A 72,089-nucleotide genomic window follows, 5' to 3' on the forward strand; every position below is an offset into this window, starting at 1 on the left:
GATGTTTAAAATACAGTTTATGGATCCCTGGAAAAATGTTCACATAGCTTCACCGTATGTACATTTTGCCAAGGAGACATCAGGATGGCACTAACAGCATTATTTGAGATGTACTACTCTTTAGAAGAAAAATATATTGGCTATAAGCACTGAACCACTCCTGTCTGCCTCACTAGGGGTCTTGTGATTCACAATTGATGCCAAGTTCACAGGTAGTAAAGGGAAAGCTGTGACCCAACTAACCCTCTCCCTTCCAGTCAACAATCCTATTCCAGGTCATAGCAGAAAGCAGTCCCCCATTTGCCATTGTCCAAGGAGGGCTCACTCTTTAGCAAAATTGTGTTTAGGAGTAAATGATCAGCCTGTTATATTTCATTCAATCTTAATGCATTGTTTTCACAGTGGACTGGTAAATTCAGGCTCTGTATTCACTTACTAAAATACTTGATTGAATTTTGATTTGCTGTTAAATGTTTGCCTGTGTTTTGCAAATTCAGTATATTATGAAAATAGAGGAAGACCAGCATGAAAATTAAATCCACCTAGGTTTCTATGGGAACCACAAAAATACTTCAGAGTAATCAGGAAACACTGCCTAACTTGTGCACAAATTACTGGAAGAAATTACCTCAAAAGGATGGATGGTTAGACCAAGAATTCTCTTGGCAGCATTCAACACCATTGAAATAGCATGCTGGAGGAAAAAAACAGGCTTATAGACAGAAGACAGAGAAAAGCTTCTTAGCTGTATGGAGTCTCTTTTCACAGAGAGAGGGGAAAAGTGGGAAGAGAGAGAGAGAGAGACCTTGTCTACAAGCAGGAATTGGCCAATTCATCAATGGTTATAGTCAGCCATCAGTATAACAGCACCAGAGTAGACAAGGGCAAGTGGAGTTTTCATAAATTGAGCAAATCTGAGTTTAACCCTTGCATGTCGTTTCCTATGCTTAGGTGTTAGCACCAATTCAGGGGCAATTGCAAGCCAGTGCTTGCTAAATCAGGGCTGTTTCTTAGTACAGAGAAAGCCTGAGATTACAGGGCCTGGGCCACCACTACCCCTGATGAGAATGCTCTCTTTTCCCACTCCTTACAAAAAGCTTTAGAGAATTTAATAGAGATGAAACCAAAAGGTTCCATGTACTCTGCAGCAAGATGGGTTTAAATTTTGCTCAGTTCTGCACTCTGAAAATACAGTGGCAGATTAAATTACAAATGCAGGGTTTTAATGTATGATGAAAATGAGTAGTACACACAGATTGGTACTCTTGTATTGGTTATTTTGGGCTAGACGCAATCCTCATCTAATGCAACTAGACAGAGGAGTAGTGGGAGTCAAGCTGTCCCCTTGTGGAGCTCTAGCAGCCCCGCTTGCACAGGGTGGGTAGGGAAAGCAGTGACTGTGCCCCAGATGCAGGAGAACCCAAGATCTGGCCCAGAGCATCATTAGAGAATGATGTCCTTTCCATAGGGTTCCAAACCATCCTATAGGATGCTATTACAAGGATATTATTCTCTATTTGATTCAATGGGAAGCTCCAAAACACCTTATACAAACTGGTTCCTGTTAATTTCTATGGTACATACGTCCTTCTGGCTGACATCCTGAAAGGTAGGGGCTATGAGGTTCAAACTCAAGTGTTGATCGTCGGAGCCCTGGGCGCATGGGACCCCAGTAATGAACGAGTGCTGAGAGAATATGGAGTCGGTCAATGCTACTCTCAGCTGATGCAGCAACTCATGGTGTCAGACACCATCAGGTGGTCAATGGACATTTACATAGAACACGTCACCGGACATCGGTGGAATGAGCGGGAGTGCTGATGAGAAGCGCAGTTGGGAAAGTAACTCAAATACTTTCCTGACTGACTGTTTTTTCTAAATGGGCAACCTATCCTAAATTCTCAGTTACTGAGGGACAGTCTTCACTCATTAGTATATTTTGTTTTCCGCCACCAACTCTCTGTATAACTTTTTTCATGAGTAATGTACCCGAATACTTGGATGTTAAATATCTAAACTGTATTTTTAAATTCATTCACCTACATTTGGGTTATTGCTGACTCTGCACTATATGTATCTTATGACTTTAAAAACAAACTTTGTATTTGTGGATAATCTAAGCACTATACCCAGATGTACAAACACTCTTTTCTCAACCTGTATATTATACAATTTTAACATTAGCTTTAATAAAAAAAATATTCCATGAAGTGTGCAGGCTCCAAGGATAGTCACAGCCCCTGTGTTCAGGAAAGCACAGGGGCTGCCTGTCCCTTCACTGGGTCTAGGTCATATGTTGCCTGAAGTGTGAGAGAAGGCGGTGAGGTCACAGATCTTTCTGCACTGGCCATCAGTACATCTTCCACACTCCTTCCCCAAGATCTCCCAAAGGTGGTGTGATTTTGCTCTGTCCCTGGCTGTGCCTAAAAGACACAATCTAGTCCACAACTTATAACCTATTTGCATTATACATAATTAATAAGGAGGTTCACATCTGATTGCATTTGCGGTTGCATGTATATAGATGTGTGCACACACGTGCACACACATACACACACATATATAATATATAGTGCATAATTAGAGAAAGATTGTGTGTAAATCTGTATGTAAACCCCAGCTTTGTGAAAGGCCAGAGGCACAGCCATAACCTTTGCAAAACTCAAGTTTCATAACAAAGAAGTTTGTTTTTTATATGAATTTCAGACATTGCCCCTTCCACAACCATCAGTTCCACATAACTAATGCGTATTTGTGTAGGGCAGGGTGTGTCGTTGGCTTTTCTTCTAAGCCACCCTCTGTCAAGAAAACTCAGCAGAAACTCAAGCTTTGAGTATTTGGCACTCAGGTGTTTTAGTTTATAGCTAGTGGGCATGGCTAAGAATCAGATTTTGTGGGGATGGGAGCAACTATCACCCACAGATGTTTTCCGATAAAGTAGTTCACCCGCTGTTAATATATTCAGATATATAAGCCGGGACAGTTTCCAAACTCTTTTAACAAAAGTTAAGGAGTACTTGTGGCACCTTAGAGACTAACAAATTTATTAGAGCATAAGCTTTCGTGAGCTACAGCTCACTTCATCGGATGCTGTAGCTCACGAAAGCTTATGCTCTAATAAATTTGTTAGTCTCTAAGGTGCCACAAGTACTCCTTTTCTTTTTGCGAATACAGACTAACACGGCTGCTACTCTGAAACTTAACAAAAGTTGTTATTCTTAAATAATGTGCTTTAAAACACTAAGGAAAGCCCAGAGCCCTGCATCCAGATGAAATAGCCTGGCTGGGCAGATGGGCAGGAATCAGTGTCCTCTTCCCTGATCAAGGAGATGCTCCAAGATTCCTGCAACACAATGGACTTACATGGCCACCACTGCCACCCCTCTTGTGAGGGAAGAATGAGAGCCTCTGTGTAACTGCCAGGAATCTTCACTAGAGACACTCCCTAGCAGCTGAGGCAGTAGCAGGATGCTGCTTGAATGCGCTGTGCCAGATCTTTCCAACATTGGCAATGCCCCCAAGCTACCTCCTTGGTGCACTGGCATGGAGAGTGGGAAAGTTTGGCTGGCAAAAGTCATTTTTACAAGGATTAATAGTTTATTCTGTTGAATAAGGTTCTTCCCTGATATCTTCAGTCCTTTTAGCATGGAAATGTTCTTCCCCTGATATAAAGGCACATTGGGTTTATCTGGGCAATCTCTCCCCTCACTTTGGGGTAACCAGAAAGGGTCTTAAAACATCAATTGGCTCCTACAGCATTCAGATGCAAACACACTAACATGTCTGCTGCAGGTAGTTTCAGCATGAGGGTTGACACAATTTCACTTAGTGTCTCTTTTGCACAGTGCCAAATATTCCAGGAAAGACATTCTGTTCCATGAGGTACCCACCTGGCTTCTGTGCGGATTTTAGTAGAAGGATAAATTGGTACCAGGTGATGACACGACCCCCAAGACTTTATTTATCAGGTTGTTCTTCCAGCACTCTGTGCCAGCATGGGGTGGAAGTAGAGAGCCAAATTACACCCTGGGGGCAAGCAATGTAGCCAACATATATTCTGCCTTTTAAACTATTCCTTTCTGGAGTGTAGTTTGAGGACACTGTAGCTACTTCAATCAGGCTTTTGTCAATGTGACTGCAGTTGCATCTTTTAAGGTTTGAACTTCCTTTACATTTGTACAGCTGTGAAATGTCTGTTTATAGGATTATATAGAAAGAGAAATCATAGACTACTCTTTTATTGATGCGTACTCTAGTATTTAATAGCTAATAGAATTTTCGAACTAAGCTACAAAATTCTATAGTGGATTGAATTTTTTAAAATTCCATAGGATGCTTTAAAAATGCTATTAAAAGGATATCATTTTGTATTTCATTCTATAAGTTTTTTAAAAAAATTTCTATAAAACTTTAATTGTTTCACATTTAGAGTTCAATCAATAGGATTTTCCCTAATAGTTTATTTCCAGACCTTTGAAGATTTGGATTGCTATCTAGCATATCCATATTTAGAACCCCATTTGTCTCTCATTGCTCAAGACCAATTAAGTTTAATGTAAGTTACTCACATGTCGTGGTAAAACAATAGACCCCACAGAGTATTTTTGCAACATAGTTTAGCAGTGAGCCAACTCATAATTACTCCTTTGGAGATCTGAGGCTCTGCCATCTAACTTCTTCTTTTGCAGATCACTGAGATGATAGCAAACCAACAGTTCCTTTTAAGTTGCATGTTATGGTTCTTCATGCTGCTGCATATTATCTAAACAAAATAACCTCTTAGTTTCCAATTCCCTCCTCCCCAGTGTTCAAAGGCTGCTAGTTTATTAGGACCAAAACTACACTAAATGTTAGTTACAAGAAGGAAATCTGTTTTTTTCCCCCGCTGTTAAAAATGTATCTCATCCTCTTTTCACTCAGGTAAAACTCCCACTGAAGTTAATGGGAATTTTGCCTGAATAAGGACTGAGCGAAAATTAAGTTAAAACCCTTAGGATTTGGCCTGATATTCTGTATCAAAAATTGTTCCCTTACTCTTGCAGCTGAAAACAGCTCTTCCTTTTGGCCTGTTAAGCTCCAGAGCTGAGTTGAGAAGCTGGGGGAAATAGGCATGAATTTAATATGAATAAGAGAGAATTTCTCTCATTTATTGTATAATTCCTGATTAACAGTCAAATTCCCTAGTACTTGAACATTATAATCATTAAAGGTGTTCTGCCTGTTTAGGAAATTGGCCTCTACCCCCACACAAAACACCTGAAGTACACAATGGACAGTTAATAATTTGGTCCTGACTAGATAAGCAATATGTACTGGCTTCATTAGAAATCCTATTCAAAGCGCTGGCCTGGTACCAAGGGTTATGTATAAATTCTTCCAAACCCTTTGCAGAGCAGAAAATAGCAACCAAAATAACATGGTCTCATTATAGAGAAGAGGCCATGAGGCAATGTCCCATCTGCCTGTGGTTAAATCTGCAACTGCAATTTATTATGATTATTATTGTTATTATTATTATTATTATTACTATTAGGCTAATCATTACTAAAAAAAGGGGGTCACACAGTCAAACGCCATAACAGCTGATTATGCCCTGAGCCAGACAAAACAAGTAAGCCATCTTGTTTGCTTGCTTGCTTTTTTCTTTTTTTAAAAAAAGGTTAAAGCAAAGGAAATACCCTTCTAATTACAGTATATGATTTACATTGAAACCTTGAACTTTCCATTATGTGATGGGGCCACTGGCTTTTGCCAAAAGAAATGAGAAGTTTGGGGGAAAAAAAACAAAAAATGCCTTTGTATGTAGTCCATTAATTTCTGTGCACGCTGAACACATGCTAGTTTCCTCTACACAAACAGAAAAACATTTATGCTGTACCAAAGAGGACCAGTCTAGAACTTCCAAGAACAGTGAGTCTTTCAACCACTTGGGTGACTTAATGTAAATCCTTTAAAAACAAATCCTTTTTTATTTTTAGTTTTCCTTCTCAGGATTTGAATCTTGATGGTTCCTCCCGTCTATCTCCTTTACATTTCACCACCATCTCATTAAGCATCCCATCTTCCAGCACCAAGATGTAAATTTACTAAAGTCAGTGGAGTGAGCTCAGGGATAGATTTAGCCAATCCTTGAAAGAACAACCCCGCCTAATAAACATACATTAATTTTTGTAGAAAATAAAAAGCTCTTCAAAATTCTCTGTTCAGTATGTAGGCTGCTATTTTGTGGCTGCTGTGAAGTAACACCAATTTTTCTCCAAGAATTAGCAGAAACAAAGCAAGTTTGCTTAATCATCAAGTAACTGGTGCCTTTATCTTCTGGCATGGATAAATATCTTATGTGTGTGTATATATACCTATACATATCCCAGGGCTAATCCTGCAGTCCTCACTCAGGCAACACTCCCAACTAATGGAATGCCCTCTTAAATATCCCATAAATAGTGGGAAAATTATGGAAAATATGTCAAAATAGGGTAATATTAGTTGGAGGGAAGTGGGATTGAGAATTAAATGGAATGATACTGCTCTCTCCTTCTAACACTATGGAAGCCCCTCCACAAATTTTGGGTCTGCTCAGACCTGAAGGAAAAAGGCTGGGTGGTGAGGGGGTGGAGCCAGTTGGGTTGATTACATTGTAAGCTTTTTTTACAGTGCATAGCACAATGATCGAGACCTTTAGGTGCTATAGCAATATAAATATAAATATTTATTATTAATGATAATTAACTACACTGCATCATCCCTCCTTCACCTGCAAATATTTTCCAGCAAAAGATTATTCAGACACTGCCAATATTTTCATATGTTGAGTCCCCTTTTGCACTCTGAGAGGCCTCCTGAGGTTACTTGGGGAAGCTATGAGGTGGCAGAATGAATGGGATGCCTAAGTAATAAGGAGTAAGGAGACACTGGGCCTCTATGGGCATGTCTACACTATAATGTAAGCCCAGGGTTAGTAGAACTCAAGTTAGTAGATGGAATGTCTACTATTGAATGGAATACTACTATGGAATGTCTATCATTTGGAATCCCAGGTTAGGACTTATTGAACCCTGGACTCAGTCTGAGGCTCCAGCATCTACACTACATTATGTAGGCCCAAGTCCATCCACCCATATCCCGCAATTCCTAGTGACCTCCCAACATATGGCCACTCTAGCCCCTTGTTCATGGTGCAGTGTGAGAAAAGTTGACTGTCCACCAAACTTGAGAGTCCAGAAGATGAAGAAAGTCAGCTCATGGGATTGTGGAATAGTTTCAGTGGACTCCCAGAGCATGGGTCCAGTGCAGCTGTATCTACACTGCAGTGCAATAGGACTTGCACTCTGAGTCCACGATTGACTCAGGCATTGACCCTCCACATCTGTGAGGTCCTGGAACCGTGGGTCTGAGCCCGGGGTTAGTGCAATTTGTGTGTAGACAGAAGAGGGCTTATGCTCGAGCCTGAGTTTGAACCCTGGGCTTAGACTGCAGCACAGATGTACCTATATGTGTGGTCTAGTCCTCAGCAGATGCCCTGAAGTCAGTAGAATTTCCCTGCAAATTCTGGGCCCAGGGTTGGGCAGGCCATATCTCCTCATACTCCACTGGAAGGCAAATCGCTATATGGGAGAATTAAGTGAGGCTGGAAGGAAGAAAGAGCACTAGAAGAAGGGCTCTATAACTCCAGGGTAAAATCTTGGCTCCATTGAAGTCAATGGGGATTTTGTCATTGAGTTCAATGGGGCCAAGATTTCACCCCTCGTCTGGGTTTTAGAGAAACTATGATATAAAGTATCTGGCAAAGCTTGCCTTCATGTCAGATGGTGAAAAGGGTCTCCAGTCCATTTGTAATAACACAATAGCTGACAGACTCTGATGGAGTTTATGCTCCCCTCATCCAAAAACTGGATTCTAGCAACATCCCATTTTACGGATTAATTTAGTGCCTGTGAATCAACCCGAAGCCTGACCTGAATTGACCACCCACTTTGACAGTGTTTATATTTGCAACCCCAGGCATCTCAGTAATAGCCTTTTGGCAGACTGCGGCTTTCTGATGAGGAGCGTACTTCACTGAATATTGAGTAAAAGGTCAGCAAACTATTCATTGATGCCCTTCTTCACTTCAGTGACTTTATCACAAGTGGCTGAACTTCAGTCAACTCAAGCTGGATAAGAACGGTAGTGTGAAAAGTGAAGAATCCAGGAATTATTCCACTGACTGCCTCAGTGCTTTGGAAAGAGAAATATGTCTCTCTATTATCGGTTATTTTAGATCTAATATTACTGGATGAGGAAACTGGAAAAAATCACTAACCTAGAATGAAAGTTAAGTGAATGAAATGAATTTAGCATTCTTGTAGGATGTAACACTATCTAGAAGAAAATAAGCCTTATTGAAGTAGAAATATGTATATGTGATTTCACAGCCAAGGGCAGAAAAGTATTTCTTCCAAACCTGAAAAGGATTATAAATGTTTAGTCGTTTCACGCAGAAAATAGAATCTCTCTTATTTGTCCATCAACAATGTGCTAAGGCAGGTGGTGCTCTTTTGTTCTAACTTTTCAGCAGCACTTTTACCTGTGTAACCACAGCGCAGTTCTCTATTTAATGCAAAACTGTTTATCAATGTGCAGAAAAATACACATTCCTGGGCCTGATTCTTTTATTACACCTAGTGTGTTATAGCAGCATCACTACACTGACTTTATTGGAGAGGAGAATCACCTTTGCACGCGGCCCAAGCCTTTGCTACCATTTTCTGCTGAATATTTTTATTTATGTTGTTTATTCAGTCCAGATAGCATCAACAAGCTCATTCAGATATTTCATCTATCCATTGTCTAGCCTCAAGCCCATTGTTTTGCTGTGAAGCTAAGCCTGAAAAATGGAAGTGCTTTCTCTTACTTGGCATTAAAAGACAGGTGTCCATCATGTCATTGTGGGCTGTTGACTCAGTGGGACCAGGACTGGGCCTTACGGAGGGATTAGACAGATAGAATTTATGCCACACTCTGCTTCCATCAACCCCCGTCTTGATCAAGAGCACCTAAGCTCACTTCAGCATAGGTGCTCTGGTCCAGATTCTCAAAGGTATGTAGGCACCAAGCTCCCAGTTGTTGTTAGGCACCTAAATACCTTTCAGGACCTGTATCTTTATGAGCAAACTTTGCCCCACCATTGATAAAGTATATATTCTAACTCTTAATAAAACCTTGGCTTAGTACTTTATTTTAATTGTTCTTGATTCCTTAAATATGAAACCCCTTTTTCCAAATGTTCCTTTAAGTAGCTACTAGTAACTCTTCATCAGTTTTCAGCATTTTCTGAGTCTTGCATGCAGAAATTTCTCGATTTGACAGAATAAGAAATGCATTTACATGGCCTAAGCTCTTAAATTGTCCCTTTCAATTAATGCCCCATCATGGAGCAATCTGGAAACCATTACTCAGTAACTCTTCATTATAATTGCTTGCAGCTGAGTATCCAGGCCTTGGTAATATAAGAATAAAAGAAAACTCAGTTAGTAACAAGTGCAATTGATTCCGTTCAGAATTCCCCTGGTACTTTGCCATGTTTGGCCTGCATGAGAGGAAACAAGAGGTTTTTTTTTCCCCCAGGGCCAGGAAATGAATTGGCAGACATAAGACGGTCTGTGTGCTGCTTGCCTTCATTTTTCAGCTGGTCCTTGTTAAAAATGAGACGGTGGGGCTCCTGCTTCCCCCCCCCCCCGCCCCTTTTCAAATAGAGAACTTTTCTGGTAACAGATAAAACTACAATACCTCAATTTGCTGCATACTAACAACAACCAGAAACTGTCACTTCCTATGCACATAATCAGCCCTGATAGTTACTTCAGAATTCATTCCTAGGATATTGTTTTCTTCCTTGATCTCTTCTTTACAAATATTCAGACAGCTCTGAAAGGAAAGAAACGGGGTGCTCTCCTGCCTGGAATATCCATGTGCCTTATCCATCTCACACAGGTGGGAAGTGTGTCCAAGAGCTGTAAATCATGAGTTACAGAAATTCCATTGTAGGCTGCTATAATTTATGAAAGATCCAAATGGTTCTATTTCATAACATGCAGAGTCTTGGCTTTCCAAAACCGGATATGGCAATGTTACCACCCACCCACCCATGAGGCTTGTTCCTGCTGATCGCTTTATCACAATGCTGCAAGTCAATGTTCATATGGTATGTACAGTAGGGACACTGACCTAATGCACCCTCTGTAACCCCTTAGTGTTGACTATGGATACCGCATACCATGGAGATGGTAGTTTTATAAATACATCTAATAAGAAGAAGAATGAAAAATGTATGGTAAATGTTTTCTGGATCATTGGATACTAATGAAGAGATCCAACTGCTACATATCAGAGTATATTATAAAGGTTAATTAATTAATTATTTTTGGGTAATTATTTTCACTTTCACACACCACTGAACTGCCAGGTCCAGCCAGGACTGGAAATGTCAAATCCCCCCACTTCCCCTCAAAGCCTGTTATTGTTCCTCTGGACCTGGTAGTAGTGCCAAATACAAGAAAACTCATGAAAAAGCTGCCCTATTGAGATTTCCCATCCATAGTATCAGACCCAAGGGCTCAGATTCTCAAAGTTATTTAGGCACCTAATCCCTATTGAAATAAATGGGAAGTAGACTCCTAAATACTTCTGAGGATCTGAGCCAAAGTGCTTTTGGGACAGGGATCATCTTTTTGATGGATCTGTGTACTGTGCCTTGCACAATGGGGTCCTGATCTTTGATTAGTGGCTTCTAGGTCCTACCACAATATAAATAATATGAATAAGGTGTTAGTATGCTTTAGATCAGTGGTTCTGAAACTTTTTCCCCAAGGACCCTTTGGCATCTGACTAGATGTTCCAAATCCCTTTCATTTCTGATAGCACCAGAATGCCACTGCCAGTGTGTGAATATCCCCTCCAGGATGACCTCTAACACACAGTTTGTGCAAGGTCATTCTGTGCTCAGGACGCCATTTTGTTCTCAAAATGGCATCCTCCATGTGGCAAAAGTGCCGAAATGCCATTCTGGCATGTTCTGGCTCTGGCTCAAGAGAGATACATCTGCATAACTTACAGAGAACCCCCAGGATCAGGGAACCACAGCTTTAAATAAATATTCAAAATGTTAGGATGGTTCTCCAAGCCAAATCTCCAAACCTTTTGAGGTGCTCCCATAACTAGTAGCAACAGCATGTGTTTCAGTACTGCCCACTGGTAAACAACTGTGCTATAATGCTTACTACTTATGCACAGGTTGCACAGTGATACCATAATGATATCATGTTCCCTACACATATCAGAGAGCATCCAGTGGTGCATAAAGACATCTGAGGCAATGGTATTACTCACTAGTGTACAGTGGACACATATAGTTCCCACAGGAGCACAATGACAGCTGCCACTGTCACTTTTTGAAGGAGAGCAGCATCAGAAGCAGAATAATGTAGCAAAATGATCTCCCCCTGACCCAGGATATAGCTAGCTGAAATTTTTTATCCAAAACTTTATTTTCCTGAACAATGCAAATTTGGGTTGATGGAAAATTTTTGTGAATTTGTGTCAAATTTGTAAAAAAGCTCAAAAACTAAATGAAACTTTGGTTCAATCCTATTTTTTTTTATTTCTCAGCTCACTGAAAATTTAGAAAAAAAAATTGTTTGGGTCAACCCAAAATTATTTATTTGTTTATCTGTATTATTGTTTTCTTATGGTCAGTTTAAGTAAAAATCACTTATTCACACAGCTCTACTCAGAGCAGCCACAGAAAAGAACTGTGTAGCTATAAATTCTCACTGCTGGTGAAGCAGGGGGAGAGGGAAAATATCTTTTACAGGTTTTCATAACAAAAAATGACTTCTAATTTTCTTTTTAAAATGCTTGTGAAAAAACAAGGAGTTTTCACAAAGTTTTGTTCATTCTGAAAAGTTGCGTTTGCTGTGAGATGGTGACATTTTATTTGAAAGAAAGTTACATTTTTGCTTTAAACAAATTCATGGAAATATATTATTTTCCTTTAAAGGCAAAATTTATGATTTTTCCTCAAGGTCTTGGCCTCTGATAAAGTCAGGTCTCAATATTACCGTCACATATAGTTATTGTACATTTCTTCAAATGTGAAGAAGTACAGATAATGCACTTATTTAAAAATGGGCTATTCCCCAGAAGTCCTTTGGGCCATACAGGGCATAAAGCTCACATTTAAGATTTCCTATAAACTCAGGAATAACTGCCTGAGAGTATTATTCTTTCTTTCAATAACTGTGTAATATCTTATTGGAAACATGTTGTAACCTAGGGCTTCAGTGGAATGAGGTTGCATGGGTGTAACTGAGAAAAGAATTTGGCTCTTAGAGCAAATTTAATATAGTGTGCAGAATATATTCTATTTAGTGTTTTCTTACTGAGTCATGGATAATCTATCTATCTATCTATCTATCATCTTATCTGAACACCTTACAACCTTTAAAATATTTGTCTAACACCCATGGAAGGTAGGGAAGTACTATTATCCCAATTTTTCAGAGGAGGAAGCGAGGCACAGAGAGACTAAGGGTAAAATTTTCAAAAGCACCCAAATAATTTAAGAACCTATGTTTCATTGAAAGCACAGTACTCTAAATTGCACTTCAGGACTTTCACTACACTGTAGTAGAATTCACTTGGTGAGTTACTGCACAGCAAGCTGGTGAGCTGTAGATTCACACCCCGGGCTTGCTGCATGGTAACTCACCATACAGACAAGCACCCAGGCTTATAAGTATCTAAGTCACTTTTGAAAATGGAACTTAAGCTCTGAAGGGTATGTCTACACTGCAAAAAAAGACCCATGGCAGTGAGTCTTAGAACCTGGGTCAACTGACTCGGGGTTGTGGGACTTCCATGATAGAGCAAAAAATAGCAGTGTAGACATTCAAGCTTGGGCTTGAGCCTGGGCTCTGAGACCCTCCACTCTCGCCAGCTTTCAGACCCTGGGCTCCAGCCACAGTCCAAATGGTTACACTGCCACATTTAGCCCCTTAGCATGACCTAGTTGACTTGTGCTCTGAGACTTGCTGTCGTGGGCCATTTTTGCTGTGGAGATGTACCCTAAATCAGTTAGGTGCTTTTGAAAATGTAACTAGAGGGTATGTCTCTGCCTGTTTAGTTTTGTTTCCATAAAGTCATACAAGCATGAATAAACAAAAGATGTGATAGGGTTAACCATAAAAATCGAATTACTCCTAGCACCTCAGTGACTGTAATCTCTGGTAGTTTCATATATCACCCTGAGTCGCTGATGTAATAAAATGGTCTCACTGCTATTTAGATAGTTTATTGTCTGCTCCCTGTGTCTAGCCAGGAAGGTACCATCCCTAATATGCCTATGTTCTTGACAAGCAGCCAGCCTGTAATCAAATGGCTGCTGGAAAAAAATTAGGGCACAGTGTGACGCTGGGAGACCAGATGCCAGCTCTTGCCAAGGCTTTAGGATTCAGCTGAGCACTGACAGTTTCATCGCTGGAAACCAGTCCAACTCACCTGTTTATTAGTACGGTTAAGACAGGTATTAGACTTATAACGATGTGTTTAGTGACAGGTTTCAGAGTAGCAACCGTGTTAGTCTGTATTCGCAAAAAGAAAAGGAGTACTTGTGGCACCTTAGAGACTAACAAATTTATTAGAGCATAAGCTTTTGTGAGCTACAGCTCACTTCATCGGATGGATGTGTTTAGTGTTTAGTCTTTATGAAATGTTTGTAAATTGCTACATGGATTAATCCTACTTATAATATCTGTATCCCATGCTATAAGCTAATACTTGTGTGTTTGTTATATAGCTGTAAAATGTTTTTTCTGAACTATGTAACTCACTCAACAAGAGAAAACCTTGCCTAGTATAAAATGCTAAAGGCCTATGAAAAGTATTGCCTCTAGCCCATCAGGAAGGACTATCAAAACTAAAAGGGGCACTGTGGAACATTACAGTACAAAGACTTTGGTAATTGCCCCCACACAGACAATGGGAAAGGGCTCGTCTCATCAGCTTGAAAGCTGGCAGAAGGAAATTCAGACAACTGACATGAAAACTTTTCCTTTCTTTGCTGTTTTGACTCTGAAAGACTGGAGCTAGGAAACAGAAGCAGAGATCCCCAGAGTCAACCTGGGTTAGCCCCAAAAGACAATCAGTGCTGACAGATTACTACAACTCTGTCACCTTTTGGAACCATTGACTGTAACTCATTTGTGTATGTATGTTGCCTGCTTTGACCGGTAAATAACTCTCATTTCTTTCTGCTACTTAATAAATTTTAGTGATTTTACTCTAGGATTGGCTACAAGCACTGCCTTTGGTGTGAGATCTGAGGTACAAATTGACCTGGGGTAAGTGACTGGTCTCTTGGGACTGGACGTAACCTGAATCTTTTGTGATCTTTGATATACAGCAACCCTCTATCACTAAGTTCAGCTTGCCTGAATGAACAAGTCAAAATGGAGTGCCCAAGGGGAGTGTCTATGATTCCATGGTAAGATGGTTATAGTGCTTCAGAAGTTCACGTTTGTTACTGGGTTGGTTAAATCTAATCATAGAATATACAACCCTTTTGGGGTCTCTGCCCTGAGGTTGGCATTCATGTCCTCAATCACTCTAGACAGCATGACACACAGCACATCAGCATTTTTGGCTCTGCAATGAAAGTGTGGGCTTCCTGACAGCAAAGGAACATAGTGGCATCTCGCAGACAGGTAGCAAAAGACACCTCTCACCACGGTGAGCCAGAAACCATTTCCAGGTTTGATGGCAGATAACAGAGCTACCAGTGATGTCTCTAATCATCTTACTTTGAACTGTTGTTCTTCCTTTAGCATCTACTGAGATATTTCAAGCTGTATGAATGGGTGTTGCGTTTCTGAGTCCACCTTCACTGTGAGCATAGGTTGATTCTGAAATAGGCTCGACTTGCCCAAACCTCAGGCAGTGATATGAACCAGACATAAGATCCAATCCTACAATGTGCTGAATACTTTCTGAGAAGCAGTGAGCACTCTTAACCTCCCCGGAAATAAATGGGAACGCTTTGGCATTCAGCGCCTCTCAGCATGATGTCCATAGCAGACCAAATTGTATTCTCAGTAACTGAGCAGAGAACTTGGCCCATTATGAAAACCAAGCTACATAACAGAGTGACACCATGCTATCTGCAGCAGATTATGGTACTATCTATGCCAATAGCAATATGTTTTTATGGGTGCAGCTCCATCCTGCAACGCAGGACACTTGGACAATGCCCCCTACTCCATCACATGTGTCTGTAGCAAACAATGAATCTAACTCCACACTTGTAAAAGATTTATGATTCAGAGAGCAGAAGATAAATGATTCCAGTCCCTGAATGCTTTAAGAGCAAGTTTCTTTTGCTCATATGTTTAAAATTGATCTTTCCATTGTCTCTTGTGTGGAATGACCAAAACTAATGAAGTTAGGTAATCAAGATGAAAAGCTGTGCATAAAGAATTAAACTAAGAAATAATGGATTGCTGTGACACAGGGCTCCAGACAGCAAGAGATCAGTGCTGACTGTGCAAGTCAAAGAGCCATCCAGCCCCAGCGTATTTCACCTCATGATTGGAGCAATGTGGTCTCCTTTCTAGTAAAAAAAAAATGCACAAAGGACAATGATCCAAATATTAAAAGAATAAGATGCCCAATTTAATATGTAGCATGCCATCCATTCAGGATTATAAAAAATATCAATAGTAACAGCCAGTGGACCAGGCTTGAAAAACTCACTGAAGAGACTCCCAAACCTTGTTAAGGAAGCTAACATTGTGTTATTACACATGGCAGCATCCACTAGGCAACAAGAAAACATGTAAATATGCAGCACATTTTGTTAATCCCCTTGCCATCTGAAATGAAATCCGCCCTATCATTGTATAGAGATGAGTCCCGCATGCTTAGTAATCCACTTAAATGGTGACATTATACCACACGCACCAATATGTGGATTTCTGCAGATATCAAGTTATTGCTGCTCTGATTAGTAGTTGCTATCTACTTTCCATAGTAATTTATTTATTTTTTCCATGGGAGCATGTATCAGATTTTGACTTTTCCCTGGTTCCTCTTCGTACATTTTCTCAGATTCTCCTTCCCATTTTGGAAAGATGCAGATCTTTTGTGTTTCTTCTGCATGAAATCATATTAGTGTTGTAATTTAATGAGGTAGCATAATTTCTCAAGGAGGGAAGGATGTAAATGGTCATGCTATGCTCTCACTTCTCAGTCTTGCTGGACAAGGAAGAGAAATGAGAAAAAGGGGGAAAAGTTGGCACATGCTATCATTTTTGCGGGGCATGCCACCACTTCTCTTCCCTTCAATATAAGCACTGGATATTATACTAGAAGACATTTTGGTTTGCATTTTGGCTTTTCAGGCAGGATTTATTTTAAGTTCCCATGATTTCTTTTCATTACAGGTCATATATATCGTAAAGAATCAACTGAAGAAGAGCTGGCACAATGTATTTTCCACTAGAAGAAGAAAGTATTCTCATGCATTCTCAGGGAAATAATTTGTTTATTGGATGCTGAAGAATGTACTGCACTTTTCTTGCATATATTTATTTACCAGGGATACACCTGAACTCAGAACCTGGATCCAGATTTGGATCTAATTTGCAGCATACTTCTGGCCAAAATCCAAAACCCTAAATTTTGGGAAAATTCAGATTTGCTACTAGATTATGAACGCCAAGGGGATGAGTGTTCAGATTGGTGTTTAGCTTCTGTCCATTATAGAGATTAATACATTCAGATTGGTAATTAAATTATGAGTTTTGATCTGGGATTTTGGTTTAGGTCCCTCTCTACACATAGGCCCAGACTCTCAAAGGTATTTAGACACCAAACTTCCAATGGGAATTAGGTGCCTAAATACCTTTGAGGATCTGGACTTCAGAAACCACAGTGATAGGTACCTTAGAAACACAATGCTCTGTTTTAGATTTTCAAAGCATTACAGGGGCTTTAACCTTGTGTTTTCCATTAATTTTAGTTGAAGGTGTGCAGCTATCTCCCCGTAACTGCTTTGAAAATCTCAGACATAGCTATTAAATACACTACAGAATATATAATCATGCGTATCTTAGCTCTTATATGGTATTTTTCATCTATTGATGCTAATGTGCTTTGTAAAAGAGAATAAGTATCAGTATTTCCATTTTAGAGGTGGAAAACAAAAGCAAGGTGAAGTAACTTCCCCAAGGTTACACAGCATAGCAAGGACTCAAACCCAAGGGTTGTGACTCCTAGAGCTTCATCAGTGTAGCCCAGGCTGCCACCTTGTGCACTTTGCTAGTTTTGTTAGTTCTGCACAAAGTATAGGGTCCTGCTGCTTGGTTCTTCCATTTTCCCCTGATCTTAAGGAATACATTTCATCCTTTACTTTCCATGGTGATGTCTATTTCCAAAATCCCATTATACTGTGATTTTAGCCCCAACCCTTTTCCATATAACCTGATACTAGAAGTCTAGGCCATTCACTCTGAACAGCCAAATGTAGCCAATAACAATTAAAAACCTGATCTTTAATATCACACTGAAGCAGCTAGCCAAAATTAGTGACTCACCATCACATGAGAAATCTGGATTAATTAGACCCCTTTCAGTCCCTGCTCCTACACCCTGCCCGCCCCAGTCCTAAATACTGTGTAAATTCTGTGGCACCAAATTAGACCTCATTACTTGGTGAGTCACTCCATCCAGACCTCCCTTATATAGTAATGAGGTCTGATTTATTGTGATCATTATTAGGCGTTACAGGTCACTAAAAATGTGCTCTGCCCACACATATCCTCTGAGCTAATAAATATTCTTATGAGAAATATTTTGAATTGACTAGCCTTTAGTTTAGTTCAGTAACTTAAATCACATTAATGTTGTTAATGTGTGTAGGACTGGTCGTAAAGCTTTAGTGGGTGAAGGATGAGAAAGAGGAGTAAAAAGATCCCCAAACACTGCCTTTCTCAGCACAAAGATTCTGAATGAAGCAAGAGGCTATGGGGCAGGGAGGGTGCAGCAGAAACACCCTTAGAAAATTTAGTTTTAAAAACAACCAGCTCTGAGGGCCAGATCCAAAAGCCACTGAAGTAATTGAAAGACTTCCGTTGAATATAATGGGCTTTGGATCATGTCCCAACTGAACACTAGTGATCTGAGGGTATATAGGTGTATTTGTATTTCATATGCACACACACCGCTACATATATTTGTTTTAATGGAAGGCATTCAAAAATTTGCAAGAAGCACTAGGAACCTAGCAGGATCAGGTCTTATCCTTTAGATAGAGTATAGGAATAACTGGGCTCATGCGTTCTCAAATGTTGGTGGGTTTATATTACACTATCTGGAGAAAGTAAGGTTTGTAAGAGCTGGAATGAAGGCACTCATTGGTTATATACTGATAAAGGTCAAAAAGGTCCCATCAATGCTGAGTGCAAGGGAGGCACCCAAAAATCAGTAGACATTTTGATCAGAGTTCTTTATTTTATCAGCAAGATTTAAAAAAAAATGAAGTGATGCCTCAGCCTGGAAAGGTGATTGGGTTCAAGAAACAGGATTTTAAAAGAAAAAATATTCCTCTAACCCATTATACAACCTGCTTTACCAGCTAAGCCATAATACATGTGATACTGGATTTATATTATTTATAGAAATAAGTGTAGATTATTTTGCCATAAAGCAGTTGGGCTGGACTGGTTTAAAAATTGCAGAAATTAGATGAAATTAGGCTCTTTGAATTATCCATGAGTGCTGGGTTAATATAATCAATACTTCAGCCATTACAGGTTGATGTTACCTCTCAAGACTATTTTCTAACTTAATAAGATTAGAAACAATAAACTGGTATTATTTCTTTGTGAATTGGGACCTCTGACCTAGTAATTTAATGGCTTCATTATTACAGCTGTGGAATGTAGAAAGACCCAGCATGCTCCTTATAATCACAACTGTGTTTTGTCCAAATGATGTGATTAGGAAAAAAATAGGGTTTTTTTTCCAAAGGGATGAGTTTGATGTTTTCCAATAGATATGACATGGTGTGCCAGATGAGGGAATTATTTTATGTCTGCTCTATTGTTCTGCAGTAGTATAGTGCATGCATCAATAAGGGTGTGTGTGAGGTGGGAGACATGAATTTGAAAAATCACGTTGAAAATGATTGCTTATTCTCACATATTATTGCATATTTTGGGAGAGCTGGTACGTGAATAGCTAGAACTCTCTGTGTTCCTGCCTGTTGGTAGTGGTTGGCAGTGAAACACGTTTGCTTCAGGGTGAGGAGGGTAAACTTGTGGTTAATACACTAGACAGTACTTAGAGGCTCTGGGTTCAATTCTTGGCCATAGACTTTCTGTGTAACCCTTGACAAGTCACTTAATCTCACTGGATGAAATCTTGGCCCCATTGAAGACTCCGGTGGGGCCAGGATTTCACTCTGTGTGCATCAGTTCCCAGTCTGTTCAAGGGTGATAATAATACTTCCTTCCTCCCACCTTTTGTCTGTCTTGTCTATTTAGATCAGAAACTATTTGGGACAGGGACAGTCATTTACTACGTGCACGTGCAGCTTGTAGGGCCTCATCTCAGCAGTGGCTTGCAGCACTACCGTCATGTGAATAACATTAACAAGAAGGGACTTAATTCTGTAAAGTATGTGGTAACTGGAACATACAGCAAGATGCTCCTCCTGCCATTCTGGAAATGATTTACCAATGGGCCCATATTAATAAAATAGCTCTTTAATGTAAAACGAGTTGGTCCAATTCTGTGTGCACAGAGAGGTGCCGTGTCATAAACTCCATCTCTTCAGTTGACACCTTTGTCAGCCATCCCACAGAGAGCTAATCACTTCCCACCGTCCTCTCGTCCCAGGTCAGGCTGAGGCATATGGTTAGGGTGAGAGGGGAACCCTACACAGCCACCACTTGTCTCTACCTGTTATGTAGGGAGCAGAGGTTAGACTCCAGAACTGGAAACCAGCACTTTCCGCAGGAGCTATGTTCTCTTTAGCAAGGTGAGGTAACAGATGAGGATGTAAAATAGGATAGGAAAGTAGTTAATACCAATGAGATCTGCATAATGTAAGTGCTAGACTGAAGCTGTAAAGTGTCTGTCTCCGGTGGGGGAAGTGGAGCGCAGAGGCATACTGCCTCCAGCAGCACCAGGGCAACCTGGGCCAGAGCAGCCTTTGCCCACCATGTGGGAAGGCTGCCTTGGTCACCTACCCTTGTGCCAGCTTGTTTGTTTGGGTGTAGGGCCAAACTTCTAATACAGCCCCTCCTCTCTTGGAGAAGCTAGCCCCATGTTCAAGGCTAGCCTCAGGCAGTCCTTGCAATCAAGGAGTGCAGGGAATATGGCTCTGGCTTAAGGGCTGAGCCTCAGGAAGAGATTCTGCTTGTGCCTTTTTTCTCCCTTCCCTTGCACCTGTGGCAAGCTAGTCACACTTCAGCCTAAATGCAAGAAAATAACCAAACCCTAACATCTGATCATGCCATAGACAGATTATAACCTGTGTTTTTCTTCTTCCCATCTTTCCTCAACATATTTTCTGGGGAAAATATCGTCACCCATTTCACAGATATTTGAAGAAAAAAACAAGGTTTATTCAAGTGGACTTTGATTCTGTTATCTCCACCTATAAAAGACCTCTGAATCTGCAGGCTAAGCCCATGTGATTGTGGCAATCACATACATTTGGCAGGTCTTTTCTCTATTCTTTAAAGAGAACATAACCTGAAATGACAAAACATCTAGAAATATGGAAGATTTCGTTAACTGTCTCTCCATACACAGCTGCTGAAACCTCTCCCACGGAAAGAAAGAGAGAGTATCTTTGGCATACCTGGGCTTATTCTCCAGATAACAAAGTATAAAGGGCCTGGTCAGATTCATGAAACATGGCAGAGTGAGGTTGGTGAGCCTGGATATTGGGATCATTAATAATATTCAAATTAGTGTCCTAGGTTTTTTGTGACCCGTCATGTGACCAACAGGCTGCCCAGAGTATGGAGCCTTCAGTGAGTCTGAGAGAGATGTGTTCCCTATCACAAATGTTTTCTTTTAAAGCAAATGAGAAATGTGAATCCAGAGGTTTCCTTTTGTCATGACACGAAGCCTTGGTGGACTGTCCTGCTGCTGCTGACCTCACCCAGTGAGCCGGCACAGTGGCTTGGGGATCTGCATCATGATATACTGTGCCTGTGTGATGGTTCAGCTCTCTCAACTACATGCTCAATCATCTCCCTGAGGCACATCTGCTAGAGGCTGACCAAGTGCATTTGTGTTACTGGATCCTTCTTGGATTGCCACACACATTCAAAGAGAAAATATATCAACTTGTTCGTATTTAAATATTACGTTATCAGCACTGTTTAAGAATGAGAGACATGTCTTTAGGTTCCACTTAGGAGTGGAGTTGGGCCAATGTTGAGTGCTTTTGAAAATCCCACCCGGTATTTTTTAATGTTCATATTAAGGCTGTTTAATTTGGGGACAATTTTAATCCTAATAATAATACGTAGTGGTCTTCAAATATTATTTGATCCCCACTACACATCTGTGGGGGTGTTATCCTAAGTTTACAGATGGGGAACTGAGACACAGTTATATTTACTGATGTGCGCAAGGCCACAAGAGAAATTAGGTGTTCCTGTCTCTCAGTCCCGTGTTCAGACCACTAGACCCTAGGTCTCTCATGACTTACCTTGGAATAGAAAGAGCTGATACATGTGCTTTCAATTTTAACTGCTCAATATTTTCTGTCTGATTGCACTCCAGCTGTTTTGTGATGTCACGAACTAATGAAAGCCTCTGTACCGCGGGTCAGGAGCACTCAGGAGTTTCAAATACATAATAAGAATCACTTGATTGATAGTGTTTTTGACCAGCAGCATAATTATTATATTTTTTTACAGTTAAAAATATTTCCACTGTTGCAATAAAAGATTTACCTCTATGGTGGAAACACCTATTTCTGTAGCAGACAAATAATATATTCATTTTCAGTATTAAATTAACTCCAGGTTGATAGGAATATATACAGCCTGAAGTGTCATTGTTAGCTTGATGGAACTACTAATTTTTGTCTTCCAGAAATGCTGGCACTTTTTATGACATTATATATTTTCACTCCTCCTGTTTTCCTACCCGATGCTCATGTAGGAATATGGTTAACTTGATTAAAAAGTCTCTGAGTGTTGCAGGTTTACATCAGAGACATGGTTCTGCCTGCTGAAAATGCTTTAGACAGCACACATAATACACCTTCCTTGAGTAACTGAGCCTAGTCTCTGGTTAATGTCTCCAAAACAGCCTGTTAAGAGTGTTACTACAAATTAGAGTCTGGATCATTCTAAAACGAAAATAGACTTCTTTCATCTTCCAGATGGCTGTCTGATTGGAAACTGGGCAGGATCACATTTCAGGTTGTGACTTAATGATTCAGGACAATATTTATGGTTATTACCTGACAGAGGGCAGTGATGAAAATTAAAGCACAGCCCCATGTTTCATTTATGACAAAAAACAAATTCATGACAGTTCTGTATATTAAAGGTGGCATCTTTAGCTCAGGGCAAAGTCCAGGCACAGCTCCACATCTGAGGCAGACCTGCCAAGTACTGCCATTAGAGCCCAGCAAAGACCAAGCTAGCCATCAGACTTTTGATATATGTGCTATCGTCAAAAACATTCTGGTGCTTCCCTTGGAGGAGGTCTTAGGCACGCAAGATACAAATAGGAGTGAGAGATTTTAGAGGAGACAAAGGACATAATTATACAGTGTGTTTGTTTGATGGCTGCACTTGTCTGAAATATTGTTCTTTTGGGCATTGTTTTGACAATATTGTTGTCACGGATAATCCCTTTTTGAGGGGAAAAAAGGAGTAATTATACTTGCCAATTGTGAATGTCTTTTTAATGCATGATTTTGCATTATATTTTAACTGCAGCAATGCTCTTTGTGATATGATTTGGGGGAGGAGGGGTCTTTTGGAATGGAAGGAGAAGGTTGTTGGAGAAATCAAATTTAAGTCGGAGCTCCTGTAAGTAACTGTAGATTGCCTTCAAGAATGGACGTTTACAAGTGTGTCTCATTACATTAATTCTTCATTTTTCAAATGAAACAAGCCATCACATTTTTATAACCGCAAAAAGGAAATGCCTTTTATAAATCTGACCTAATTGTATAGCTGTTAAGATCCATGCAAATCAGGTATGAACTGCCAGACTTCTTAATCAAACAAACAATAATCTTGGAAGCAAAATGTCAAAAGAACACATAGGAAAAATATTACGCTAACCTAAAATAAGTTCTTTGAGTTTTCAGATAAATGGAATATTGTTCCAATTAAGTGTATCTTATTTTTAGGAAACAATATACTGTACACATCTGTTAAATATTACGCCAAGTCCACAATAATATTTATTATTTAAGAAACATTTTCCCCATGAGATGTGTGTTCTCAGTCCTTATTGGAGTCGCAACCCCTTATTCCCTCATAATTTGTCCCAGTATTATCCTCCCACTCCGTTAAACATCCAACATTTCAAGGCTTTTCCTTCCACCACAGGGGTGCTGAATAAAGAACCCTATGGAGTGTGATATTAAATGCCAAGCCTGGGACCCAAATTTGGGACCCACATGACAGCATATTGTGGTAACATTGGATCACCAGGTGGAGCTTTACATTAAAATGTGTTTGCTGTTAGCGATTTTGATTGGATGATGTTTCCAAAGCTGCCAACAGTGACTGGGGACAAGCCCATTGGGAATTAGGTGTCCAAATCCCTGTAGGTAATTTTGAAAATCCCAGTCTTAATATTTAACAGACAAGGACAAATAATTTGTATATACCATTTCTATTTGCAATGGTTTTTGATTATATAATAAAGGTTTCTATTTGGGGGAGAATAAGGTGCATTTTATTTTTACTTTTTTAAATTAGATGAATTTTGTGCAATGAAAGCGCCATGCTCTTTTATTCTGTTCCATTCGGATTCTTATATTGTGCCTGTGATCATGGTATTGGCGTGTCTAACAGGTGGAGGACTACAGGGCCTGATCCACAGGCTCTGGATCTGGGCTATAGTGAGGGACTAAAAGCTATGACTTGGAGCAGGCATGCAAGCAGCTCACAGAGATCTGCTAATTCCCCTTAACCCTGACCTGCAGCATCCCTGTAGCAATGTTTTATTAGGGACCTCCAGGGCCTAGATTTCTTATTGAGAAGTGATTCTAGGAGGGTGACTCTATGAGGGTGGCTGTGCTGTGCCTGCTAAACTCATTGTTATTGTGCCCAGGGCTGGCCCTAGACCAAATGACACCCCAAGCGAGGAGCAGCCTTGCATCCCCCTCCAACTATTAAATTTTTAGTACCTTTTTTATTGCATTGTAGCCCATTTCATGATTTTAATGCATGATTTGCATGTGTGATTTATCCCTGTCATATAAGATGATAAACTAACATGCTAGGATCTGCAAATCTGTATTTATTCATGACATATATAAGCAAATAAAAATTGTTTTGCTTATGGATACTTTTTAATTTTAAGACTAACTGAAATGTGCTAACATCAAGAAATTGAACTGTGCACCAACATTGGGTGGGCCAGTATTAAATAATGTGACAGTCGGTAACAGCCTTAGAATGTTAACCCTGGTCTTTTAGTTCAAAAGGTCACTTTTCTCCATAGGTGCTGGAACTAGCGGTGCTGTTGCACCTATTGGCTTGAAGTGGTTTTCATTATATCCAGGGTGTACAGTTTGGTTCAATGGCCTTCAGCACCCCAAATATAAACATTGTTCCAACACCCCTGCTTTGTCACCTTTGCCTTTGTGAACTGAAGCAGGGTGTCTGAGAGATCCAAAGACTGGCCAATGACATTTTCACGTGATAAAATAGCAAGCGATGTCAGTCTCTCATTGGCCATTGTTGATCGAAGATATGTTTTGATGAGCCTGAGCTTTGAATAGCTGCACTCACCACTTGTGACTGCAAGCAGAATCTCAAAGCTATCCACACATTAGGAAAAATGTCCTTCAGCTCTGCATCATGAATGAATTGGAGAACTTGAAGTGGAGAGTTCTTCTCGTGTTGCAAAATGTGACCTATGTTGTCCAATTCAACATCGAGGTCTTTATCATTGACTTCCGAACATTCCCCATATGTTAGCGTCTGATGAAGATCCATACAGTTGTTCAAGAGTCTGTCTGCCGACAGCTTGCTAAGGTCATACAAAATCCCACAGGTGTTTTTGTGGTGCTACATTTATCTGAACCTTTCTTTGATAGACGCTCAAGCAGTGCCAATAAGCGAGCAAAAAAACCTTCTTCTTGAATTTTTCTTCCGAGCTTCCCATCACCTCAGTTTCTTCTGCACTGGGATAATTGTTACTGTCTAAAGGCCAGTCTATGTTGTTCTGTTTCATATATTTTCCCATCAGATTTGTCCCTTGCTGTAAACTAGATTGCAATTGAGCTTTTTACTTCCGATACCAAGCTCCTGAAGGCTTCTTGGGGGCATCTTTTATTTTCTAAGGGGGAAAACAGACAGTATTAGAGAGAGCAAAAGTCTATGTTCTGCAGTCTTACAAAGGCATCAAACCTTACATGTTAAGCATGGCAAACAGAAGTAACAGTATTTCTTTATATTGTTGTGTATAAAAGGGTTGGATAGATATCTCTTGCATCTCATTTAATATGTCCTTTATTAGTTGCTACTTACACTCTTCAAGACTTAAAACACAAGTACACTTTCACAATTACACAATAAAACAAGGTTCACAATATCGCAGTTGGGATCTCACTTCACTTCACTTTGTTCCTATATCTCACTGACAGCCTGGTGACATCCCACCCCTTTTGTACTCTCAAGGGCATGGCTGACAACATTCTAGGAAGTTTGAGGAAAATTTAGTTCTCAGAAAGTCTGAAAGATTCCATGAGATTCTGCAAAGGTCCAGAATGTTCTAGGAGGTTAGTGAAAAATGAATCCACATACAGAATACCGGAAACATTTTACTTCAAACATTCTATGTGCCCTTTTGTCACTAATAACAAAAACAACACCCTGAGCTTGGCACCCGCCCCAAGCCTGGCGCCCCAGGAAGTCTCCTGGGTCATCTGCCCTAAATCCAGCCCTGATTGTGCCTACCACATTCATTGGCATTGGGGATCTTATCTGGATGAGGGCTGTACAATTAACCTTTATGTAAGACACATTCCCAGGTCTCCACAGTACCAGGCTAAAACCAATCCATTAACCTCAGTTGGCTCACATTTCCTTCTTTCTGGATCCCAGGAACCATTAATACTCAGATGCTTTGAACATTCTCTTAATTATGTAGCATTGTGCACCTCATTAGCGATAGGCCTACGGTATATAATTAGAGAAAAAGTATATAAACAATATGCTGTTGTCAGTATCTGTAGCTCAACATGAAATTACACCAGGAACAGAAGACTGTTGTCTGAAAACCCCATTTTCTTGTCATTTTTATGGCAATGTTAGATAATAAAATGAAGATATATAGGACTAGAATAACAACAGTATCTCTTCCCAGGCAAAAGGGAAGGGGCAGGAAGTAGGAATACAGAGAATGATGTATGAAACCTCTTGTCTAAGTAAACAATCTACATACATTTGCATTTGCATGGAATCTTTGTCATAAAATGTTGCCTTCATTAAAGTTCAGATCTGATGACGTACATTGCTTCTCCACCTTTGGTTCGGTTGCCTCTTTAAAATAAGAACGGGGGACGCTTAAGCAGATCTGGCAGCCTAATTCCTTCTAATTTTACTGTATTATTTCAAGTGACTGAGATTTACTAATAAGAGCTTGACATTAATGAGAGTTAAACACTCATATCAAGGGGCGAATAAGCCCCAATTATGTTTTACTGGAATAAATCCAGAAGCCAGCTGCCATATGGTAAAACTGAAAATATGATGATGCTAACAGCAACTTTTGCAAAAGTGTCTGAGGGCCATGTTCTGTCTAGTCCTTATGTGGGTGGAGAGTGAAGAGACTCCACCTCCTGGCATGGACTACAGAAAAGATGGCGTCACAGGCTGGCTGGTTCTTTAAGGGGAGTTGGGCTCAACCTGCTTGTGATGGATCAGCTACCCACCCTCCACCAACTGATCCTAATCAGCTGTGGATCAGGTGGCTCAGTTCAGTTATCAGACCCACCTGGGAAGGAGTCAGGTGATTGCCGTAAAGGGCTGGAAGCGGTCAGCTGGGGAGAACTGCAGGAGGGAGGGTGCCTTCTGTGATTGGCCCTGAAAGGAGATAGTGGTAGGGAAGAAGGTGGCTCTTGTGGCAGGCCCTAGAGAGGGCTAAACCCCAGCAGATGGCTGAGAGGGAGAATGGGAACATGGACCCATACTATGGAGAACCAGCCTGCAAGAAGCCCTCAGAGTTGGCATCTTGGGTAAAAGTTGGGCCTCTGGGGAGAAAATCCAGAAGGTCAGCACTCTACAAGAGAGCAGGGCAGGGCCCCAGGAGGGGCAGAAGGACCCTCATTTATGTTTTCTTTGGACTAGAGATTTGCTACTTGATTGTTCCTCCCTGAGGAAAGGTAAGCATCTTGCAGGGCCACTGTGGGGACTAGGAGAGGAACCAAAGGGAGCCACTGTTGCACCCTGGCACAGCTGGCCAGAAGAGGGAATGTTATGTTCAAGGAAGCATATGGACTGCTTTCTCCCTACTCTTCTGAGGGCACACATTGTCCTGAGAGCCAGAGAGGAGGTGGAATCAAAGTTCCATTGCCCTCACCCCATGAACCAGTCAGCAGAGGTGGCTGGCCCCATGAAGTGCACCAGCACCTCCTAGGAAGCTTGCAGCCTTTGAGATAGTGTGGCTTAGCACTACCCATCACTATGGGCTATATGCAATTTGCACAATCAAACCCCTAATCTGGAAACTGCATTCTAATAAGTAGTTTGATATCTGGGTTAACCTGGAGATGGAAATTCAGAGATGGAGATGGGGTTTTGGTTCAGCCCATTATACAGAGTTAGGAGGTAGTTAGAAAATTAAGATCTGGACCCAGATTTTTGATCCCACCCTCTAAAGTTCAAACTTTTGGGTGATATTACCACCCAATAAAGCCATGCTTCTATCAGTGCAACATATTAAAACATATATAATGAGCCATAATTCTACCAGCAAATAAAAATAAGTTTTCTGCAGTTTATGATATGGAAACATTTACTTACTAGGGTTTCATATGAACATATACAGTTAAAAGAGCCAGCTAATTTGTCTTGGTGAATCCAATGAAAATCCCATAATCAGTCAAAGCTTTTCTACAAAAACTGTATTTTTTTTTAACAAATGAGATGTGCTGTCAATCCAGGATGCTCAGCATTAATTTGTACTATTATTAATACAATGTTGTTTATAGATCAAAGCCAAATAGTTTAGTAATACAATGATCCAGATATTCCACAGTGTTTTCAAAACATTTTTTCATAAGTAAAGAAAAATTATTTGAATGCAAGGTGCTAAACAACCAAACAACCTTGCAAAATGAATGCATTAATGAGGCATCTGGGAGAGTGAATCTAGGGCTGATGACTTTCAGAAAAAGCCTAGATGCCTTTCAGATTTTTCAAAGAAAAACAATCCACTGACAAAAGAATAGCAGCTGTGGACACAGTAAGGAAATTAACTGGAGCAGACTTGTAATTAAGCATTGGAAACTGATCAAAAAATTATCCCTTTCGTTTATATCATGGATTCTATCTACTGCAAAATCTATTAAACAAAAAAACAAACTACACAGGCTCTCTTGGTTTAACACATGAATTTATCCATCAAATCTTTGGAAATGCAAAACGGGAATACAGATATGTTTGTTTTTTCAGTCAAACATATACGCATTTATAATGAACATGGTTTTAGAGCCAAAGTAAAAAGCTGGAAACAACTTGGATTAAAAAGTGAACAGAGAATTTGGGAGAGAAGTTTGGCAGAATAATATATTCTGTGAAGGCCATGTTTTTCTAAAGCAAATATTTGTACAATGAGGTAAGCAACTGTGGTTTTCTTCTGATGCATGTGTAGACATTTTTCCATTTTCTTATGCAAGGCACTTAGACCAAATAGGACCTGTTGTTGTCAAATTATAATACTGCACAATAATGAAAGAAAAATAATTGTATAACTTTGTAGCAAGCTCTATAATAAAAGGTAGGCAAAGATTTGTCCTTAGCAAGTCACTTGCAACTCCCATCAAATGTAATGGAATATTACATTAATAGTAAAATAATATTTAGTATTTATCTAAATTGGGATTTTCCTAGAAGACTAAGGCCAGATTTTGGAATGACGTGACTATTTCAGTTAGAGAGGTGATTTTTTTTTCTGAAATAGTTATACTAATACAACCTATAGTGTGAACATAATTATCCTAGTGTAGTTTATTGCCCTTCCTTTACGGGAATAAACTATATTGGCATAAGCAGCTTTATGCCAATATGACCAGGGGCTTTTACTGCTTTAATAATAATGGTATAGTTAAAGCAGTACAACTTTTCTGTGTAGACAGACCCATAGGGAGTCCAACTCCCATTGAATTTCAATGAGATCTGAGTGCCTAATTCCCTTAGACACCTTTGAAAATCTCAGGTCTAGTACTCAGCATCTTCAAAGTGCCTACCCAAGGTTACCCAATTAATCTTCACATGTCCCCTCCCACCATTCAGAAAAGTAAGTGAATATTATTACCCTATTTTAGAGATAAATTAATACAGATGACAGGTCATGCAATTAGGAGGGAAACTGCCATTAGAATGCTGGAGTCCCTGGTTCCCAGACATGGGGTGAAGCCCCTAGACCACACTGCCTCTCTGCAAAAGAGAGGGAAGAGAGTCTTGGAGTTAGGTTGAAACAGAGGACTAGGAGATCTGGGTTCTGCTCTAGGTTGTACGACAAAAAGCCCGTGTGAGCTTGAGCAAATCACTTAGCTCGGATGTTTAAAGTAGAGATCAAACCTGAGTGTTTAAAGTAGAGATCAAATCAGGAAAAACAGGGAGCACTGTTCTTCCCAGCTCTGCTCACAAAATAAGCTCTGCCCACTTGAGACGCTGCTCTGGGCTGATTGTGCACATATTCGAAATATGATCATGCATAATAGTCAAAATGTTGTCACTCTCTCTGGGATCTGCTGAGCAGCTCAGGGTTGACTTCCCCTTGGTGGGGCTCAGCTGCGTGACTGGGCTTCTTGGGCCTGGATCCTTCTTGACTGGTGGAAAAAAATAAATGACCGTCGTGGCCCATTGCACCAAAATGAGCTGTCCTCATAGCAAATTATGAAGTTCTTTGGAATGTTATATTTCCTCTCCTTTCTTCCACACTTTGATGAGCAGTGAACAGTTAACAATGTTGACATTGAAAGTATTATCCCTGGCATCTGAGCTAGCACACTTTGAATGTATAGGACAGTTCATGCCTCCCAGAGCTAGCATTCCATGCTATCTAAAGACTCAAGCAGACATTGCTGCATCATGACGACAGGTTTCAGAGTGATAGCCGTGTTAGTCTGTATCAGCAAAAAGTAAGAGGAGTCCTTGTGGCACCTTATTTGTTAGTCTCTAAGGTGCCACAAGTACTCCTCATTCTTATTGCTGCATCAGTTACCTTTGTCTTATGTTTTAAAGGATTTTTTTCCATATCCACAACATCTAGAGACTTCTTATTATAACATTTAAATAGAATCTGAGATTCTAGAGAACAAGAAGGCAGCTTTGGAAAGACAGCAGTACCGCTGTGTACTGGCCTAATCTGAGCCTTGGTTTCCAAGTAAATATCTAGACCTATATTTAGGCACTTTGTGGGCTGATCAGAGATGCTTCAAACCTACAACATCCTATGCAGTCAGCACCTTTGAAAGTCAGGCCCCTTATTTAAGGGTCTACATGTGAATTTAGGCACCTAGCTTTAGGTTCCTATTCTTGTAAATCTTGGCCACACTGTTTGGATCCTCAGAGAGGAGTATAGAAGTGAAAGATATTATTATTGTGCCATGGGGACATCCGCAAAAGATATCAATATGTGAATATACAGAAACTAAGGGAGAGACAGAGCTGATGTGCCTTTAATACCTCTGAAGTACAAGGAAATCTTTCACAAGTAGCAGCATGACAGAGTTCATGAAAAGGTAAAGTCTAGAATAAATTATTAACCCCATTCCTTAAGAGGTATTTATTAAATACCAGATGCTGATGAGGGGGATGGGGGAGTTAAGAGATCATTTTGGAAGTAGCAGACATTTCTTTTTCCTAAGATATGTTTGTTCTTTCCTGTCAAATTTACTGAGCCAAGAGACCTCTGCTTCAAAACTATGAGGATTTTTTATATATATAAGAGAGATACTGGAATAGACTCATCCCTGGGGTAACTTTACTGAAGTCAATACAGTTACACAACAGATGCATTTGTCCCACTACCTTTATTAATGTATATGCCTATATTGTACTTATCCCTTATTACACTGTAAAGGCATATCCTTATGTTTCCCTTTACAGTGTAATGGGATAAGAACAGTATTATTAGTATAGTCTACTTATAACTACAGTCGTGTTATTACAGTATAGTACAGGACAGTATTATTATTATTATACTAGTAAATTTTATTGAAATATACCAAGGTCCAACTTCTGCTCAAGAAACCATTGATTTACATTGACAACCTATCCAATTATCACTCCATCTCCCCTTTTGGGCAAATCCCCTGGGACAAAACTGGATGCTTTGTGTCAGGGTTCCTTCCCCACTCTGAACTCTAGGGTACAGATGTGGCGACCAGCAAGAAAGACCCCCTAAGCTTATTCTTACCAGCTTAGGTTAAAAACTTCCCCAAGGTACAAACTTTGCCTTGTCCTTGAACAATATGCTGCCACCACCAAGTGTTTTAAACAAAGAACAAGGAAAGAGACCACTTGGAGACATCTTCCCCCAAAATATCCCCCCCAAGCCCTACACACCCTCTTTCCGGGGGAGGCTTGAGAATAATATCCTAACCAATTAGTTACAAAATCATCAAAGACCCAAACCCCGGATCTTGGAACAATGGAAAAATCAGTCAGGTTCTTAAAAGAAGGATTTTATTTAAAAAAAAAAAGAAAGGTAAAAATCATCTCTGTAAAATCAGAATGGAAAATACTTTACAGGGTATTCAGATTCAAAACACAGAGGATTCCCCCTCTGGGCAAAATCTTAAAGTTATAGAAAACAGGAATATACCTCTCTCTTAACACAGGGGAAATTCACATAAAACAAAAGATAAACTAATCTGCCTTGCCTGGCTTACCTATACTGGTTGTAATATTGGAGACTTGGATTAGGATGGGTTGGAGAAGATGGATTTCTGTCTGGCCTTTTTCAGTCCCAAGAGAGAATAACCACATAAACAAAGGGCACAAACAAAAGCCTCCCCCCATACCCCAAGATTTGAAAGTATCTTTGTCCCCTTATTGGTCCTTTGGGTAAGGTGCCAGCCAGGTTAGCTGAGCTTCTTAACCCTTTACAGGTAACAGGATGCTGCCTCTGGCCAGGAGGGATCTTATAGCATTGTATACAGAAAGGTGGTTACCCTTCCCTTTATATTTATGACACTTTGACATTTTCCAGTCCAGTTTCAGAGCCCATCATGGAACAGAGGCATTGCTGGTTTGTGTGATGGATGGTCTTTGAGTGACAGATGTGACACAGCACATAGGGCAATAATGCTAATAGTGATGATGTTAACTCTGTTGAATACTCCTGATCACAAAGTGATTTGAGGGCCAGCCTTTGAAGCCTGTCAAGCTCCCCAGCTGTAGACTTCTTGGTTTTATGGGAGCCTCCATGACACCTTGTGATTTTAGGGCTGTCACTGCACTGCTGTCAGCCTCTCCAGCATAACCTAGCCCTACCCCCAAATATCCTTGCACTGTGTGAGGAGGGGCCAGAGAGAGGAAGGAAGAGGGTTGCATGGAGGCTATGCCTGGGAAGGAGATGACTAACTGGCCTTTCTCTTCTCCTTCCTATTGCTGGATGGATGGGTAGGTGGATAGCAGCTGTGCCTTCATTCTCCAATCAGATACTAAATGTGCTCCATGCCTGGGACCATCTTCTATTCTATTCTATTCTATTCTATTCTATTCTATTCTCTATATATAGGTTTTTATACTGCACTCATCATCGTATTATTCGAGCACCTTTCAGCAGTGCATTAAGCTGAGGCCTCACCAATGCTGAGTAGAGCGGGACAGTTACCTCCTGTGTCTTACATACAACAGTCCTATTAATACACCCTGAATAATATTAGTCTTTTTTGCAACTGCAGCACAATATTGACTCATATTCAATTTGTGATCCAAGATAACCCCCAGATCCTTCTCAGCAGTACTGCCACCTAGCCAGTTATTTCCCTTTTGTAGCTGTACAGTTGATTTTTCATAGATTCATGGATTCATAGATACTAAGGTCAGAAGGGACCATTCTGATCATCTAGTCTGACCTCCTGCACAATGTAGGCCACAGAATGTCACCCATCCACTCCTACGAAAAACCTCACCTATGTCTGAGCTATTGAAGTCCTCAAATCGTGGTTTAAAGACTTCAAGGAGCAGAGAATCCTCCCTCAAGTGACCCGTGCCCCATGCTACAGAGGAAGGCGAAAAACCTCCAGGGCCTCTTCCAATCTGCCCTGGAGGAAAATTCCTTCCCGACCCCAAATATGGCGATCAGCTAAACCCTGAGCATATGGGCAAGATTCACCAGCCAGATACTACAGAAAATTCTTTCCTGGGTAACTCAGATCCCACCCATCTAATATCCCATCTCAGGGGATTAGGCCTATTTACCCTGAATATTTAAAGATCAATTAATTACCAAAATCACATTATCCCATCAAACCATCTCCTCCATAAACTTATCGAGTTTAATCTTAAAGACAGATAGATCTTTTGCCCCCACTGCTTCCCTTGGAAGGCTATTCCAAAACTTCACTCCTCTGATGGTTAGAAACCTTTGTCTAATTTCAAGTCTAAACTTCCTGGTGGCCAGTTTATACCCATTAGTTCTTGTGTCCACATTGGTACTGAGCTTAATTAATTCCTCTCTCTCTCTGGTATTTATCTCTCTGATATATTTATAGAGAACAATCATATCTCCCCTCAACCTTCTTTTAGTTAGGCTAAACAAGCCAAGTTCCTTGAGTCTCCTTTCATAAGACAAGTTTTCCATTTCTCGGATCATCCTAGTAGCCCTTCTCTGTACCTGTTGCAGTTTGAATTCATCCTTTTTAAACATGGGAGACCAGAACTGCACACAGTATTCCAGGTGAGGTCTCACTAGTGCCTTGTATAACGGTACTAAAACCTCCTTATCCCTATTGGAAATACCTCTCCTGATGCATCCCAAAACCGCATTAGCTTTTTTCACAGCAATATCACATTGGCAGCTTATAGTCATCCGATGATCAACCAATATTCCAAGGTCCTTCTCCTCCTCTGTTACTTCTAATTGCTGCGTCCCCAGCTTATAACTAAAATTATTGTTATTAATCCCTAAATGCATAACCTTACACTTCTCACTATTAAATTTCATCCTATTACTATTACTCCAGTTTACAAGGTCATCCAGATCCTCCTGTATGATATCCCGATCCTTCTCCGAATTGGCAATACCTCCCAGCTTTGTATCATCTACAAACTTTATTAGCACACTCCCACTTTTTGTGCCGAGGTCAGTAATAAAAAGATTAAATAAGATTGGTCCCAAAACTGATCCCTGAGGAACTCCACTAGTAACCGCCCTCCAGCCTGACAGTTCACCTTTCAGTAGGACCCGTTGTAGTCTCCCTTTTAACCAATTCCTTATCCACCTTTCGATGTTCATATTGATCCCCATCTTCTCCAATTTAACTAATAATTCCCCATGTGGCACAGTATCAAACGCCTTACTGAAATCTAGGTAAATTAGATTCACTGTGTTTCCTTTGTCTAAAAAATCTGTTACTTTCTCAAAAAAGGAGATCAGGTTGGTTTGGCACGATCTACCTTTTGTAAAACCATGTTGTATTTTGTCCCATTTACCATTGACTTCAATGTCCTTAACTATTTTCTCCTTCAAAATTTTTTCCAGGACCTTGCATACTACAGATGTCAAACTAACAGGCCTGTAGTTACCCGGATCACTTTTTTTTCCTTTCTTAAAAATAGGAACTATATTAGCAATTCTCCAATCATATGGTACAACTCCTGAGTTTACAGATTCATTAAAAATTCTTGCTAATGGGCTTGAAATTTCAGGTGCCAATTCCTTTAATATTCTTGGATGAAGATTATCTGGGCCCCCTGATTTAGTCCCATTAAGCTGTTTGAGTTTCACTTCTACCTCAGATATGGTAATATCTACCTCCATATCCTCATTCCCATTTGTCATGCTACCATTATCCCTAAGATCCTCTTCAGCCTTATTAAAGACTGAGGCAAAGTATTTGTTTAGATATTGGGCCATGCTTAGATTATCCTTAACCTCCACTCCATCCTCAGTGTTTAGCGGCCCCACTTCTTCTTTCTTAGTTTTCTTCTTATTTAGGCTATAGAACCTTTTACTATTGGTTTTAATTCTCTTTGCAAGGTCCAACTCTACTTGACTTTTAGCCTGTCTCACTTTATCCCTACATGTTCTGACCTCAATAAGGTAAGCTTTCCTTGCTGATCCCTCCCATCTTCCACTCCTTGTATGCTTTCTGCTTCTTCTTAATCACCTCTCTAAGATGCTTGCTCATCCAGCTTGGTCTACAACTCCTGCCTATGAATTTTTTCTCCTTTCTTGGGATGCAGGCTTCCGATAGCTTCTGCAGCCTTGATTTAAAGTAATCCCAGGCCTCCTCTGCCTTTAGATCCATAAATTCTTCAGTCCAATCCACTTCCCTAACTAATTTCCTTAATTTTTGAAAGTCAGCCCTTTTGAAATCAAAAAACCCTAGTTGCAGATTTATTTTTGTTAATCCTTCCGTTCAGTTTGAACTGAATTACCTCATGATCACTTGAACTAAGATTATCCCCTACAACCATTTCTTCTATGAGGTCTTCGCTACTCACCAAAACCAAATCTAAAATGGCATCCCCTCTTGTTGGTTCAGCAACTACTTGATGAAGGAATCCATCAGTTATCACATCTAGGAAAATCTGAGCCCTATTATTATTACTAGCACTGGTCCTCCAGTTTATATCTGGGAAGTTAAAGTCTCCCATGATCACACAGTTTCCATTAGTATTTACTTTATTAAAAACATTAAAAAGGGCTCTATCCATATCCAAATTAGATCCCAGTGGTCTATAGCACACCCCAAGCACTATCGTAGGGGAGGCTCTACTAGTTTTCTTCCCCAATGTAATTTTTGCACAGACAGACTCTGTCTTATCCATTGCATCACTTCTTATTTCTTTACATTCGACCTCATCATTGATATACAATGCTACTCCACCACCTTTACCTTTATTTCTGTCTTTCCTAAACAGCACATACCCTTCAATACCTGTAGTGCAGTCATGACTACTATTCCACCATGTTTCTGTTATCCCTATAATATCTGGTTTCACTTCCTGCACCAGTAGCTCTAGTTCCTCCATTTTGTTACCTAGGCTCCTCGCATTGGTGAACAAACATCTTAATTTTTGCTGTTTGGCCTCGCTCACATTTTGTACCCTATTAGGCACAGTCATTCTACAGCCAGTATAACCTATTAGACTGGTATCCACACTGCCCTTCCTCCTTATACACATTCTCCTACCCTCAGCTGTATCCTTTCTTACTTCGTCTTCTTCCCTCTCAATGCTAAAATCCAGCGTGGAGATTACCTGGACATCTCCCAACCATCTCCTCCAAATTCCTAGTTTAAAGCTCTCTTAATCAGTTGTGCCAGCCTCCATCCTAGAAGTCTATTTCCTTCCCTACTCAGATGAAGTCCATCCCGAGAGAACTGTCCTCTGTCCATGAATGCCTCCCAGTGGCCATACATCCCAAAGCCCTCCTTATAGCACCACTGCCTAAGCCATCTGTTGATAGTCATAATCTTGTCACACCTTTGTTGCCCTTCTCTAGGAACAGGAAGAATCCCACTAAAGATCACTGAGCCTCGATTTCCTTAAGTGTCTTCCCCCGCCTAGCATAGTCTCCCTTAATACTTTCCAGCGATAATCTAGCCGTATCATTTGTTCCCACATGAAGGATAATTAGGGGATTCTTTCCTACTCCCTTTAGGATCCTTTTCAACCTCAGGTCTACATCCCATATCTTAGCACCTGGAAGACAGCACACCCTTCTATTCTCTGGATCAGCTCTGGTTACAGGCCTGTCTATTCTTCTCAATAAAGAGTCCCCGATCACATAGACCTGCCTTTTCCTGGTGATGGTGCTATTCTCCAGTCTCTCCCCTGTTCCCTCTGGCTGCAAGTTCTTTCCATTCCAATTCTCCCTTATAATCCTCTTCAACCCATCCTGTATCCTCCTGGGGCTCATATTTGGTGTAGTCTCCACTGACTCTTCCCCTTTTCCTATAGGACTAGCCGCTCTTCTCTTCTTCCTTGCCCTTCCACCTTCAACGACTACCTGCTGAGCCCCTTCTTCATTTTCCAACTCTGCAAACCTGTTCCTAAGCTCTATTTCTCCTTCACTAGCCCGTCTTTTCCTCTGCCTGGTTCTTTTAGTCACATGCTTCCACTGACCACTTTCCTCACCCAATCTCCCCTCAAAATTCCCCAGCCCTGCTTCCATCTTTAAGTCTGAGTTTTTCCCTTCAGATACCTCATGTCTTTGCTCCATCATCTGCTCAAACCCCTTCCTAAACTCAAGCAGACTTTCCACCTGCATCTCCAAACCTCGGATCTTTTCCTCCATCAGCTCTATCAGATGGCATTTCATGCAGAAAAAACTCTTAACAGATCCCCCCTCCAGGATCATGTACATACCACAGCTTCCATATCCAGTCATCCTAATTGTGACTCCTACATGAATCACTCCCACTGCTGCCTCCATATCTGTCATAGCCTTCCCACCTAAATCCTGTTAATCTGGGAAACACAAACCACACCTTTCTAAGTGAAGTACTTTTCACTTGTCTTCATTGAATTTCATCTGGTTGACTTCAGACCAATTCTCCAATTTAACAGGATCATTTTGAATTTTAATCCTGTCCTCCAAAGTGCCCTACCAGCTTATTGTCATCTTCAGATTGTATAAGAGTACTCTCCACTCTATTATCCAAATCATTCATGAAAATATGGACTAGCACCAGACCCAGGACTGACCCAACTAGATAAATGGGTCAACCACTGATAACTTCTCCAACATTATAGCAATTTCATCTAGACCACATTTCTCTAGTTTGCTTATGCCATGTAGGACTGTGTCAAAAGCCTTACAAAAATCAAGATATATCACATCTACTGCTTCTACCATTCACTAGACCAGTAACTCTGTCAAAGAGGGAAATTAGGTTGGTTAAGCATGGTTTGTTCTTGACAAATCCATGCTGGCTATTCCTTGTAACCTATTATCTTCTAGGTGCTTACAAACTGATTGCTTAATAATTTGTTCCAGTATCTTTCCAGGTATTGAAGTTAGGCCAATGGTCTATAATTCCCTGGGTCCTCTTTGTTCTCCTTCTTAAAGACAGGTACTATTTTTTTCCTTTTCCAGTCTTCTGGGACCTCACCCGTCCTCCATGAGTTCTGCAAGATAATTGCTAATGGTTCTGAGATTGCTTCAGCTACTTCCTTAAGTACTCTGGGATGAAGGTCATCAGGTCATGCCAACATGAATGCATCTCTAACTTTTTTATATATTCTTTAACATGTTCTTTCCCTATTTAAGCTTGCATTCCTTCCCTCTTGTTGTTAATATTAATTGTGTTGAGTATCTGGTCACCATTAACCTTTTTAGTGCAGATTGAAGCAAAATAGGCATTAAACACCTAAGCTTTCTTGATGTCATCAGTTATTAGCTCTCATTTTCCTCTAAGGAGAGGACCCACACTTTCCTTTATTTGTTTCTTAATCCTAATGTATTTAAAGAACTTCTTAATGCCTTTTATGTCTGTTGTTGGTGCAACTCATTTTGCGCCCTAGCCTTTCTGATTGTGTCCCTACATGCTTATGCTATCCTTTTGCACTCCTCCTTAGTAATTTGTCCATGTTTCCACTTTTTGTAGGATTCCTTTTTGATTTTCAGGTAATTGAAGAACTCCTGATGGAATTATATTGACCTCTTACTACTATTCCTATATTTCCTTTCCATCATGATAGTTTGCAGTTGTGCCTTTAATATTATCTCCTTGAGAAACTTCCAGCTCTCCCGAACTCCTTTTTCCTTTAGATTTTCTTCCCATAGGATCTAACCACCAGTTCTCTGAGTTTGATAGGATATTTCTAAACTGCAATGTAAGCCCAGGGTTTGAACTCAGACTCAAGCCTAACCATCTACACACAAATTGGGCTAACTCAGAGTCCCAGGACCCTCCGAGAGTGGAGGGTCTCAGCCTGAGTCAAACCAGAGCCCAGGGTTCAAGCCCTATTGCTTTGCAGTGTAGATGCAACCCCATTGGACTCATGCTCTGGAAGTCCATCAAAAGTATTCCACAATCCCACAGGCTGACTTTCTTTGTCCTTTGAACAGTCAAGTTGTCCAACATTGCATCATCAACAAGAGTGGCCACATTTTGGGATGGAGCTACGGATTTGGGAGATGGGTGGCTGGACTTAGGCCTCCATAATGCAGTGTAGATGCTGGAGTCTCAGGCTGGAACCCAGGGTTCAACAATTCCTAAACTGGGATTCCAAATGAGTGTCAACACTCAATCTCTGGGTTAACCCTGGGCTTACATTGCAGTGTAGACATACCCATAGAGGCCCAGTGACTTCATACTGGTGTCTGCCACCTCCTGGCTACCCAAAATAACCTCAGGAGGTCTTTCAGAGCACAAAAGGAGACTCAACATCTATAAATGTTGGTAGTGTCAGAACGACCGTTTGTTGGAATATCCTTGCAGGTGAAGCAAGGCTGATGCAGTGGAGTAATTAATTGATTATGATAATTACTAATTATTATCATTATTCAATATTTCTATTTATGTTGCAGTAGCACCTCGGCCTACATTGCATACACATACCCTTAAAGACTGCTTTTTTGAAGTCCAATGTCCTTATTCTGCTTCTTTCACTTTTTTCTTTCCTTAAAATCATGAAATCTATCATTCCATGATCTCTTTCACCCAAACTACCTTAGCTCGTTTAACTCTCAAAAGCAAGTCAACGTGGAGCTCAGGCTTCATCATCAATTTGAGACATTTATTATCTAGGGGGCAAACTTTTAGACAGATGAGTACAAATTATGTGCATGAATTTTTGTACATGCATAATTCTAAAACTATGGCCCTGTATGTGCTGTAATAGTTGAGCACACAGCGGGAGGGAGTGATGCTCTGAACTTGGTGTTTCATTAGTTTATTTGGTTTAAGACAGTCTTAGGGTTTTTATAAAAAAAATCTTTTGAATTCATTTTTTTTTAATTTAAAAAAATCTTCTTAATTGGGCTTATTTTGGATCAACGTGAAGACACCATCGAGAATATTAATAGCTCACTGTGTCCCATAGGGCTGAATAGAACATGACTAGTGTGACAAAGTTCCTGCTCTACCTTGGTGGGTCTTGCGCTTATTGGTGAATTTGCTCACCTTGGAGCTTCACGGCAGCCCTCAGCTTGGCCGTTTTTCTGAACCCACAGTCCAGGTCAACTCCTCCTGTGTCTGACCAGGAATTGGGAGGTTTGGGGGGAACCCGGGCCCGCCCTCTACTCCGGGTTCCAGCCCAGGGCCCTGTGGAATGCAGCTGTCTAGAGTGCCTCCTGAAACCGCTGTGCGACAGCTACAACTCCCTGGGCTACTTCCCCATGGCATCCTCCCAACACCTTCTTCATCCTCATCATAGGACCTTCCTCCTGGCGTCTGATAATGCTTATACTCCTCAGTCCTCCAACTGTCTGCATTCTCTCTCTCAGCTCCTAGCACCTCCTGCTCCCAGCTCCTCACACGAACACCACAAACTGAAATGAGCTCCTTTTTAAAACCCAGATGCCCTGATTAGCCTGCCTTAATTGATTCTAGCAGCTTCTTGATTGGCTGCAGGTGTTCTAATCAGCCTGTCTTAATTGTCTCTAGAAGGTTCCTGATTGTTCTGGAATCTTCCCTGTTACCTTACCCAGGGAAAAGGGACCTACTTAGCCTGGGGCTAATATATCTGCCTTCTATTACTCTCCTATAGCCATCTGGCCCGACCGTATCACACTAGGTAATAAAAGACTGGATCATTTTTAGATCACTTATGCCTTGGGCTGACCTTCCTAAAGTAGAGGAGGGATTATTCTCTCTCTCAGATTAAATTGGAGCTCTTTGTGAGAGCTGGCTGATGAGCAGCTGTCTCATGCTGTCACAGTAACCACCAGCAATCCCTTGGAGCCCTGACCCATGTCACGGGACTCTGGTCAGAAAATAAAGATCTGTCTCTCACCAGCACTCCTGGGTATTACACTTTTCTTACACCTGCTGTTCCTCCTTCCCTTCATGAGCCTCTCTATTCCAGACTCCATCCTTCCTCAGTCACCTACCACCAGTAGCACTGGAACATTTTTAATAGTAGGGGTGCTGAAAGCCAGCCCCCTTACCCCTGTCCATCCCTCCCTCCCCCAGAGCTGAGGCCAGTGCGTGGGGCCGGCAGCTGGGACCCTGGGCATGGGGCTGGTAGCTGGGAGCCCGGGAGTGCTGCAGCTCCCCCCGCACCCCTAGTTCCCACACCTATGCCTATCAAAGCTCCTCAATCCTCCACCCAGGCTGACACAGGCAACCCAAAAGGAGGAGGAAGAGGAAGCACAGATGCCACCATGATTCTTTCTCCTCCACAAAGAATTCTGGGAGCAGAACAGGGAGGTTAGAGCTGGGGAGAGGGGCCCCAAGTGGTCCAGCAATGGGAGGAGAGTGCCCAGAATCCCCAGCAGAGGGTGGAAGCAGGCCAAGCATAGGCAGGAGGGGACCCTAAATCCCCAAATAGAAATCCCAGTAGTCGCAGCAAGAGGGTGGGCTGAGACTCCCAATAGAGGAAATGGACAGAGCCAGCAGACTACAAAAGGAGTCTGAGAGCCCAGACAAGATGAGTCAGGGGATTCTTGGGCTCACTACAATCTGGGGTCACAACTTCTCACTTGTGTTTAGCATCTAGCCACTTTGGCTCTGCTCCTCTTCCCCACCCACCTCTCGCCTTTGGTCCCAACTCTCCTCCACTCTAATCCCCACACTGCAGCCTGCCATGGACCCTCTCCCATTTCTGTAGCCCATTTGAGCCCTTATTCTTAAATATACCTATGAGTATAAACTGGAGGCAATGGGGTTGCACAAACATAAATAACATAAGAACAACCATACTGAGTCAGACCAATGATCCATGTAGCCCAGTATCCTGTCTTCTGACAGTGGCCAATGCCAGGTACTTCAGAGGGAATGAACAGAACAGATAATCATCCAGTGATCCATCCCCTGGCACCCATTCCCAGCTTCTGGCAAACAGAAGCTAGGGACACTTCAGAGCATGGTTCTGCATGTGTAAACCTGGACCTAATATGGCATGCAGAACCTTCATTCCCAGTGATGATGTATAAGAAACAAAGAACCCAGGTTGAGTTTGCAGGACTGGAAATTAAGAAACATATTTTTACTTATAGACTAGGACATTTCTTATCAAAATAATTGAGAAACAATACCTGTAGACCCTAGGGTGTCACAGTATAACACAATATCATCTCAGAATTGGCCCTCACTTAAATATATTTCTGGCTTGTAAGTGCCATATCACAGACTATATATAGTTCATGGGTCATGGAGTGGGGTGTGAAAGCCACAGTACTAACAAAGCCTTATCTGTAGTGGGAATTCTCAACTACAATATGTGAATTGTCCTACATAAAGAAAATATATACAGTGAGTGAAATTGTGCTCTCAGTCACACAAAATTGACCCTATTGATTTCAGGGGCCCGGTTCTCCAGTCACAGAAAATGAATGACTCCTACTGATTTCAGTGGGAAGTGTGGTGCTCAGCACCTCTGAAGATCAGACCACCTGTAAAGGTGCCTAAATATGGATTTAGGTGGCTACCGTTAGAAACCTACTTTTGAAATGTTTAGAGATAGTACATTTGCTGCAGGCAAATCAGGGTGTTTTTCCATCCTTATATTTGCCTAAATATTTGGTTACACCTATCTCCTGGCAAGCTGACAACCATCTGCTTTGGTCTTCCAGTTTCTTTTTGTTTTGAAATTCATTTAGAAATGAGCCCATGTGCCTGAACGGGCCCCATGCCATACCAGGCTGCACATCCTCTTTCTGGTCTTTTGACATTCAGCCCACTAACGCCTCTCCCAACCCCATCTGCAATGGAGCCATATTGGTTCTTCGCAAATAGGCCTTCCCCAGTTGGAAAGATGGGGCTGTATTGGCCCCATGTGGCAGCCACCTTAGGCTGAGCTCCTCTGTAGAAGAGGAAAGTTGGAAAGCAAAAAAGATTAGCATGATGCTTTTACATAGTTCCAGAACACAGAATGGGGCATATTTTATACCTTGCAGATTTCAGCTCTTCAGTGTGCTTCTGCCAATCCTGTGCTCTGTGCAAGCTCACTGAAAGCACTAAAGGTCAACAAAACCTTCCAAAAATCACGTGTGAGGAATATTGAACATGCCAACTCACAGATGGAAGAAAAATTTCTCTGGTGTATTGTGGAATTTTGTGCAGATAAGAGAAAGAGAGATAAGAAAGATATTTCTTAACCCATTATCTGCCTTATGGCACTAATCATATTTCAAGGCAGATTGAATGCCTTTAAAATGTTCTGATTTGTCAACAGTTACCACATCTGAGATACCTACACAATTTTTCCACACACCTCAATTTTTCTCTAGACTTTGAATAGGCCACAACTGTTGTTACTCAGTGTAAGTATATGTTGACTTTTGGGACCAGATTTTCAGCTGATATAAATCAGCATAGTTCCACAGAACTCAGTGGAATGACTGTATTCCAAACTCCTACTCACGTGTCACAACTATATAGGAGTGTGCACATGTCTCTGCGGGAGCATCCTCAAAATGCAGTGTATCTGAAGATTTACTTTTCTCTGTGTTTATAAACGCACTCGTACTATTTTAATTTTCAATCATGGGTGAATTGATTATGATGACCCACCTGTAGGGCTGTCAACCTTTATTTATTTATTTATTTATTTATTTAATTGTGTGGCTATCCTCTTTAAGGTTTCAAAATGTCACCAGACTTTGCAGCATAAATATTAACCGGGCTGAATCTGCCAGAGGCATCACAGCAGCACTCAATGATGTGACTTGCAGAATTTTGCCTTCTGATGGAACCAGAAGAAAAACTTGCTCAGCACAATAATTTACAACAACAAACTAGACTAAATTCCCTGAAGGCTGCGCTCCCTAGGTTCTAAGAGGAGTTCTCAGTTTATTAGAGATCTCTTTTGCATTGTCATTACATCTTTCCATCACAGTTTTCTCCCTTGTAATTATTAACTTGTTCTTTTCTTTTAGGAGGCTATTTTCCTAGTTTGAAAATCTCATAAGAAGAGAGAGATCAGCAGTCATGCAGGCTGAGATTTTCAAAGGAACCTAAGGCAGTTAGGCCTCATATCCCATTGAATTTCAATTTTCTAAGGAGCCTTTTGTTGCAAATCCTAGCACATGTACTGAGTCATTTTGCCAACTCTGACTTCTGTAGCAGGAAACAGGGTGTTCTTGATTTTACACACTGCTGCAGTTTCCTTCTGTTTTGTATTTGTATTGTGTGCAACAGTCCTCTCACTTTTTTACTTGGTCCACTGTCAAAATGGGAAAGATCTATCTACCACCAGTATTATTTTGGGGGTAACGGGAGCGAGGATTCCAGGAGATTGGATTAGGAAAGGCAGAGGCAGCTCTTTTCAGTGCCCACTGCTTGGGTTTGCACTTTCCACCAAATTGAAGTCACTGCAGTGCTCTGCGGAGAGCCAGGCTTCAAGAAAAGTAAGCCACCGGATGAGCAAGAATTGCCTCCAATTAGCAAGAAGTTCAATATCTTTTTTTAAAATGTATCTTTGAGAGAGAAAAATCTGGTTGAGAAGAGTCACTTGACAAAGGCGGAATGTGCTGAAATGCAACTGCAGGGCGCCCCTCTGTGCAGAGACTTCACTAATATCCAGTTGCCGGCTGAGATTATCTAAATGGATGTCGTGAGAGACGGGCAGGAAATCTTTTCCACCAATGACTGATGAAACCTTCCCATTCAAATGTTTTAAAAGCTGCAGAGAATTAAAAATAGAAGTATTGCTTAGGGAGGAAAGAATCCTTTGGGGGGGGCACTTTGTTTGCTTTGGTTTATATCTCCCTAAGTTGGAATGCAGTAAAAACCTGAAGAAATTAGAAAGCAAATATAGTGATTTGCAAAAAAAAGTAACCCTACACTCAACTGACGTGTGAGGAGCTTATTTTGTGTTCTGTTTATAGTTGGAAAGAAATATCTCCTTTTTGATTTCAGCATATGCAAGCTTTTCCTAGCTGCTCTCCCTATAAGTAAACATTACAGGGACTATGCCTTCAGTGGGTTATTAAATGATAGCTAATGGTAAAAGCAGGTCAATGCTGCATGTATGGCATGTTATGCACACAGAAAGTATGGAGAATGAAATAGGTTGTGAAGCTTTTGTCTGATAATGTCCCTACATATGAACGAAGCTGCACAAACATGGAAGCCAACAGTGATGATAAGGACACACACTAAGAGCAAACTACAGAACTAGGGATGGGCAGTTCATAGGTCTCAGCTGCCCAATCACATTATACAGTTTTTGACCGTGGCCTCCCAAAGAGATTGTAAATTTCCAGTAAAGTGCTGTTACTTGCTATCAAGGCTCTTAATTACATCTGACTGAACTATCTTTCATGTTTATTTTCTGTTTATGCTCTTCATTATCCTCTAAGGTCACAATCTGCAGACTGAACTAACTGTTGACTGGAGATGTGTGGGATGCCTGTCTTCTGCATGGTATTTATGCCCTGGGTTTGTGGGACCATTTGCCACATTGTATTTGGCAAATTGGGGCTCATCCAAAAATTTTAAATCAGAGTGAGAAAGATATGTACTTGATATTTTTGTCTAGGTTTAATTGTGAGGGAGGGCTGCAGAAATGAAGGATTATATTTTCTGCTGGGTTGTGGCCCGACCTCCCTCTTTGCAGGAGCAATTTTTGACTGGAAAATGTGCATCCCCAAAATGAAATTCTGTGTAGTGGCATCTCTCACCATCTGGTTTGCATGGCAACCGACTAGACGGAGCTGACACTATGCACAATTGTGGCAAAAGTTGTGTCCACAAAAGGAAAGCCATCCTTCTGAAAATATCTCCCAATATTATGGGATCATATTTACATCAAATAAGAATCCTCTCTGGTCTCTGCTCATTCTCCAGCCCCCTTTCCAGGTTTGGATCAGTTTCGAGAGGTGTCCTAAAGCAGCAGTCCGGGTGTCCCTAGGAGGCCATGAGCTGGTTTCAGGGGATCCTCCAAGCAAGGCTGGGATTAGATTCACTGGGGGCCAGGGCAGAGAACTGAAGCCCAGGGCCCCAAGCCCCGCCATCCGGGGCTGAAGCCAAAGCCTGAGCAACTTAGTTTTGTGGGGCACGGGGCCCTGGGCAATTGCCCTACTTCCTAGCCCCTAACGCTGGCCCTGACTTTTATATGCATAAAAATAGTTGTTGTGGTACAGGTAGGGTGTGGAGTTTTTATAGCATGGGGGTTGGAGGGCTCAGAAAGAAAAAGTTTGAGAACCCCTGTCCTAAAGCAAGCACCACCCTTTTACCATGTAGTGGCACAGTGCTCTCAAGTGGTCTCTTCCGCTTCTCCTTTCAGAAGTGGCACTACCTGAAGCCTCCCCCAGAGATTCACCTTTGGTGCATTGCTGTGCCATTCCAGACAGAGGAGCAGTTCTTGTGGGAAGGGAGGGCTCTTCTCTAGGAAGTCCAAGATTAACAGCTCTCGTTGGGAGGGAGGGGAGTGATGTGCTCTGGCACTTTCCAGAAGAGCACAGTGTACTATTGGGCACGGCATAGGAGTGGCACCATGTTTAAATCCATAGCAGCACTGAGGTCCCTCCATTAAACCAGCTGCCTTGGCTGGGGGATTCACTTGCCTCCCGTATCCCCTAAAGACACTTGCCACTGAAGCTGGGGGTGGGGAGAGCACTCAGTGACAATGCTCATCTTACACAAAATGAAAAACGGGAGACAGTTAGGGTCACACTCCACAGACACTAGGCTAATGGCTTCCACACACTAGGTGTGAATCTCAAACATGCTGCAGGTTCTCATGGTTCATCAACCAACCTGAATTAAAGGGGCAGATGCAATTATTACTGCTATAGCTAAGTGAGTTGCCTGCATACATTAAACTGTACAGTAAAGAAGAATGGTGCTGGCTACAGACACTCACCAAAGGGAAAATTTCTACACCTGCTTAACGTCTGCCGAGGGCTCTGAAGATGTAATATGCTACATGATTGCTACGTATCATCATCAAAGTAATAATTTCCAACAAGAAAACTGGAGTATGGTAAATACATTGGTTGCAACTGAATATCATCACTTGATGAAGACACAACCCACTAGACTTTGGTTTACAAGCAAAAAAATGCATGTGATACTTTTCCCCATCCGACACATGAGGAACCGTGCATGTTCCTTTCTGTGCTCTCCTGTAGTCTTCCTCTTTCTCATGTTTACTATGGTCCTGAGCCCGCTCCTATTGAAGTGAGCCATCAAATTCCAATGAATTCAGTAGGACTGGGATTAGGCAGTCTTTAAGTTTTTTCTTCCCTTCAGATAAGGTGGAGGTGCTGAATTCTAAGGAGAAAATACATGTTTCACCTTCAGCCAAGTAATTTTTCAGGGAGAAGGTAGTCTGCTAACTATTTGCATATCCATTTGTGGGGTGGTGGGTTGGTGGCTAATCACAATAAGTAGATTGAATAAAAAAGTTATTTCTCAGTCATTCTAATATTAATTAGTATCTAGTTTCCATTAACGTCCTACTTTACCAATCAATCCTCCTCCAAGACTCCCATTGAGTCTAGATGCATGATCAGGCCCATATTTTGTCATTTTCAAATTCTGCTGTGCCTTTTGGGCAAAGTTGTGCAGTTTTTACTCCAGCAAAATTCTCAATGAAGTCAATGAGTTAGGATTAGAGAATCTGGACTGTGTTGTCTAAGAAAAGTAACAGATTTCGGAGGAGAGCATTGCAAAAATGTCATAGTTATACTTGTGAATATTTATGGAGACTAAGTGACATTTCCATGAATATGCATGGCAGTAATGCCAATGAACCTAAGGGCTAGTTTTATTTTGCTGAGACAGTGATGCAATTCTGTATATAGGGAAAATCACTAATTTGTCCCAGTGTGGTAAAGTTCTATTATGACTGCAAAACAGCTAGCTTTGTGTGGTCAAACATCAAAGTTTTGCCACACATGAGTGCAAAATTCTGCTCTAAGATCTCCTCAGTACATTTTTCCTCTTATATTATGCCATTAGAACTGCAGATCAGAACTGGCAAACTTTTGAAAATTTAAAGTCTGATACTCAACTGTCTTGCACCTTGCATAGTCATTTCACCTCTGCAAAGTGGGTGTACCAAATTGGCATGGCAACATTTTACAGCCCTCTCTAAGTACAGCTGTATAAATGGTTACACAAAGTGCGAGAATTAGGCCCCTAGTTTCAGTTGAGTGATAAAGTGAGATCTGGTCTACAAACAATGCTTATATTGATGTAACTATTTTGATCAAAGCTTGGGACAGTTACATTGGTACAGCCACCCAGTGTGGATGCAGTACTACAAATAAACAGAGCACGTCTGATCTTGAGAAAAGAAGACTGAAGGGAGACCTGATAACAGTCTTCGAAAAAGGACTGTGATCAATTGTGCTTCATGTTCACTGAAGGTAGGACAAGAAGCAATTGTCTTAATTTGCAGTAAGGGAGATTTAGGTTAGGTATAAGGGAAAACTTTCTAACTATAAGAATAGTTAAATACTGGGATAGAAGATCATGGAATCCCCATCATTTGCAGTTTTTAAAAACAGGTTAGACAAACATCTGTCAGAGATGGCCTATTTTTACCTAGTCCAGCCTCAGCACGAGGGGCTGGACTTGATGATGTCTCAAGGTCCCTGCCAACCCAACATTTCTATGATTCTTTGAATATGCAGATGACACACAGCTCTACCTATCCTTTACCACATATGACCACACCATCACCACCAAGACGGCCCAGTAGTCGGATGAGAGCAGCTTTTGGATAAAGAACAGCTGGCTGAAGCTGAAATGAGCAAGACAGAGGTGATGGTGGTAGGCAGAGGAAAGCATTTTCAAGAGTTTGTAACCATGGTTCATTCTCCCTTGGTTGACAATACACACCCACAATTGGTTCGTTCAGTTTATAGGTCTAGGAGTACTCCTGGATATCTCACTGATACGGAGCTCTCACATAGCAGCATCCATGAGTAATGTTTTCTACTATCTCTGGTTGGTTAGGAAACTCCATCCCATCCTGGCAGACTGGTCTCAATTATTCATGCCTTTGTCACCTCTTGGGTGGATGACAGCAGTGCAATATACCTGGGCAGGAAACTGGTAGGTCTCTGTCAGAGGTTTCCTGATGCCCATGCAGAATGGCAGCAAATGCAGTACCTGACTTGTGGAACTATACATGCTCCTCAGCCACAGGGACAAGGTCTACAGGCTGGCATGTTAGCTGGGCCAACCTCCTAGAGTGCACTTGTGCATTATGGTATGATCCTGCCACAGGCCCTGATCCAAAGCCCATTGAAATTAATGGAGAGGTTCCTATTGACTTCAATGGGTTTTTGAATGAGGCTCTTGCTCTTTGAAGAGGAAAAGGCTTGCCACCCCTCTCTCCCACCACATGCCCCACAGCAAGGAGCTCTGTTGATTATGTAGAAGGCATAATATAGGAGTCAGTGTTTGCTGTGTAGCTTTGTTAGATGGATTTTGCCCTAGCTGACTTTTGTTTTCACACAGCTCAGCGAAACAGAGGTCAGATCATAAAAATGATTCACTCTTCACAAAACTGACAAATTATGGGACTTGTATGCAGTGTAGTTGTAGTTGTGTCACTCCCAGGATATTAGGGAGACAAGGTGGGTGAGGTAATACCTTTTATTGGACCAACTTCTGATGGTGAGAGAGAGAAGCTTTTGAAAGCTTATCTGTCTCACCAACAGAAGTTGATCCAATAAAAGATATTACCTCACTCACCTTGTCACTCTCAAACTGGGACTTTTCACACAGCTCAATTTCCAACACCAAAGTGGTTTTCTAAAAAAACATGGCAGCCAGTGGCCACCCTCAAATGGTTGAGACAGCAGTTTGTAACATATAAAATATGCACTGTTCTGATTAGGCAAAGATGGAATGATTCAATTATATGCTTTTTTAAAATAACCACTTGTTTGAAATTTACTATTGAAGTCTCACATTCTCCCAGGGTATTGCCTATTGCTTCTATTAATATGTAAGTGGTGTAGTAAGCAAGTGTCTGTCAAATTCTCCTTTGGCTCCTTCGGTGCCTACTTTTCTTATTTGCTTAATGTTTCTTTCCTTCCCTCCCCCGCAACCAATCATTGTTTCATTCTCTTACTCTCGCCTCCTGTTAGTGGACTATCTCCTCACACCTGTTTCCTACAGAAAGAGACAGAATAGCAAGTAGGAGCAGTGTATGATAGTTGTGCTAACTGGTGGTAACCAGTGAGTTCCTACACTAAGGATACTAGTTCAGAAGCCAGGAGGGTTAGTGAAGTGATAGCAGCCTGATTCTCTTCATGGGTGATGTGTTTATTTGATATATAATAATGGGAACAGTCCCCGGTTTACAATGGCTCCATGGAGCCGGGCCCATGCTCAGAAGGGGCCGCGGCTTGCACTGCGCCCCGAGATCCCTCTGGCTCCCCGTGCCCACCACTTGCTCCTCTTGGCCTGCCTGCCTGCTGCCTCCTTGGCCTCACTCCCCTTCTCCTCTCTGCCCCCTAGCCAGACCCCAGTGCACTTCCGGCGCTATCTCTGCTTCCCACCACTTGTGGGGCCCCACCTGTCTCCCTGGAGCTGAGCCACCTGGGATTGGTGCAGAAGCCTGGCCAGTCTCAGTGCCATGCTCCACTGCTCCCATGGGGACTCACAAATAAGTTTGGCACTGGTCCCACAAAAGGTTAATCTGGCCCTGAATGGGAAGCATTTTCCTGGTAAATGGCATCTTTTGATATCCTGCAGATGGGAGAGTTGTCATGGGAGGGTGTCTCTCTTAGGGCTCACTTAGGTCTCAGTTGTGCCTTTTGGGCTCAGCCCCTGCCTAAGAGAGCTGCAGAATTACCCAAATCCAGTTGGATCTGCACATGCTTGGGATACCCCTGGCATGGGGGTTTCCCAGCAGGCATAGAGCCAGCTCCCATGCTTCCCTATTCTCAGACCCTTGCGTGGGGGAGGGCATGGTAGGGGTTGGCAGGGGAAGTGGCTGGAGCCCAATTCACTCTGGCAGTTCCCAGTTGGCCTAGGGTTTCTGAGGCTACTGTAAACGGAACACTAAGATAAGGGGAGTCTGGGAGCAGTAACTCTTCCCCTGTCCTGTTCTGCTTTTTGCTGGGCACAGCAGAGAATCTGGCCCTCTAAAGTCTACGATTGCTGGTAGTCTGTCTGGCTATCAGCAACCAGGAAACAACAGCTTGTTCAGCAATGAGGATTATCACAGACATATGCAAAGAGGGATAATAAAACGTTTGCCAACATTCTGTTCAGCTTCAAGCATTCTTCATGCATGGGAGATAATCAGAACTAAAGTCAGCTGGGTCACAATGACCTTGGCAAAGATTTTTAAAGGGGCATAAGGGACTAAGAGCCTAAATCCCATTGACTTGTAATGGGATTTGAAGCTGTAACTCCCTTACATGCCTTTGATTAGCCCATCCCTTGCCTACCATTCTGCTTCTCCAGCTGAAGAAGAGATGCATGCATTGCATTGATGAGAGGTTTTAGAGTAGCAGCCGTGTTAGTCTGTATTCGCAAAAAAGAAAAGGAGAACTTGTGGCACCTTAGAGACTAACAAATTTATTTGAGCTTAAGCTTTCGTGAGCTACAGCTCACTTCATCTGTATTTTCCACTGAATGCATCTGATGAAGTGAGCTGTAGCTCACAAAAGCTTATGCTCAAATAAATTTGTTAGTCTCTAAGGTGCCACAAGTACTCCTTTTCTTTATTGCATTGATGATATCACAAAGTAGGCAAGCCATTTGTGCAGTTTTAAACGAGATAATTCTTGTATTGGTTGGTTTGTCCCCAGTCCGGGGTGAGGTCACACTGGCAGAGCGGAGTGGTGTACTCTTCAAAATGGTGTCCTCTGCGTGCCATGATCTCGTATGTACCCTGTGTGTGTCCTCTGTGTGGCATGATCTCGTATGTACCCAAAATGGTGTCCTCTGTGTGGCATGATCTCATATGTACCCTGCACCAGCAGGGGCAAGATCACACCAGTGATGGTAGGCCCAAACCATTCCCAGAAGTATGTCCAGTATTTTGGGAATGTGTGAGTGGCCACCCCACAAAGTGATGTCACTTGTTAGCAAGACAACAGCCACTGGATGTTAAAATTGTTAAAGGTAAATTGAAACTAAAATTTACAGCCTCAGCTGCAAAATGGGGATAATGATACTAACCTCCTTTATAAAGCCCTTTGTGATCAATGGCTGAAAAGAGCTTGGTATTATTATTATTAAGAATAGGTTAGACAAACAGCTGTCAGGGCTAGCCTAGATATATTTACTCATGCTTCCCAATAAGTGCAATCACTTTAGTGGTTCTGATGAGAGAATTTGTTTCATGGTCCCTGCTGTAAGACGTATACAATCTAAATTCTGTTGTTGTCACTGTCTTTCTAGCTCTATAGTCGCTATCAGAATATGCTCATAAAAGGAAATGTTAATTCAAGATGTCATTTCCAACCATACTGTAAATTGTCCATTTCTACAAGTGGGGGGAAGTGATCTTCATCATGTGACCTTTCACAACTCTGTGCTGTGTGTTTCTTAGCAAGGCATTAGCAAAACACACATCAGTGTAACTATCTACTTTAATGAAAATCCCCTAAGAAACCCCAGAGTAATGGACCAAAAGCAGTGGAACACTATTGCAAGCTGTAGGGTTTAGGACCATTATTGTACAATAATGTAGTATGATTTTTAAGAGATGTTATGTCTTGCTTGTGGGATTTTCAGATTAATAGTAATAATTACACCTCCTAATCATGAGTATTATGCATATTTACTGAATCACCTCAGACATGTCAGCTGCCAATTCTATCTTTGCTCTGCACAAAACAATAGGTGGTGTGTTAATTAAGAGAGTAAGAGATTTTTGGGAAATGATGCTGTAAACAATAATATTTAAGACACATAGCCTTGCATGAGACATAGATTTGCTTTCCAGCTGTTTTATTCCTTTAGGAATAAATCTGCCTGACTGGGGAAGGGGGAGTGGAAGGTTTGAAGTGCAGGAGAACTGCCATGATCAGGAACCAGTGTGATGAGCTACGATAATGAGGGAATCTGTCAACATCTTTGTGCAATTTAGTCAAGCTCTGCAGCAGAGCTGATTAAAACTGGGGAAATTATTTAAAAATTCATGTTGAAGTTGTTTCAATTTCACAGGGTTCAAAATGAACCCGTTTTCTACTTTTCACAATAGTAGTATCAAAATCGCTTTTTTTAAAACAGTTACTGACATTTTTTGTGCACTGAAAACCAGTGTTTTGGTGAACAACAACAAAAATAACTTCCACAATGATTTTGATAAACAATGTTGGTAATTTTAAACCTCCATTAAAAAGGCACAGGAAATTTTTGCAAAAACTGGAAAATGTCGATGCTTTTTGGTGAGTTTCACTTTTGGAAAAAAAAGGCCTTTTTTTTCCCCTTAAGGAAAAACATTTGTGTCCAAAATATTATGACCAGCTGTCCTCTGCAGCAGCCCATTTTGTGGGTGCACACAAGAAAAGGGAGGTGCCCCACAATGCATTTAGGTGATTGAGCTGGGGCCTTAGTTCCAAACCCAAAGAGACTCCAGCCTAGGACCTTGGGAGTGGAGGCAATGCTGTGCAAATATTCAGACAGTGTAGACATGATAAATAAGGCTCATGGTTACATGTCTCACTATCAAGACTCAGTGACTTGATTTATAACATTGCTTACAGTAAATATAAGGACATGCTCTCATTTGCCATATGGGTAGGGAACTACTCAGCTCTGCTTCACAGTTCTCTCCCCATATTGCTGACAGGATGATACTCTCATACCATAGGGAGCAGTCATGGAAATGTGTTTCAGTTTATGTAATGGTCCATCTGCCTGTAAAAGGTGCAGCATAAAAAACATGGGGTTCAGGGACAGATATATTCTAAAAGGACAGCATATGGCAAGGCAACCGTTAGTTGATCAACTAAGATTCTTGCACATACTTTAGGACTGATGAGGGGTTAAAGTGAATGTTGCTTCAATGCTAAATTCAAGACTCAAAAAAATGAAGGAATGCCATAGATTTGCAAATGCCTTGTATGGTTGTGTTTTAAACTTTTAAACAGCCGCTGGGGCTCCAGGCAGGGGAGACCAAAAAGTTTTGAATAATGCATGAAAGATAATTTCCAAAATCACCCTTTAACTAGTACCACATTTTTTTCACTGTCTCCATATTCATGATTCACCATTTGCTAATCCTGATGCATAAGGAATGAAGATAGCCCCAGTGGATAAGACCTAATGGACACCATTCTGGAATAATACACAAAGCTCAACTTCCAGACATGTGTCTTCAATTTAAAATAATTCAGCAATCATGTTCAACCAGAACCTGATTACACAAAATGGGACTTTTTAACTCCCAGACTTGGATCAAATTTTAAGGCCAGGGTTAAAAAAAAGTGCTATGTTTATACATTCCAGATACTGTGGCTGAATTACCTGCACACAAATTTAACTATTTCTTTTGAGCCTCTTATCAGCTCATCTGTAACTGTTTTAAATGCTTTTGCTTTACCTGTCCTTTGTAGTTCCTCCGTGATTTTTCAGGCATTCCATAATTGTGATGAATGGATTTCCTGGACTGGGAAATTAACTAAAAATGAAGCTGAGATCTCATGGTACATAACAGTAAATTGTCACTTTTAAAAAACTGTTACTTTGTTGGTTGAAGCCTCAAGATCCAAAGATTCCTGGGTCAAGAACATGAAAATGACAAACCCTGGCAAATAGCCAGTCATGATCTCCCTTTGTAACTACTGTAGCATCAGTTTCTCCTCTTGTCCCATTAATTCTTCCTTTGACAGTTGTCTTCCAGACTACAACTTGTGACAGTAATGTCCAAACTAGGCTATCAATGTCTCCACCTCAAACATAAGCTGAAGTGTGATTTGATCCTAGATTGTCTGTAGTCGAGATGGGCTTGTGGAAAGTCACAGGCCTTGCAGAGAGCAACAACATCTTTGGTGAACAGAACTAAAACTTGTTATGACTGTTGGTTAAAGGCTTTGTGTGAAATCATTGCCGTTTGATCTTCCAAAGCCAGTGTTACCTCAGAAGAGAGCAATGGCCCAGATTTTTAAAGGTATTTAGGCATTGCTGCGCTCAGTGTTGCAGCACCTAGCTGATTTAGGAGCCCAAATCTCATTTTCAAAAGGAATTTAGGCAGTTAGGACTGTCAATAGAATTTTGGCTCCTGAGTGCCTAAATCCCTTTTGAAAATGAGATTTAGGATCCTAAATCTGTTACGTGCAACAACACTTAAATACCTGTAAAAATCTGGGCCTATTCCACCAGAAGTGGAATGGCTGGTGCTACCCATCCACTCTGCTCCCCCAGGAGGGTCTTTCTCCTTTGCCTTCACAGCATGATTAAGGCTGAATAAGCCAATACTGCCCCTTCCCGCCAACCTTCTCAGGCCTTTATCCAAAACCCAGCCAAGCCAAACCTGGTTTTACGTTCAGACTGTTGGTTAACTTCCTTTCTGGTTATTTTGCATGCCAGTGCATTTCTTAGGTCTGTCCATAAATGGGAATGTCAAAATCCTACAAGCAAGGCTGTTCCCCAGGTATTTCCAGCTTGAGCAGAAGCAGGAGCTATTAGAAAACTTGCAAGAGTGCCTGGCCTCCTGACATATCCAGCCTTACTTTGCATCCCCATGGGGTTATTGTTTATTTTGTTTGTTGATGGTAGTGCTGACAATCTGTTAAGTGCATTAGCATAGTCCTTGCTCTGAGGAGCAAACGTACTAAGGACAGACAAGTAGACAGATGCTAGAAGTAGGGGAACAACAAATCAGCTAAATTCTCCTTAGGCAACACGATAAAAATGGATCTTTAAGAGGGAAAGGTGGAGAGGGTAGGAGCCTTTTAGATGATTTCAGGGATGTCAAATCATACTTGGGGGGCAGTGTGGAAGAGACTTTGTGACAAACTGACAAATAAGCTTGATAACAAGAATAAACTTCAGTTAAACACCTATATTTTTGTGTGCATCTCTGAAGCACACTTCTGATGCTATTAAGAGCCATCCTTCACCAAACTTGACCATCCTTCATTATCCATGGGAACAATGTGACTGCTTCCCATTCAGCATGGTCACATATATCAGGATCTGCCCTCACGACTACCTCACAAACAGTTTGCACTGTAAGAAAAGGAGTACTTGTGGCACCTTAGAGACTAACAAATTTATTAGAGCATAAGCTTTCGTGAGCTACAGCTCACTTCATCGGATGCATTTGGTGGTTTTTTTCCACCAAATGCATCCGATGAAGTGAGCTGTAGCTCACGAAAGCTTATGCTCTAATAAATTTGTTAGTCTCTAAGGTGCCACAAGTACTCCTTTTCTTTTTGTGAATACAGACTAACACGGCTGCTAGTCTGAAACCTGTCAGTTTGCACTGTACATTCCTTCATGAAGAAATCAAATCTTACTCACTGAAACTGTTAGAAAAATGTGCTGTTAAATGAATGTTACTGGTTAAATGAATACTAAACATATTGCCAGTTCCATTCCAGAGTGATTGAAATAAGGCAGCATATTTATACAGTTTAGGTGCAAAAAGAAAAGGAGTACTTGTGGCACCTTAGAGACTAACAAATTTATTAGAGCATAAGCTTTCGTGAGCTACAGCTCCGATGAAGTGAGCTGTAGCTCACGAAAGCTTATGCTCTAATAAATTTGTTAGTCTCTAAGGTGCCACAAGTACTCCTTTTCTTTTTGAGAATACAGACTAACACGGCTGCTACTCTGAAACCTGAGTTTAGGTGCAGTTACACATGGGCAAATTAAAGTCAAAGGGAGTTTTATCACCCTCTTCTAAGGAAGCAAGAGCTGACCCAGGAAATAATTGGAAACACTGACCAACGAGCAAGCTCTTCCTCCCATCACCCCTTTGATTCTTCTTCTTGTTTATTTTTGTGGTGCATGTAGCTATGTAGTCATGGGAGATGTTATCAGGTGCCACATCTTTAAATGGAAGGCAGCTGCCTGCCTGTTTGCTGAGGACTTCTGTTTTGGAAAGAGCAGTTCACTTCCTAAATATGGCTACTCTAAGAGAGGGAGTCAAACGCACACCACACACTCTATCTCATGCAAGCATTCCACCTGCAGTGTTGCCATCTCTCCTGTTGTTTTCGCAAGTCTCAAAACATTTTGTGTTCCTCTTAATGCCCCAGCTTCAGGTGAGTCCATGAGAATCTCAGCATGCATTTAAAAAATGTAACTAAGTTCCCAGCCCTCATGGTTGTGGAGAAAAGCTTTGAAACATGATCAGAATTCACCTTAAAGATTCAAAAATGAGAAGAAAAACAAAAAGAACCCCAAATTTATTATTTTTAAAGAATCTAATGATTCTTAAGCTAAGATCACGATATTTGGCAGCCTGCCTCGTGACATTTGAATGCTAGGGCTTGTCAACACTGTGTTTGTTCCTTCTTACTTTGGTTTCTTTAACCTAAATAAAATACACTGATTAAAAGTACTAGTTTTCTCTTTGTATACGGTAAAACTTTAATGTGAGTTTAAAAAAAATTGAATTCTGAGATTTGTGCAAACCAACTCTTTCTTTTGAACAGTTTCGGCTATCAACGAATCAACTATTTTAGATGAAAAAATGTTTAGTCGGAATATGCCTGAACAGCTTTGGTTGACAGTGAGAATGTAAGGACCCATATTGTCTTTTATTTAAAAAAACAAACAAACAAACAAACAAACAAAAAACCAAAAAAAAACCCCACCATGTACAAATTTGTGAAACTCACAAATCCATCTACAGCTTGAAGGAAGCTGCTTGCTCTAACCATGCCATACCCTGGATCTCACTATGGTATAACTTCAGGATCTTCTCCGTGTATTTTTGTGCTGCTCAGAGATGCTCCCTCCTGAAGAGCTGGAGCCAAAATGTGTCTATTTTAACATGAATATAAAAGGTTTAGAATAGACTGAGCTCTCACTCTCTGTGTCCTTTCTCCCTCCAAGCAGCAAAATCCCAGCCAGAGTAACTAAATTCACTTTAAGAAAAAAAAATCCTCTTCACCCTTGTCCTCCTTCCAGCTACAGAATCCCAAATCAATTAGCCCAATTTTTGCCTGAGTTCAGATAAATGTTTAATATGAAAACTTCTGAAGCAAACCTCTCCCAGTTCTTCTTCCAAGATGACTGATGCTTTCTCATGCCAATTTCAACTTAACGCTTCACATGAGAGAAGAATACAGTGCTCAGGTATGAAAGTCACCAGTGTCTTTTTATGTTACACCGGAGCCTAATGGGTAAATGGCAATGAGATCCTCAAAGGGTTTGTTTTGTCAGTATAAAATCTCTGGCAGATAAATCCCAGCATCCAAAAAAAAAAAAAAGTCAGTTGCTTCTTGAGAGATATATGGACCATCAAACTGTCTGCAAAGATGCAGGTAGTGTTATTAGCTATTGGCAGTGATTAGGAATTGCGCTGCTGTTGTAACCAGTAAATTAGTAGCAGAAGACACCATCATAGATGTGTGGCATGTGTTACTCAAGAAGCAGCAGCCATTGTAGGTTCTGTTTCTTTTTTGCAAGCTACTTTCTTAGACCACGAGATGGTGATAACTGATTCAAACAGTAATGGATACCATAGAGGTTTAGATAAAATCATCTTGTTTGGTGTTATTATTTTCCAATTTAATGTGGAAAATTTCCAATTTAATGGAAAATTTAACCTGAGAAGAAGGGTTGGAAAGAACTTGCCTGAAGTATTCACAGTTATGAAGGATTTAGAGATAATTGACCAGATTCTCTTCTTTATCCTGTCACATACCCTGTCCCAAGGGGGCATTACTCACTAGGATAGTGTCAGAACTTGTCAGCCTCACACTTTCACCAATGACAAGCATTCAAAAATAATAGGTTAGGCCCCCAAAATTCTATTTTTTTAAAATATAATAAATGTTGGGTTCTTTTTATTTGCCTTCTGGTTGTGGAGCCTTTAGATTTCATGTTTTCAAGATTTCCTCTGCAACAATGAGGGATGAAACTTACTTTTTTTAAAAAAATGAAAGCTCATTTCATGAGATTCTAGTGGCTCCAGGAGCTGGGGCTTTCAGGAAAACACCAAATATGGTGAGATTTGCAATAAAACTGCAAGAGTTAGCAACACTGCCCTTGTTCAAGGGGTCATTACGAAGTCAAGCAAGCATTCCTCAAGGAGCAAAGGGTGCAATGCTCCTAGCCTATGCTAGTTATACAGATTTTATCACAGAATTATATGCACCTTCAAACTGTTTGGCAGTTCCATTTAATTATCACTTTATGGACCAACTTGTGTGCCTACGTATGGATTCTCATTTACTACAACTATGTGAGCAAATCAGATATTTGCATGTGCAAAAGGCCATTAAGAATCTAAGTGGCCATTTGCAAGCTCAGTCACCTGATTTGCACATGCATTCATAGGAGTTGCATGCGCAGATGAAGGTCACACAATTGTGCATGTATTTTTGGGCACACGCAGGTCTCTGCTTTTAAACATTTGGCTCTTAGACATGTACTCTTAGAAACGTACTCTTAGAAGTGAACACATTGACAGGCCACACAATAAGGAGGATATGCATTGACTGAATAGTGTGAGGACAATTATTGTGTGACTATCATATATTGTGTGGCTATCCAACTGAGATGGCATAGTGGTGATATGGGAGTGACTATCCTATTGGCTGAGTTAAGCCTCTGAGCACCTCCAGAAGCCTGAGCAGACTCTGGGCTAAATCCTTGTGAATTATAAGGTAATGCTGTTTTGACAAACCCAATTTCTGAGTGCTTACTAAGCTTTACACATGGGGCGCTGCCTCCTTGAAATGCAGTCACATCACTTTCCTTAACAGAAGCAAGCCCCCCATCCCACCACCAATGGCAAAGTGACCCTGGCTAGAATCACACAACTGCTGTCTCTGCTCATACTCAACTTTCTCCTTGTACATTGGAACATGATCCAAGTCACACTCTTTCTTTGGCTGCTTGCAGATGAAAATAGCAAGGTGAGAGGGATGGGGAGAAGACAGGGGAACCAGAGAAAGAGAAAATTGAAGAAACAGACAAATATATAAAACAGAGAGTAGCAAGCTATATTGATGAGCATCTGATTATCACTGTTCCTGAAAAAAACAGTCTGGATAAAATCACTGAGCTGAACATTCATCCAGATCTCTCACCAAACCCCAGCCTTCACACTGTATCTTTTAAATTCTTTCTACATAAGGGATGGTGCTGCGAGAGATAGTTAATTGGTGCTAGACCATACTCTCATGTTGTTACGATACTAATGTGGTGGTTCGGAAAAAAAGCCTGTTACTAACTGGAAGTGACAGGAGTTTATGACCTCTCAGTCCCATCCTAGATTTGAACCTGGTAGGGGACATTTGGCAAAGGAGTTTTTTCCAACCCGTTTTGCTGTAAGCTGTGAGTGCTGCAGGGAATTGTTGAGTTGTATTGCAGTTGTGCCTAGGAGCCCTAGGCATGGAACAGGCCCCTAATGTGCTCGGTGTTGTACAATGACAGACTAAAAAAATGGTCCCTGCCCCAAGGAGCTTACAGTCTGAGTATTAAACGTCCTGATCCTCATTTACAGAGTGGTGTAAAAGGGCCTTAGTGTGAATCAAATCCAATATGTTGTAGTGATGAGAGGTCCTCATGAAGGTTTTGTATGGATGTTTAGCTGAGCCAAGCCAAACCTTTAGAGGTTCATCCCCTCCTCCTTTTTGCATCCTCCCTCACAGCTCCTGCTTCTCATTACATAAACCTACCAAAGTCAATTAACCTATTTTAAGGCTTGTTTTGACCTTTCAGATGGTGGTGCCTATTTTCCAGCAGAGAACCAAGGCTGCTGTTTCCCAAGACTGACAAACTCCAGTCTGGCTTTTAAATCACTAAAAGGAAGGTATGATGTCCTTCACTCAGTTCCTGAAAGGGGTGATGGGATCACCCATTCATGCAAGTGAACTAGGATGTTACTGTCGGTGAAGATTTGCTGCCATTATTAGGCTTTGCCAGGTAAAAAGGTGCCTTCTCAGTTTCATCTTTCAGTGATCTGTCAAGAGAGTCTTGTCAGTTTTTTTCTCCATGATGGTTACCAGCCTCATCTGATCATTCCCATCTGCTGGCCATTCTTTGAAATTCAATGAAGTGATATCATTCCTATATTCTTAACAATCAGTGCAATTTCAGGCACCCCAGTGGGCCTGGAACAGGGCTGTGCACAAGAGGTGAAGAAATGCACAGGATTTATATAGATGTGGATTGTTGTATGCCTTATCTAAAGAGCTTAGCTTTGAATGTTTGGTTTTCTACAGGCACCAAAATGGATCCTGTTACAGGATTGCTACTTTGTCTTTCCATTTCTTGTATTGGACATCAGAGAAACTTGATGCTGGTGACATCTGATGTAATATGAGTTCAAAGGGCTCAGTGCAGCTGTAATCCACCTTTCCACTCCCCTGATCCTCTGGGGGCTGAGATGCCCCCAACATAAGGTAAAGTTATATTCTCTGGAAAAGTCCTATAGGCACCAGTCCACTGGCCAAAGGTCTATCCAAACATTTTGAACTTTGACCCCGACCATACTCACCCGCCAGCATGCTTCTCTCCACTCCATGCTCCTTTCCACTAGCTGAAGATTCCCCCATTCTTTCCAACCTGGCTCCTGACTATAACTAGTTTAATGTCCCCTTTTTCTATCTTAGCAGGGACCAACAGATTTGGCCCCAAATAAATTAATGTGTACAGTGGTAATGATCATGCACGCTTCTGAATTGAAAATGACTGTGGATCACCTTCCAGAGAAAAATCCCAAGAACACCCATTAGAAGACAAGAAAATCTGGCTTAGAGTGATATTAGTAGGCTCTTACATGAAAAATGTTGATACAGTACTGCTACTTTGGCTGGTACTTCATACTCTGGTGCAGCAATTTCATGTTGTCCCTTCAATCTATATACAGAAGTCCCACTGATATCGATGAGAGTATCTCTTTGTGTGAAATGAGGGTAGAATGTGGCCCACAGGAAGATTTTATAGTTTTATTAATAAGAGACTTAGTTTCATAAATGCCCTGTTTTAGCTTTAGGGGCTGTGAAAAGCAATTTCCCTCTATTTAGAAAAATGTTTCCTATTTTCTGTTCCATAGCACAACATACTTGTAGACTTATAGTTTAGCTGTAGTCATTTCCTTTCGCTTTCTTAGGAAGAGATTACCATAAAAGAATGGATGAATATGGCAGGTGACATGAGACTAGGAAAAGAAAAATGAAATGCAATCTCACGGGATTAGACTGTGTAACTCCTTTTCATGTGGCCTCTTTGCAGGGAACATTGAAACCAGTTCTTCCTCCTTTCAGCCTGAGCTGCAGGTTAATCATGGTTCCTTTCCAAATACCATAACAAGCCAGAGAGAAGCTGCCAAAAAGAATTCATCCCTGAAGAAAACTGTGCTTGGACGGCCCAGCCCTGTTAGACATGGTAATATCTTTATTGTAATCGTGATCACATTCTCACTGCTCTCAAATAGCAGTTGAAAGGCATTCTGAATGAATTAAAAATTGTTTCATGTTTTTGTGTTGAACACGCCTTCAATTTTAAAGACCAAGAAACTTGGCAAATTACTACCCAGGCCCTAACCTCTCTTTGCAAGGCAAGGCAGTCAATAAATTAATGCAAAACAGTCTCCAGTATCTTCTATTATCTGCCAATATCTTGTGCCCCTCTCAGTCAGGCCTCAGGCCAGGCATGGTACTGAGGTAACGCTCTGGTGGATGACCTCTGCTTGTTCATAGACAGGGGGAGCACATCCATATTCATGCTGATTGACCTCTCTGCAGTATTTGATAGAGCTGATCAAATACCCTGCCTCCAAGAAGTGGCAGCAGAGAAAATGACTCTGGGCTTTCCTCTCAAACAGAATCCAGATAATTATGAGCAATGGTTCCTCCTTCCCCAAAGCGCTCCCCAGTGGACTCCCACAGGCATCCATCCTCTTCCCACTATAATTCAACATATATATGAAGCCATTGGGAGAGCTGGGGAAACAGCACTTTCGGACAACACCTTGCACTAGATCTCCTTTACAATAAAATGTAAACAGTACTATCTTCTAGCTTTCTCCATGCCCAGCAGAAATCAACACCTTCTGGCTAAGGCTGGACCTAGGCAACAGTTAGGTGATGTGGACAGGAAGAAGCACTTCGAAGAAATCCCCAATTATAAAGGGTATCTGTCCTCAGATTCTAAGCCAGACCACAGCCTGGGGATCCTTTTGAACATCCTGTAGCACTGAAGAGTCCAAATAGACCTGGTAGTAAAAAATACCTGCTTCCCTCTGCAGGTGGGCAGAAGATTGCCTCTCATACTGGCAGGCATGGACTTGGCCATGGTGATTGACACATTTGTGATCTCAGGCTTGTGTAAACACAATACAATGAAGCCACACATGCTGAGAAGGCTTCGGTTGGCACAAAATGTAGCAGTTTGTCTGTTTGGCAATGTAAGTCACCTTGAACAAAATACCCTAGTGCTCTATTCTGCAGTGGTTGTCAGAGATTTTCAACAGAATTGGCCCTCCCCAACAGAGCCAACCCCTCAGCATGATGGATACATGCCACTAGAACATGAAAACTGATGACCAGTAAAATGAGGCTCGTGAGTGCAGGAGGAAGAACTTCCACAGGACTTGGACCTAGACTACAGAACCCACTGCCACAAGTGATAAGAACAGCCATGGAACTAAGCACTTCCACAACTAAATGACAAGACTTATGGCCTCAATTTAGATTTCCCACAATAATTACTTCACACTCATGGACATACAAACAAATATAAACAAGCAAACAAACAAACAAACACTGAATTCGCTAATCTGGCCTAAAGACTAACCAAAGCTACTTCTCCCACTGGCTGGGAAGGAAGAGAGATGTGGGGGACAGGGGAGTAAGAGAAGAGAAAGTGATTTAGGTTAAAGGTCATGCATGCATCCGATGAAGTGGGTTCTAGCCCACGAAAGCTTATGCCCAAATAAATTTGTTAGTCTCTAAGGTGCCACATGGACTATTCATTGGTTTTTGTATATCATGCCTTACCCTTAGGTTATATAGAGCCCCCGTATTGTGCAAGAGGTGTGGCACTGTGTAGAGGAGGGGCCATATCTTGTGAATGCCATGACATGCACACTCAGCAATGTTGGAGACCACAGTCTATGGAAACTGTGGCATTTGGCAGAGTAGGAAAGCATGGCTGCTGAGGTGTACAGCTCCTGGTAGAGGAAGGGCCATGGGGCTTTGGGAGAGGTAAGGCTTTAGTCAAGCTAGGGCTATGGCTACCTGTAAGAGGTGCAAACAGGGTATGGCACTGGGAGACTTGTGAGGGGTATAGCACTGGGTAGCCATACAGGATCAGGGGCATAGGGACTTCTGAAAGGTGTAGCACGAGACAGGGTGGGGGTTATGGGAGTTCATGAAGTCTGTTGCACTGGGAAGGTTAAGGGGAGCTTATTAATGGTGTGTCACTGGGGGGAGTGGAGTGGGGAGGTGTCTAGCTTTCGCAGTGGGAGAAGGGAGTACATTTCAGTGTCAGAAGGAATCCTGCCTTCTCATGGATTCTCCTCTGAAACAATCTTTTCTTCACAACATCTGTGACAGCAAATATTTCGTGAAGAGTTAAGGTCACCTCTGAAGTTTTGACCTCATTCACTTTGAAATTGCTTAAGATTAAGTGATTTAGCTGAACATAACATATGGTGGAGCGAACTGGGCAGGCATCTCAACCCCCTCAGCCTTAGACACGGGAACACACTGTACTGGATGCTGGGCAGACTCCAAAGTCAATATTTAATATGCAGATAAAAGAAACACCAAAACTCCATATAGTGGAAGCTCAAGACGGAGCGGCATTGGGACATCCATTCAGGGCCTACCTCTGACACTGAATCGAATCCCAATCCAACACATGCAACATGTTTGTTTAAAAAACAAAGTGGATATTTTGAGGCTTGTCCAATTTTACACTAGCTCCCCTAAAAAATCTGTGTGGGAGAGATGGCCAGTCCCTATCCCACAATGTCTTTGGGAATACAAATAATCAGTCATTGCAGCTGAATTCAGTGTAACAACTGAAAGTTACCTGATTTTCAGGTGGCTGCTCATCACAGCAAGAGGTCATAGCAACCTTTATGTGAACCTTGAATTGCCTGGATATTCTAGCACACGTGGGGTCTGGCCCCTCATTCTTTGAGCATCCCCAAACTCCCATTGCAGTCTACTGGAGTGCTTGGATTCAAAGAATGAAGGATCAGGCCTACGGTATGTAGCACTTAGGACTTCTTGCTGTTTTGAGATGCTTTGAGAGAGAACTGCAAAGGATAGTCTGAGCAGAACAGAGCCTAGTTTAGATGGGTTGGCAATTTCCATTGTACTGGGGTCTTTACTGTAGGTTCCAATGTAATGTTCTTTTAGAGCTGTTGTTCTTTTCCCAGCTTATTGCAGGTGGCAAAAGATCAGACATCTAGAGCAGCTTCCTAGTCATTTACTCTCTGTCCTGAGTCAGTAGCAGGTAAAGATAGGTGGGGGGAAGTGGTTTTCCAATCACAAGTAGTGTGCCCTGAGTCCTAGGAAAGAAGCCTCCAAAATAATTTCTGCTTACAAAAATAATCATTTTGTCAAGGGGACATTTTTAAAAACTTTAGGCAAGACTTTATAAGGTTTATATCAAATTCTCTCTGAGTATCCAAACAATGGATATTATCTCTGTGTTAAAGGGGGGATGCATGGTTTCATGTAACTTCAAACTAAGCATACAATGAACCTCACTTGGTTAGTAATGACCATTTGTATTCTTTTTGCCCCCCTCCGCCCCCGTGGTTGTCCATTAGAAATACATTGATATATAGTTAGAGGCCCTGATCCTCTAGTGTAGCAATTTTGTGCCACTACCTAAAGATATTTGCAATCAAAATAGACAATATAAAGATGCAGGATAGGATGCAGCAAAAAAACAAAGCATAGCACTGATCAATCACAGAGAACTTTGGGCCAGGTTGAGAATTCCTTATTCTCGCTGGTAAGCCTGTACTCTCACAAGTAGTTCGATTGACTTCAGTGGGACTACTAACGGGAGTCATTGCTCAGCAATGGCGTGTGGTATGGTTCAAAATCTGCTCCTTCATAAAATTAAGAGGTGTCTTGGGAAACTATATTATGTTCCTATAGCTCTGTAGCTGTTCGGTCCAGCAACTCTGAAATTAAATGGTAGCACAACTTTCTCAAAGGAAGATAGACTTCAGTCAGTCTCATTCCAGAGACATTCAGCATATGAACTAAATACCTCCAGTTAAGTTACAATATCACTCAAGGCTTTGCAATCCTGAATTAAAATAGAGCTTGACATTTCTACATAGTAAAGCACAAAAGGCTAAAACCTGACCTAGGGAACAAGAAGACAATTCTGAAATGGCCATTTAAAGATAACCAATGAGGACCTCAGATAACAGAGGTTATTTGCGCCTCCTTCTCTCCCCCCCCCCCCGAACCAAATCCAAAACCTACGGACATCAATAGGAATCTTTCTAGTGAGTTCAGTGAGCTTTGGCTCAGGCTCTCTCTTGCCGTCCTGCTATATTTTTTGTACAAACACAAAAAGGAGAAGACTGTGAGGTTCTACTTTATCATCTACTCTGTTCTAGCTAACCAGTGTTTTCTCAGCATGCAGTAAAAGCAATCTTTGGGAGCACAAGCTTGAATCTTAAACCTAGTCCCAATACATTAACTAAATATATATATATATATATATATCCGATTAATATTAACAAAGGAGTGTTTATTCATTGAGAACAAAGAGAGACTAAGCAAAGGATTCAGAGTAGATGTAAGAAATGTTCTCCTTATTTGGAAATGCCTCCTGTAACGCTATAATTCTCCAGGGGTCACACACATTTTGTCCATTAACATCCTTCTCATTGACTTCTGGTCTACTGACGTCAAGCCTTCCCAGCATTTCAGAACTTTTCAGGGAACTCTTCTTTTAAAAAATGAGAGCAGTTTAGCAGCCCGGATTTGGCAAAAGCTACACATTTCAGAGATGATACTGATCTAAGAAGATACGATATTATCTACGTAATTTCCAGTTGTTCCTGGAACCATTATACGGTGAAGACCATTGCCAGCTCTTTAGTAAAGGAGACTCATTAGGGTTGCAAAAATTAATTGAAATTAAGATTCTTTGACATCTTCACGAAGAAAAAACCCAGTTTCATTGCAAACAATTCAAGTTTTAAGAGATTATGTCAGGTTGTAAATGTCTATGTAGTTGAGAGAATAGCTTTGCTAGTAATAATGTCTTTCTAATTTACACATAGCACCATGAAGTGATGGCTACACAGATATTATCATAATGAGGATATTTGAGTTATGACATGAGTGCAGATTTTTAAGGTTATTCTTAGAGGAATCACTTTGAAACATAATCTAATGTGCAAAAGTATGGGGCGTCACAGACAGCGAGAGGAGAGAGTGAGGGGTGATCAGATAAAGTGCTCCCCAGTTGTATTTTAGGGCTTTGTTTGTTGGCATATTTGGTTTGACATTCCCTAATGGATTTCCTGCTAGAAGGGAGAAGGGCACCCAATTCAGGCTTTCATTGGGGGATTCCTGATGCAGTTGTAACAACCTATGACCACTTGCATACAGACACCAGGCTCATCAGCAGGAATTAAACCTGGGAAATTCAATGCTAAAAATGTAGGCCTTTAGCCACTTGAGCTTCAGGATAACTCCTTTAGCTGGGAATAAAAAGCAAGATGTTATAGTAATCAGGGTCAAGCACTAGGAAAGGCTAATCAGCAATTAGAAGTTGCTAGGCAATAGTATCTTGCCCCTAAGGTATAATCAACCAATTAAAGATGTTCTGACAATGTCATGCCTGCATCTGGTGTTTGACTGTATTGTCAATCCATTTCATGTTGGAGGTGGAGTGCTTCTGAAGTTTTAAGAAGACTCCTTCTTGATCAAGTGGTTGAATTTAACTCTTCAATAACTTAGTGTTTTTATTATTTCTCACTTGACTTTGCATTCTTAAATTATATTACTCCAAACACAATACCTAAGAACTTATGCCCATTTTCCTCCGAAATCCTGAGTCAGAATTATTAAATAAACTACATTGTGCTAGCATTGGCAATCTAGCAAGTACCATCACTTCATGGTAATAGTAAATCTGTATTAAAATTCTGTCATTTATTGTAAAGAGCCGGCTAGTGTGTATATGTAATCAATGCCCTACTAAATGGAACCCTGTGTGTCATAGGCCCTATAATGCCAGTAGCTTATGGAGATTCGCCTTTACTTGTGGAAGGAGGATCTGAGTTCTATCCCTTGCTGTGACATGCTGGTTCTATACAGCAACAATCATGAAGTTCTTAGGCAAGCAGAGATATATTACAATATGGTTTTATGGTATAATGACACAAAGTAAAATGAGACATAAACATTACACAGTATATCATATCTGAATAATTTGTGTGTCAGACGGTTAACGTTTATGGTTAGTAAGACAAGATGTTCAGAAAGGGTTGTCCTGCTGATGAAGTTCTCTTATATAAAGAAAGAGAAAACTGGCTAAGACACCATCATAGAAAACATGTCTATGTGATAATGTGAATGGCTTGGCTCACTCTTCATACCGCATTAACATTTCCTTGTTGCATTTGCAAAGACGGCATGTTTCTAATAATAACTTCATGGACTTATTATGTGTAAATCAGAAACACACGATTATTCTGCCAGTAAAGTACATGAGATTAAACAGCAGACTGCTGATCTTGCTAGCTAGGGCTCCCTTTATCCTAGCGTCTGTGCAGCTTGCAGGGTCTCTGCCTTGCAAAAAGGTAGACTCCATGATGTATGGGCAGATGATTTTTATTTCCCAGTAAGAAATGGTGCAAGTTGGTTAAAGACTTTCCAAATTAGTAAGCGAGAGAGAAGAGAGACATACAGTTGTGGGGGTTTGTCAGGAAACACCTCAGTCACCAGAAAATTGCACATCGCGATTTCACTCTGGGGCAGAGCCTTTTACCGCTGCATAGGCTGGAGAAGCCTAGGTCTTTGAAAAACAAACTGCTATTTTAAAGAAAGATACTTTTTGCCCTCTCAACTTTTATAGTGTCCCCAAGTCCCAGTTATTTTATTTGGTGGCCTTCCTGGCTTCTTGCCTTCCTCTGGAACAGCTGACACTCATATTCTTGCTCCGACAAGTGATAGAATCTGCTCTGTGTATTCAGCTCTGGTGTGGCAGCACATACCCTTCTGACAAAGTTTGTTGAAAAGGAACAACAAGCTGTGATGAGGAATGTGTAACAGCACCAGGCAATTTAAAAAGACACAGAACAAAATGTGCCACAGAGGAAGTGGGAATGTAGTCTGTTCCAGTCACAAGAGCTAATAGCTGTGAAATATACTGTACAGTACCATTCACATTGAGACTATTGTATTGCAATCTCCTCCCACCCCTGTTGTGTCCCTGAGGATACCTCATTTTCTACAGTTTTAGCTAGCTGTATGCTCCAAGCTCACATCAGGACTACAATCCTTCTGAGTAATGAGGACTGGCTGAGATTCCCTCATGAGGCTGTGATTGCTGCTCTTTAATGGACCCAGGAGTCACTTAACGTGGAGAGCAGCAAAGTGTGTCATGCTTTACTGGGGCTGCATGCACTGCACTCCCAGCCCATGCTGGCCTGTCATACAAGAGACTAGGACAGATGAACATTTTACACTGTTGACCCCCCGTAGAAATGCCAGTTGCCTACTTGAAAGTCCATAGCATAATTACAACACAGCAGGCCAAATTCCGCCTTCAGTTACATATACATTACCTCATTTAAGTGAACTGAGCTGCCCTGGTATAACTGAGGCTAGAATTTGACCCACTGTTGCTTGCTTTTGCCCTGTGGTTATTACTCTGCCATCACTTTATAATTCTGGATTGACTTTAATGCAGTTTGCCTTGAAGTAGTGAAAAAAGGCATATAGACAAGGAGTCTGATTCTTCACTGCCTATCCTGGTGCACAGTCATGTACACCTGCACACAGTGGTGCGGTGGGTGGGAGGGAGGGAACATTGTACAGCCACTTTGGGCAGGCAAAATGACACCACAAGGTGCTAGGCAGTTGTGAGTTGGGCCAAAGTTTTCTCGCCAGGTGGGTTTTCTTGCAGTGGTGCAGAGAGCTATTCCTGCCTGTCTGCATGTCTCTCTCCAGCACGGGGAGAACAGTGACATGTGACACCCTAACAATTCTACTGATGGGTGAACCTCAGACAGTCCCGATGTTTAGTTTGAAGTAGGGTCCACGGGTCCAACACCAATATCCACCCCTTCCTGGGTTCCCTTTCTCTGTGTTTCCCTTACTTTTCTTTATCTGCCAGCCTTCTCCATGTGTTCTCCCACCCCAGCCTACCTTGTGAATAGAGCACAGGCCTGGGGCTCAGGTGATGGGTTCAATTCCCAGCTCTACTGCAAGCTGCCAGTGTGACCTTAGGCAAGTCACTTAATCTACCCTGAACCTCATCTCCCCATCTGTAAAATGGGAAGAGTATCTTTTCTCTACACCCACAGGGGTGTTGTGAGGATGAAATCCATTCATGACCATGAGGTGCTTAGATAATAGGGGGTGAGAGGTTTATAAATTCCTACATAGATAGGTCAATCTCCCTCCTCTCCTTTTCTTGACAGCCAGCTTCCTCTTCTCAGTCCTTAATTCACTTTCTAACTCCCCAAATCTTTACCCCTAAGGGACCTTTGGATTCCTGAAATCGCTCTTCTGTCTCCCATGAATACCCTCTCCCTGATTTTCAGCAAGCTTCCTGCTGTCAGTGATATTTCCCTGCAGCATCCCAGGACTAGCACTCTCACAGACTGGCTTTTCTATTCAAATCTCAGGCACTCCAGGGCTTCCCAGACTCAGAGGCAACCCATAACACATTCCCATTTCCTGACCCCAGGGAGGACCTGGAACTCACGTCAACCAAACACTCCAGCTTGCCCAGAAGGGTTTGCCAGCCCTGATAAGAATCTCAGATGAGGCCAGTTTCCTCATCCTACCAAAATGGAGACAATAATTAACCTTTGTAAAGCACTTTAAGAACCTCATTGAAAGGGGTGAAGTGTTGTTTTTAATGTTGTATTTATGAATTCCAAGCAGAGTTGGAAGCTTTCTGTGGGGATGGAGACTAAACGGGATATGCTTTGGACTGAGATTTGAGCCAATCAGCCTAGACAGATCCTATCTCTACCTCC

This window comes from Dermochelys coriacea, chromosome 2, assembly GCF_009764565.3.
Source record: "Dermochelys coriacea isolate rDerCor1 chromosome 2, rDerCor1.pri.v4, whole genome shotgun sequence".
Lineage (NCBI taxonomy): Eukaryota > Metazoa > Chordata > Testudines > Dermochelyidae > Dermochelys > Dermochelys coriacea.